The sequence below is a fragment of the Astatotilapia calliptera genome, chromosome 15 (genome assembly GCF_964374335.1).
Source record: "Astatotilapia calliptera chromosome 15, fAstCal68.1, whole genome shotgun sequence".
Classification (NCBI taxonomy): Eukaryota; Metazoa; Chordata; class Actinopteri; order Cichliformes; family Cichlidae; genus Astatotilapia; species Astatotilapia calliptera.
In genome coordinates this window covers 19,082,882-19,153,489 of record NC_137436.1, presented here as the reverse complement: position 1 = coordinate 19,153,489, position 70,608 = coordinate 19,082,882, and the positions used below count along the sequence as shown (strand labels likewise).

The 70,608-nt window shown below is 42.4% G+C and overlaps 4 protein-coding genes and 3 non-coding genes across 13 annotated transcripts; 4 read left to right on the top strand and 3 right to left on the bottom strand.

The window, feature by feature from the left end:
- The first annotated feature begins 26,813 nt into the window (after positions 1-26,813).
- On the top strand, positions 26,814-33,330 carry pbk (PDZ binding kinase). The gene is made up of 7 exons (XM_080289545.1): positions 26,814-26,951; positions 27,514-27,681; positions 28,891-29,030; positions 29,398-29,567; positions 30,419-30,548; positions 31,864-32,040; positions 32,639-33,330. The coding sequence occupies exons 2-7, from the start codon at positions 27,515-27,517 to the stop codon at positions 32,875-32,877; spliced, it is 1,023 nt and encodes a 340-aa protein (XP_080145671.1). The 5' UTR covers positions 26,814-26,951; position 27,514; the 3' UTR covers positions 32,878-33,330.
- Positions 33,331-34,582: 1,252 nt separating this feature from the next.
- esco2 (establishment of sister chromatid cohesion N-acetyltransferase 2) lies at positions 34,583-46,568 on the bottom strand. Of its 7 annotated transcripts, none has more exons than XM_026143402.2 (15): positions 46,469-46,568; positions 45,387-45,439; positions 44,677-44,819; positions 44,203-44,515; positions 43,817-44,105; positions 43,226-43,347; positions 42,912-43,026; positions 40,681-40,768; positions 40,507-40,549; positions 40,222-40,366; positions 39,844-39,975; positions 36,669-36,758; positions 36,344-36,487; positions 35,920-36,104; positions 34,583-35,390 (listed from the first exon to the last, which is right to left on the bottom strand). In XM_026143402.2, the coding sequence occupies exons 2-15, from the start codon at positions 45,437-45,439 to the stop codon at positions 35,258-35,260; spliced, it is 1,995 nt and encodes a 664-aa protein (XP_025999187.2). In that variant the 5' UTR covers positions 46,469-46,568; the 3' UTR covers positions 34,583-35,257. The 7 variants fall into 7 exon arrangements, with proteins under 7 accessions (XP_025999187.2, XP_080145670.1, XP_025999189.2 ...); XM_080289544.1 differs by having other exon boundaries at positions 43,817-44,102; XM_026143404.2 differs by having other exon boundaries at positions 46,376-46,482.
- A 225-nt stretch (positions 46,569-46,793) lies between these two features.
- ccdc25 (coiled-coil domain containing 25) lies at positions 46,794-51,964 on the top strand. Its single transcript, XM_026143260.2, has 9 exons — positions 46,794-47,015; positions 47,152-47,199; positions 47,363-47,402; positions 49,919-49,970; positions 50,206-50,281; positions 50,407-50,510; positions 50,632-50,834; positions 51,256-51,301; positions 51,452-51,964. The coding sequence occupies exons 1-9, from the start codon at positions 46,991-46,993 to the stop codon at positions 51,479-51,481; spliced, it is 624 nt and encodes a 207-aa protein (XP_025999045.1). The 5' UTR covers positions 46,794-46,990; the 3' UTR covers positions 51,482-51,964.
- Positions 51,965-52,893: 929 nt separating this feature from the next.
- On the bottom strand, positions 52,894-52,966 carry trnaa-agc (transfer RNA alanine (anticodon AGC)). Its single transcript has one exon. It is a non-coding gene; the product is annotated as a tRNA-Ala (tRNA).
- Positions 52,967-53,496: 530 nt separating this feature from the next.
- trnaa-agc (transfer RNA alanine (anticodon AGC)) lies at positions 53,497-53,569 on the top strand. The gene has a single exon. It is a non-coding gene; the product is annotated as a tRNA-Ala (tRNA).
- Positions 53,570-54,262: 693 nt separating this feature from the next.
- Positions 54,263-54,335, top strand: trnaa-agc (transfer RNA alanine (anticodon AGC)). The gene has a single exon. It is a non-coding gene; the product is annotated as a tRNA-Ala (tRNA).
- A 1,071-nt stretch (positions 54,336-55,406) lies between these two features.
- LOC113006650 (interferon-induced very large GTPase 1-like) lies at positions 55,407-59,698 on the bottom strand. The gene has a single exon (XM_026142731.2). The coding sequence runs from the start codon at positions 59,575-59,577 to the stop codon at positions 55,552-55,554; it is 4,026 nt and encodes a 1,341-aa protein (XP_025998516.2). The 5' UTR covers positions 59,578-59,698; the 3' UTR covers positions 55,407-55,551.
- Between the last annotated feature and the right edge of the window lie 10,910 nt (positions 59,699-70,608).

Sequence of the window (70,608 nt, the reverse complement as noted above, 5' to 3'; positions counted from 1 at the left end):
CTGGAGGTTCCCTCCAGATTTCCTGACGCTTTTTTCCAATCTCCTTATGTTTCAGGTCTTGGATCTCTTCCTGAGCTTCTGCACTCTTCTATCCATCTCACCCGTTTTTAAGTATTCGTCACAGCCAGCGTGGAAACTTGGAGGTTCCCTCCAGATCTCATGACACTTTCTTTCCAATCTCCTTATGTTTCAGGTCTTGGATCTCTTCCTGGCTTCTGCACTCTTGTATTCATCTCACCCGCTCTTAAGTATTCGTCACAGCCAGCGTGGAAACTTGAAGGTTCCCTCCAGATTTCATGACGCTGTCTTTCCAATCTCCTTATGTTTCATGTCTTGGATCTCTTCCTGAGCTCCTGCACTCTTATATCCATCTCACTCGCTTGCAAGTATCCGTCACAGCCAGCGTGGAAACCTGGAGGTTCCCTCCAGATTTCATGATGCTGTCTTTCCAATCTCCTCATGTTTCAGGGCGTGGATCTCTTCCTGAGCTCCTGCACTCTTATATCCATCTCACTCGCTTGCAAGTATCCGTCACAGCCGGCGTGGAAACCTGTAGATTCCCTCCAGATTTCCTGACGCTTTTTTCCAATCTCCTTATGTTTCAGGTCTTGGATCTCTTCCTGAGCTTCTGCACTCTTCTATCCATCTCACCCGTTTTTAAGTATTCGTCACAGCCAGCGTGGAAACTTGGAGGTTCCCTCCAGATTTCATGACACTTTCTTTCCAATCTCCTTATGTTTCAGGTCTTGGATCTCTTCCTGAGCTTCTGCACTCTTCTATCCATCTTGCCCGCTTTTAAGTATCCGTCACAGCCAGCGTGGAAACTTGGCGTTTCCCTCCAGATTTCATGACACTTTTGTTCCAATCTCCTTATGTTTCAGGTCTTGGATCTCTTCCTGAGCTTCTGCACTCTTGTATCCATCTCACCCGCTTTTAAATATCCGTCACAGCCAGCGTGGAAACCTGGAGGTTCCCTCCAGATTTCATGACACTTTCTTTCCAATCTCCTTATGTTTCAGGTCTTGGATCTCTTCCTGAGCTTCTGCACTCCTGTATCCATCTCACCCGCTTTTAAGTATTCGTCACAGCCAGCGTGGAAACTTGGAGGTTCCCTCCAGATTTCCTGACGCTGTCTTTCCAGTCTCCTTATGTTTCAGGGCTTGGATCTCTTCCTGAGCTCCTGCACTCGTATATCCGTCTCACTCGATTGCAAGTATTCGTCACAGCCAGCGTGGAAACCTGTAGATTCCCTCCAGATTTCCTGACGCTGTCTTTCCAATCTCCTTATGTTTCAGGTCTTGGATCTCTTCCTTAGCTTCTGCACTCTTGTATCCATCTCACCCGTTTTTAAGTATTCGTCACAGCCAGCGTGGAAACTTGGAGGTTCCCTCCAGATTTCCTGACGCTGTCTTTCCAGTCTCCTTATGTTTCAGGTCTTGGATCTCTTCCTGAGCTTCTGCACTCCTGTATCCATCTCACCCGCTTTTAAGTATTCGTCACAGCCAGCGTGGAAACTTGGAGGTTCCCTCCAGATTTCCTGACGCTGTCTTTCCAGTCTCCTTATGTTTCAGGGCTTGGATCTCTTCCTGAGCTCCTGCACTCGTATATCCATCTCACTCGCTTGCAAGTATCCGTCACAGCCGGCGTGGAAACCTGTAGATTCCCTCCAGATTTCCTGGCGCTTTTTTCCAATCTCCTTATGTTTCAGGTCTTGGATCTCTTCCTAAGCTTCTGCACTCTTGTATTCATCTCACCCGCTTTTAAGTATTCGTCACAGCCAGCGTGGAAACTTGAAGGTTCCCTCCAGATTTCATGACGCTGTCTTTCCAATCTCCTTATGTTTCAGGTCTTGGATCTCTTCCTGAGCTCCTGCACTCTTATATCCATCTCACTCGCTTGCAAGTATCCGTCACAGCCGGCGTGGAAACCTGTAGATTCCCTCCAGATTTCCTGACGCTTTTTTCCAATCTCCTTATGTTTCAGGTCTTGGATCTCTTCCTGAGCCTCTGCACTCTTGTATCCATCTCACCCGTTTTTAAGTATTCGTCACAGGCAGCGTGGAAACTTGGAGGTTCCCTCCAGATCTCATGACGCTTTCTTTCCAATCTCCTTATGTTTCAGGTCTTGGATCTCTTCCTGGCTTCTGCACTCTTGTATCCATCTCACCCGCTTGCAAGTATCCGTCACAGCCAGCGTGGAAACTTGGAGGTTCCCTCCAGATTTCATGACGCTTTCTTTCCAATCTCCTTATGTTTCAGGTCTTGGATCTCTTCCTAAGCTTCTGCACTCTGGTATCCGTCTCACTCGATTGCAAGTATTCGTCACAGCCAGCGTGGAAACCTGGAGGTTCCCTCCAGATTTCATGACGCTGTCTTTCCAATCTCCTTGTGTTTCAGGGCGTGGATCTCTTCCTGAGCTACTGCACTTTTATATCCATCTCAGTCGCTTGCAAGTATCCGTCACAGCCGGCGTGGAAACCTGGAGGTTCCCTCCAGATTTCATGACACTTTCTTTCCAATCTCCTTATGTTTCAGGTCTTGGATCTCTTCCTGAGCTTCTGCACTCTTGTATCCATCTCACCCGTTTTTAAGTATTCGTCACAGCCAGCGTGGAAACTTGGAGGTTCCCTCCAGACTTCCTGACGCTGTCTTTCCAATCTCCTTATGTTTCAGGTCTTGGATCTCTTCCTAAGCTTCTGCACTCTTGTATCCATCTCACCCGTTTTTAAGTATTCGTCACAGCCAGCGTGGAAACTTGGAGGTTCCCTCCAGATTTCCTGACGCTGTCTTTCCAATCTCCTTATGTTTCAGGTCTTGGATCTCTTCCTAAGCTTCTGCACTCTTGTATCCATCTCACCCGTTTTTAAGTATTCGTCACAGCCAGCGTGGAAACCTGTAGATTCCCTCCAGATTTCCTGACGCTGTCTTTCCAATCTCCTTATGTTTCAGGTCTTGGATCTCTTCCTAAGCTTCTGCACTCCTGTATCCATCTCACCCGCTTGCAAGTATCCGTCACAGCCAGTGTGGAAACTTGGAGGTTCCCTCCAGATTTCATGATGCTGTCTTTCCAATCTCCTCATGTTTCAGGGCGTGGATCTCTTCCTGGCTTCTGCACTCTTGTATCCATCTCACCCGCTTGCAAGTATCCGTCACAGCCAGCGTGGAAACCTGGAGGTTCCCTCCAGATTTCATGACACTGTCTTTCCAATCTCCTCATGTTTCAGGTCTTGGATCTCTTCCTGAGCTTCTGCACTTTTATATCCATCTCACCCTCTTGCAAGTATCCGTCACACCCAGCGTGTAAACCTGTAGGTTCCCTCCAGGTTTCACGATGAGCTCTTTCCAATTTCTTTATGGTTCAGGTCTTGGATCTCTTCCTGGCTTCTGCACTCTTGTATCCATCTCACCCGCTTGCAAGTATCCGTCACAGCCAGCGTGGAAACTTGGAGGTTCCCTCCAGATTTCATGACGCTGTCTTTCCAATCTCCTTATGTTTCAGGTCTTGGATCTCTTCCTGAGCTCCTGCACTCTTATATCCATCTCACCCGCTTGCAAGTATCCGTCACAGCCAGCGTGGAAACTTGGAGGTTCCCTCCAGATTTCATGACACTTTCTTTCCAATCTCCTTATGTTTCAGGTCTTGGATCTCTTCCTGAGCTTCTGCACTCTGGTATCCGTCTCACTCGATTGCAAGTATTCGTCACAGCCAGCGTGGAAACTTGGAGGTTCCCTCCAGATTTCATGATGCTGTCTTTCCAATCTCCTCATGTTTCAGGTCTTGGATCTCTTCCTGGCTTCTGCAGTCTTGTATCCATCTCACCCGCTTTTAAATATCCGTCACAGCCAGCGTGGAAATCTGGAGGTTCCCTCCAGATTTCATGACACTTTCTTTCCAATCTCCTTATGTTTCAGGTCTTGGATCTCTTCCTGAGCTTCTGCACTCTGGTATCCGTCTCACTCGATTGCAAGTATTCGTCACAGCCAGCGTGGAAACCTGGAGGTTCCCTCCAGATTTCCTGATGCTGTCTTTCCAATCTCCTTGTGTTTCAGGGCGTGGATCTCTTCCTGAGCTCCTGCACTTTTATATCCATCTCACTCGCTTGCAAGTATCCGTCACAGCCGGCGTGGAAACCTGTAGATTCCCTCCAGATTTCCTGACGCTGTCTTTCCAATCTCCTTATGTTTCAGGTCTTGGATCTCTTCCTAAGCTTCTGCACTCTTGTATCCATCTCACCCGTTTTTAAGTATTCGTCACAGCCAGCGTGGAAACTTGGAGGTTCCCTCCAGATCTCATGACACTTTCTTTCCAATCTCCTTATGTTTCAGGTCTTGGATCTCTTCCTGGCTTCTGCACTCTTGTATCCATCTCACCCGCTTGCAAGTATCCGTCACAGCCAGCGTGGAAACTTGGAGGTTCCCTCCAGATTTCATGATGCTGTCTTTCCAATCTCCTCACGTTTCAGGTCTTGGATCTCTTCCTGAGCTTCTGCACTCTTGTATCCATCTTGCCCGCTTTTAAGTATCCGTCACAGCCAGCGTGGAAACTTGGCGTTTCCCTCCAGATTTCATGACACTTTTGTTCCAATCTCCTTATGTTTCAGGTCTTGGATCTCTTCCTGAGCTTCTGCACTCTTGTATCCATCTCACCCGCTTTTAAATATCCGTCACAGCCAGCGTGGAAACCTGGAGGTTCCCTCCAGATTTCATGACACTTTCTTTCCAATCTCCTTATGTTTCAGGTCTTGGATCTCTTCCTGAGCTTCTGCACTCCTGTATCCATCTCACCCGCTTTTAAGTATTCGTCACAGCCAGCGTGGAAACTTGGAGGTTCCCTCCAGATTTCCTGACGCTGTCTTTCCAGTCTCCTTATGTTTCAGGGCTTGGATCTCTTCCTGAGCTCCTGCACTCGTATATCCGTCTCACTCGATTGCAAGTATTCGTCACAGCCAGCGTGGAAACCTGTAGATTCCCTCCAGATTTCCTGACGCTGTCTTTCCAATCTCCTTATGTTTCAGGTCTTGGATCTCTTCCTTAGCTTCTGCACTCTTGTATCCATCTCACCCGTTTTTAAGTATTCGTCACAGCCAGCGTGGAAACTTGGAGGTTCCCTCCAGATTTCCTGACGCTGTCTTTCCAGTCTCCTTATGTTTCAGGTCTTGGATCTCTTCCTGAGCTTCTGCACTCCTGTATCCATCTCACCCGCTTTTAAGTATTCGTCACAGCCAGCGTGGAAACTTGGAGGTTCCCTCCAGATTTCCTGACGCTGTCTTTCCAGTCTCCTTATGTTTCAGGGCTTGGATCTCTTCCTGAGCTCCTGCACTCGTATATCCATCTCACTCGCTTGCAAGTATCCGTCACAGCCGGCGTGGAAACCTGTAGATTCCCTCCAGATTTCCTGGCGCTTTTTTCCAATCTCCTTATGTTTCAGGTCTTGGATCTCTTCCTAAGCTTCTGCACTCTTGTATTCATCTCACCCGCTTTTAAGTATTCGTCACAGCCAGCGTGGAAACTTGAAGGTTCCCTCCAGATTTCATGACGCTGTCTTTCCAATCTCCTTATGTTTCAGGTCTTGGATCTCTTCCTGAGCTCCTGCACTCTTATATCCATCTCACTCGCTTGCAAGTATCCGTCACAGCCGGCGTGGAAACCTGTAGATTCCCTCCAGATTTCCTGACGCTTTTTTCCAATCTCCTTATGTTTCAGGTCTTGGATCTCTTCCTGAGCCTCTGCACTCTTGTATCCATCTCACCCGTTTTTAAGTATTCGTCACAGGCAGCGTGGAAACTTGGAGGTTCCCTCCAGATCTCATGACGCTTTCTTTCCAATCTCCTTATGTTTCAGGTCTTGGATCTCTTCCTGGCTTCTGCACTCTTGTATCCATCTCACCCGCTTGCAAGTATCCGTCACAGCCAGCGTGGAAACTTGGAGGTTCCCTCCAGATTTCATGACGCTTTCTTTCCAATCTCCTTATGTTTCAGGTCTTGGATCTCTTCCTAAGCTTCTGCACTCTGGTATCCGTCTCACTCGATTGCAAGTATTCGTCACAGCCAGCGTGGAAACCTGGAGGTTCCCTCCAGATTTCATGACGCTGTCTTTCCAATCTCCTTGTGTTTCAGGGCGTGGATCTCTTCCTGAGCTACTGCACTTTTATATCCATCTCAGTCGCTTGCAAGTATCCGTCACAGCCGGCGTGGAAACCTGGAGGTTCCCTCCAGATTTCATGACACTTTCTTTCCAATCTCCTTATGTTTCAGGTCTTGGATCTCTTCCTGAGCTTCTGCACTCTTGTATCCATCTCACCCGTTTTTAAGTATTCGTCACAGCCAGCGTGGAAACTTGGAGGTTCCCTCCAGACTTCCTGACGCTGTCTTTCCAATCTCCTTATGTTTCAGGTCTTGGATCTCTTCCTAAGCTTCTGCACTCTTGTATCCATCTCACCCGTTTTTAAGTATTCGTCACAGCCAGCGTGGAAACTTGGAGGTTCCCTCCAGATTTCCTGACGCTGTCTTTCCAATCTCCTTATGTTTCAGGTCTTGGATCTCTTCCTAAGCTTCTGCACTCTTGTATCCATCTCACCCGTTTTTAAGTATTCGTCACAGCCAGCGTGGAAACCTGTAGATTCCCTCCAGATTTCCTGACGCTGTCTTTCCAATCTCCTTATGTTTCAGGTCTTGGATCTCTTCCTAAGCTTCTGCACTCCTGTATCCATCTCACCCGCTTGCAAGTATCCGTCACAGCCAGTGTGGAAACTTGGAGGTTCCCTCCAGATTTCATGATGCTGTCTTTCCAATCTCCTCATGTTTCAGGGCGTGGATCTCTTCCTGGCTTCTGCACTCTTGTATCCATCTCACCCGCTTGCAAGTATCCGTCACAGCCAGCGTGGAAACCTGGAGGTTCCCTCCAGATTTCATGACACTGTCTTTCCAATCTCCTCATGTTTCAGGTCTTGGATCTCTTCCTGAGCTTCTGCACTTTTATATCCATCTCACCCTCTTGCAAGTATCCGTCACACCCAGCGTGTAAACCTGTAGGTTCCCTCCAGGTTTCACGATGAGCTCTTTCCAATTTCTTTATGGTTCAGGTCTTGGATCTCTTCCTGGCTTCTGCACTCTTGTATCCATCTCACCCGCTTGCAAGTATCCGTCACAGCCAGCGTGGAAACTTGGAGGTTCCCTCCAGATTTCATGACGCTGTCTTTCCAATCTCCTTATGTTTCAGGTCTTGGATCTCTTCCTGAGCTTCTGCACTCTTATATCCATCTCACCCGCTTGCAAGTATCCGTCACAGCCAGCGTGGAAACTTGGAGGTTCCCTCCAGATTTCATGACACTTTCTTTCCAATCTCCTTATGTTTCAGGTCTTGGATCTCTTCCTGAGCTTCTGCACTCTGGTATCCGTCTCACTCGATTGCAAGTATTCGTCACAGCCAGCGTGGAAACTTGGAGGTTCCCTCCAGATTTCATGATGCTGTCTTTCCAATCTCCTCATGTTTCAGGTCTTGGATCTCTTCCTGGCTTCTGCAGTCTTGTATCCATCTCACCCGCTTTTAAATATCCGTCACAGCCAGCGTGGAAATCTGGAGGTTCCCTCCAGATTTCATGACACTTTCTTTCCAATCTCCTTATGTTTCAGGTCTTGGATCTCTTCCTGAGCTTCTGCACTCTGGTATCCGTCTCACTCGATTGCAAGTATTCGTCACAGCCAGCGTGGAAACCTGGAGGTTCCCTCCAGATTTCCTGATGCTGTCTTTCCAATCTCCTTGTGTTTCAGGGCGTGGATCTCTTCCTGAGCTCCTGCACTTTTATATCCATCTCACTCGCTTGCAAGTATCCGTCACAGCCAGCGTGGAAACCTGGAGGTTCCCTCCAGATTTCCTGACGCTTTTTTCCAATCTCCTTATGTTTCAGGTCTTGGATCTCTTCCTAAGCTTCTGCACTCTTATATCCATCTCACCCGTTTTTAAGTATTCGTCACAGCCAGCGTGGAAACTTGGAGGTTCCCTCCAGATCTCATGACACTTTCTTTCCAATCTCCTTATGTTTCAGGTCTTGGATCTCTTCCTGGCTTCTGCACTCTTGTATCCATCTCACCCGCTTGCAAGTATCCGTCACAGGCAGCGTGGAAACTTGGAGGTTCCCTCCAGATTTCATGATGCTGTCTTTCCAATCTCCTCATGTTTCAGGTCTTGGAACTCTTCCTGAGCTTCTGCACTCTTGTATCCATCTTGCCCGCTTTTAAGTATCCGTCACAGCCAGCGTGGAAACTTGGCGTTTCCCTCCAGATTTCATGACACTTTTGTTCCAATCTCCTTATGTTTCAGGTCTTGGATCTCTTCCTGAGCTTCTGCACTCTGGTATCCGTCTCACTCGATTGCAAGTATTCGTCACAGCCGGCGTGGAAACCTGTAGATTCCCTCCAGATTTCCTGACGCTGTCTTTCCAATCTCCTTATGTTTCAGGTCTTGGATCTCTTCCTGAGCTCCTGCACTCTTATATCCATCTCACTCGCTTGCAAGTATCCGTCACAGCCGGCGTGGAAACCTGTAGATTCCCTCCAGATTTCCTGACGCTTTTTTCCAATCTCCTTATGTTTCAGGTCTTGGATCTCTTCCTGAGCTTCTGCACTCTTGTATCCATCTCACCCGTTTTTAAGTATTCGTCACAGCCAGCGTGGAAACTTGGAGGTTCCCTCCAGATCTCATGACACTTTCTTTCCAATCTCCTTATGTTTCAGGTCTTGGATCTCTTCCTGAGCTTCTGCACTCCTGTATCCATCTCACCCGCTTTTAAGTATTCGTCACAGCCAGCGTGGAAACTTGGAGGTTCCCTCCAGATTTCCTGACGCTGTCTTTCCAGTCTCCTTATGTTTCAGGTCTTGGATCTCTTCCTGAGCTTCTGCACTCTTATATCCATCTCACCCTCTTGCAAGTATCCATCACAGCCAGTGAGGAAACTTGGAGGTTCCCTCCAGATTTCATGACGCTGTGTTTCCAATCTCCTTATGTTTCAGGTCTTGGATCTCTTCCTGAGCTCCTGCACTCTTATATCCATCTCACTCGCTTGCAAGTATCCGTCACAGCCGGCGTGGAAACCTGTAGATTCCCTCCAGATTTCCTGACGCTTTTTTCCAATCTCCTTATGTTTCAGGTCTTGGATCTCTTCCTGAGCTTCTGCACTCTTGTATCCATCTCACCCGTTTTTAAGTATCCGTCACAGCCAGCGTGGAAACTTGGAGGTTCCCTCCAGATTTCATGATGCTGTCTTTCCAATCTCCTCATGTTTCAGGTCTTGGATCTCTTCCTGGCTTCTGCACTCATATATCCATCTTGCCCGCTTTTAAGTATCCGTCACAGCCAGCGTGGAAACTTGGCGTTTCCCTCCAGATTTCATGACACTTTTGTTCCAATCTCCTTATGTTTCAGGTCTTGGATCTCTTCCTGAGCTTCTGCACTCTTGTATCCATCTCACCCGTTTTTAAGTATTCGTCACAGCCAGCGTGGAAACTTGGAGGTTCCCTCCAGATTTCCTGACGCTGTCTTTCCAGTCTCCTTATGTTTCAGGTCTTGGATCTCTTCCTGAGCTTCTGCACTCTTATATCCAACTCAACTTCTTGCAAGTATCCGTCAAAGCCAGTGATGAAACCTGGAGGTTCCCTCCAGATTTCATGACGCTTTCTTTCCAATCTCCTCATTTTTCAGGTCTTGGATCTTTTCCTGAGCTTCTGCACTTTGGTATCCTTCTCACCCTCTTGCAATTATCCGTCAAAGCCAGTGATGAATCCTGGAGGTTCCCTCCAGATTTCCTGACGCTTTTTTCCAATCTCCTTATGTTTCAGGTCTTGGATCTCTTCCTGAGCTTCTGCACTCTTATATCCATCTCACCCTCTTGCAAGTATCCGTCACACCCAGCGTGTAAACCTAGAGGTTCCCTCCAGGTTTCACGATGAGCTCTTTCCAATCTCTTTATGTTTCAGGTCTTGGATCTCTTCCTGGCTTCTGCACTCATATATCCATCTTGCCCGCTTTTAAGTATCTGTCACAGCCAGCGTGGAAACCTGGAGGTTCCCTCCAGGTTTCATGACACTTTCTTTCCAATCTCCTTATGTTTCAGGTCTTGGATCTCTTCCTGAGCTTCTGCACTCTGGTATCCGTCTCACTCGATTGCAAGTATTTGTCACAGCCAGCGTGGAAACCTGGAGGTTCCCTCCAGATTTCATGACGCTGTCTTTCCAATCTCCTTATGTTTCAGGTCTTGGATCTCTTCCTGAGCTACTGCACTTTTATATCCATCTCAGTCGCTTGCAAGTATCCGTCACAGCCAGCGTGGAAACCTGTAGATTCCCTCCAGATTTCCTGACGCTTTTTTCCAATCTCCTTATGTTTCAGGTCTTGGATCTCTTCCTGAGCTTCTGCACTCCTGTATCCATCTCACCCGCTTTTAAGTATTCGTCACAGCCAGCGTGGAAACTTGGAGGTTCCCTCCAGATTTCCTGACGCTGTCTTTCCAGTCTCCTTATGTTTCAGGTCTTGGATCTCTTCCTGAGCTTCTGCACTCTTATATCCATCTCACCCTCTTGCAAGTATCCGTCACAGCCAGTGAGGAAACTTGGAGGTTCCCTCCAGATTTCCTGACGCTTTTTTCCAATCTCCTTATGTTTCAGGTCTTGGATCTCTTCCTGGCTTCTGCACTCATATATCCATCTTTCCCGCTTTTAAGTATTCGTCACAGCCAGCGTGGAAACTTGGAGGTTCCCTCCAGATTTCCTGACGCTGTCTTTCCAGTCTCCTTATGTTTCAGGTCTTGGATCTCTTCCTAAGCTTCTGCACTCTTGTATCCATCTCACCCGCTTTTAAATATCCGTCACAGCCAGCGTGGAAACCTGGAGGTTCCCTCCAGATTTCATGACACTGTCTTTCCAATCTCCTCATGTTTCAGGGCTTGGATCTCTTCCTGAGCTCCTGCACTCGTATATCCATCCCACTCGCTTACAAGTATCCGTCACAGCCAGCGTGGAAACCTGGAGGTTCCCTCCAGATTTCATGACACTGTCTTTCCAATCTCCTCATGTTTCAGGGCTTGGATCTCTTCCTGAGCTCCTGCACTCGTATATCCATCCCACTCGCTTACAAGTATCCGTCACAGCCTGCGTGGAAACCTGGAGGTTCCCTCCAGATTTCACGATGAGGTCTTTCCTATCTCTTTATGGTTCAGGTCTTGGATCTCTTCCTGAGCTCCTGCACTCTTATATCCATGTCACCCTCTTGCAAGTATCCATCACAGCCAGTGAGGATACCTGGAGGTTCCCTCCAGATTTCATGATGCTTTTTGTCCAATCTCCTTATGTTTCAGGTCTTGGATCTCTTCTTGAGCTTCTGCACTCTGGTATCCATCTCACTCGCTTGCAAGTATCCGTCACACCCAGCGTGTAAACCTGGAGGTTCCCTCCAGATTTCACGATGAGGTCTTTCCAATCTCCTCATGTTTCAGGTCTTGGATCTCTTCCTGAGCTCCTGCACTCTTATATCCATGTCACCCTCTTGCAAGTATCCATCACAGCCAGTGAGGAAACCTGGAGGTTCCCTCTAGATTTCATGACGCTTTCTTTCCAATCTCCTTATGTTTCAGGTCTTGGATCTCTTCCTGAGCTTCTGCACTCTCGTATCCTTCTCACTCGATTGCAAGTATCCGTCACAGCCAGCGTGGAAACTTGGAGGTTCCCTCCAGATTTCATGACGCTTTCTTTCCAATCTCCTTATATTTCAGGTCTTGGATCTCTTCCTGAGCTTCTGCACTCTTGTATCCATCTCACCCGTTTTTAAGTATTCGTCACAGCCGGCGTGGAAACTTGGAGGTTCCCTCCAGATTTCCTGACGCTGTCTTTCCAGTCTCCTTATGTTTCAGGTCTTGGATCTCTTCCTGAGCTTCTGCACTCCTGTATCCATCTCACCCGCTTTTAAGTATTCGTCACAGCCAGCGTGGAAACTTGGAGGTTCCCTCCAGATTTCCTGACGCTGTCTTTCCAGTCTCCTTATGTTTCAGGTCTTGGATCTCTTCCTGAGCTTCTGCACTCTTATATCCATCTCACCCTCTTGCAAGTATCCATCACAGCCAGTGAGGAAACCTGGAGGTTCCCTCCAGATTTCATGACGCTGTCTTTCCAATCTCCTTATGTTTCAGGTCTTGGATCTCTTCCTGAGCTCCTGCACTCTTATATCCATCTCACTCGCTTGCAAGTATCCGTCACAGCCGGCGTGGAAACCTGTAGATTCCCTCCAGATTTCCTGACGCTTTTTTCCAATCTCCTTATGTTTCAGGTCTTGGATCTCTTCCTGAGCTTCTGCACTCTTGTATCCATCTTGCCCGCTTTTAAGTATCCGTCACAGCCAGCGTGGAAACCTGGAGGTTCCCTCCAGATTTCATGACACTTTCTTTCCAATCTCCTTATGTTTCAGGTCTTGGATCTCTTCCTGAGCTTCTGCACTCTTGTATCCATCTCACCCGTTTTTAAGTATTCGTCACAGCCAGCGTGGAAACTTGGAGGTTCCCTCCAGATCTCATGACACTTTCTTTCCAATCTCCTTATGTTTCAGGTCTTGGATCTCTTCCTGAGCTTCTGCACTCTTGTATCCATCTCACCCGTTTTTAAGTATTCGTCACAGCCAGCGTGGAAACTTGGAGGTTCCCTCCAGATTTCCTGACGCTGTCTTTCCAGTCTCCTTATGTTTCAGGTCTTGGATCTCTTCCTGAGCTTCTGCACTCCTGTATCCATCTCACCCGCTTTTAAGTATTCGTCACAGCCAGCGTGGAAACTTGGAGGTTCCCTCCAGATTTCCTGACGCTGTCTTTCCAGTCTCCTTATGTTTCAGGTCTTGGATCTCTTCCTGAGCTTCTGCACTCTTATATCCATCTCACCCTCTTGCAAGTATCCGTCACAGCCAGCGTGGAAACCTGGAGGTTCCCTCCAGATTTCATGACACTGTCTTTCCAATCTCCTCATGTTTCAGGTCTTGGATCTCTTCCTGAGCTTCTGCACTTTTATATCCATCTAACCCTCTTGCAAGTATCCGTCACACCCAGTGTGTAAACCTGGAGGTTCCCTCCAGGTTTCACGATGAGCTCTTTCCAATTTCTTTATGGTTCAGGTCTTGGATCTCTTCCTAAGCTTCTGCACTCCTGTATCCATCTCACCCGCTTGCAAGTATCCGTCACAGCCAGCGTGGAAACTTGGAGGTTCCCTCCAGATTTCATGACGCTGTCTTTCCAATCTCCTTATGTTTCAGGTCTTGGATCTCTTCCTGAGCTCCTGCACTCTTATATCCATCTCACTCGCTTGCAAGTATACGTCACAGCCGGCGTGGAAACCTGTAGATTCCCTCCAGATTTCCTGACGCTTTTTTCCAATCTCCTTATGTTTCAGGTCTTGGATCTCTTCCTGAGCTTCTGCACTCTTGTATCCATCTCACCCGTTTTTAAGTATTCGTCACAGGCAGCGTGGAAACTTGGAGGTTCCCTCCAGATCTCATGACACTTTCTTTCCAATCTCCTTATGTTTCAGGTCTTGGATCTCTTCCTGGCTTCTGCACTCTTGTATCCATCTCACCCGCTTGCAAGTATCCGTCACAGCCAGCGTGGAAACTTGGAGGTTCCCTCCAGATTTCATGACGCTTTCTTTCCAATCTCCTTATGTTTCAGGGCTTGGATCTCTTCCTAAGCTTCTGCACTCTTGTATCCATCTCACCCGCTTTTAAATATCCGTCACAGCCAGCGTGGAAACCTGGAGGTTCCCTCCAGATTTCATGACACTTTCTTTCCAATCTCCTTATATTTCAGGTCTTGGATCTCTTCCTGAGCTTCTGCACTCTGGTATCCGTCTCACTCGATTGCAAGTATTCGTCACAGCCAGCGTGGAAACCTGGAGGTTCCCTCCAGATTTCATGACGCTGTCTTTCCAATCTCCTTGTGTTTCAGGGCGTGGATCTCTTCCTGAGCTACTGCACTTTTATATCCATCTCAGTCGCTTGCAAGTATCCGTCACAGCCGGCGTGGAAACCTGTAGATTCCCTCCAGATTTCCTGACGCTGTCTTTCCAATCTCCTTATGTTTCAGGTCTTGGATCTCTTCCTGAGCTTCTGCACTCTTGTATCCATCTCACCCGCTTTTAAATATCCGTCACAGCCAGCGTGGAAACCTGGAGGTTCCCTCCAGATTTCATGACACTTTCTTTCCAATCTCCTTATATTTCAGGTCTTGGATCTCTTCCTGAGCTTCTGCACTCTGGTATCCGTCTCACTCGATTGCAAGTATTCGTCACAGCCAGCGTGGAAACCTGGAGGTTCCCTCCAGATTTCCTGATGCTGTCTTTCCAATCTCCTTGTGTTTCAGGGCGTGGATCTCTTCCTGAGCTACTGCCCTTTTATATCCATCTCAGTCGCTTGCAAGTATCCGTCACAGCCGGCGTGGAAACCTGTAGATTCCCTCCAGATTTCCTGACGCTGTCTTCCCAGTCTCCTTATGTTTCAGGTCTTGGATCTCTTCCTGAGCTCCTGCACTCTTATATCCATCTCACCCTCTTGCAAGTATCCGTCACACCCAGCGTGTAAACCTGGAGGTTCCCTCCAGATTTCACGATGAGTTCTTTCCAATCTCTTTATGGTTCATGTCTTGGATCTCTTCCTGAGCTTCTGCACTCTTATATCCATCTCACCCTCTTGCAAGTATCCGTCACAGCCGGCGTGGAAACCTGTAGATTCCCTCCAGATTTCCTGACGCTGTCTTCCCAATCTCCTTATGTTTCAGGTCTTGGATCTCTTCCTAAGCTTCTGCACTCTTGTATCCATCTCACCCTCTTCCAAGTATCCATCACAGCCAGCGTGGAAACCTGGAGGTTCCCTCCAGATTTCATGACGCTTTCTTTCCAATCTCCTTATGTTTCAGGTCTTGGATCTCTTCCTGAGCTTCTGCACTCTTGTATCCATCTCACCCTCTTCCAAGTATCCATCACAGCCAGTGTGTAAACCTGGAGGTTCCCTCCAGGTTTCACGATGAGCTCTTTCCAATTTCTTTATGGTTCAGGTCTTGGATCTCTTCCTGGCTTCTGCACTCTTGTATCCATTTCTCCCGCTTGCAAGTATTCATCACAGCCAGCGTGGAAACTTGGAGGTTCTCTCCAGATTTCATGACGCTTTCTTTCCAATCTCCTTATGTTTCAGGTTTTGGATCTCTTCCTGAGCTTCTGCACTCTGGTATCCATCTCACCCTCTTGCAAGTATCCGTCACACCCAGCGTGGAAACCTGTAGATTCTCTCCAGATTTCATGACGCTGTCTTTCCAATTTCCTCATGTTTCAGGGCGTGGATCTCTTCCTGAGCTCCTGCACTTTTATATCCTTCTCACCCTCTTGCAAGTATCCGTCACACCCAGCGTGGAAACCTGTAGATTCTCTCCAGATTTCATGACGCTGTCTTTCCAATTTCCTCATGTTTCAGGGCGTGGATCTCTTCCTGAGCTCCTGCACTTTTATATCCATCTCACCCTCTTGCAAGTATCCATCACACCCAGCGTGGAAACCTGGAGGTTCCCTCCAGATTTCATGATGCTTTCTTTCCAATCTCCTTATGTTTCAGGTCTTGGATCTCTTCCTGAGCTTCTGCACTCTTGTATCCATCTCACCCGCTTTTAAGTATTCGTCACAGCCAGCGTGGAAACTTGGAGGTTCCCTCCAGGTTTCACGATGAGCTCTTTCCAATTTCTTTATAGTTCAGGTCTTGGTCTCTTCCTGAGCACCTGCACTCTTATATCCAACTCAACTTCTTGCAAGTATCCGTCAAAGCCAGTGATGAAACCTGGAGGTTCCCTCCAGATTTCATGACGCTTTCTTTCCAATCTCCTCATTTTTCAGGTCTTGGATCTTTTCCTGAGCTTCTGCACTTTGGTATCCTTCTCACCCTCTTGCAATTATCCGTCAAAGCCAGTGATGAATCCTGGAGGTTCCCTCCAGATTTCCTGACGCTTTTTTCCAATCTCCTTATGTTTCAGGTCTTGGATCTCTTCCTGAGCTTCTGCACTCTTATATCCATCTCACCCTCTTGCAAGTATCCGTCACACCCAGCGTGTAAACCTAGAGGTTCCCTCCAGGTTTCACGATGAGCTCTTTCCAATCTCTTTATGTTTCAGGTCTTGGATCTCTTCCTGGCTTCTGCACTCATATATCCATCTTGCCCGCTTTTAAGTATTCGTCACAGCCAGCGTGGAAACTTGGAGGTTCCCTCCAGATTTCCTGACGCTGTCTTTCCAGTCTCCTTATGTTTCAGGTCTTGGATCTCTTCCTGAGCTTCTGCACTCTTATATCCATCTCACCCTCTTGCAAGTATCCGTCACAGCCAGTGAGGAAACTTGGAGGTTCCCTCCAGATTTCCTGACGCTTTTTTCCAATCTCCTTATGTTTCAGGTCTTGGATCTCTTCCTGGCTTCTGCACTCATATATCCATCTTGCCCGCTTTTAAGTATCCGTCACAGCCAGCGTGGAAACCTGGAGGTTCCCTCCAGATTTCATGACACTTTCTTTCCAATCTCCTTATGTTTCAGGTCTTGGATCTCTTCCTGAGCTTCTGCACTCTGGTATCCGTCTCACTCGCTTGCAAGTATCCGTCACACCCAGCGTGTAAACCTGGAGGTTCCCTCCAGATTTCACGATGAGGTCTTTCCAATCTCCTCATGTTTCAGGTCTTGGATCTCTTCCTGAGCTCCTGCACTCTTATATCCATGTCACCCTCTTGCAAGTATCCATCACAGCCAGTGAGGAAACCTGGAGGTTCCCTCTAGATTTCATGACGCTTTCTTTCCAATCTCCTTATGTTTCAGGTCTTGGATCTCTTCCTGAGCTTCTGCACTCTCGTATCCTTCTCACTCGATTGCAAGTATCCGTCACAGCCAGCGTGGAAACTTGGAGGTTCCCTCCAGATTTCATGACGCTTTCTTTCCAATCTCCTTATATTTCAGGTCTTGGATCTCTTCCTGAGCTTCTGCACTCTGGTATCCGTCTCACTCGATTGCAAGTATTCGTCACAGCCAGCGTGGAAACCTGGAGGTTCCCTCCAGATTTCATGACGCTGTCTTTCCAATGTCCTTATATTTCAGGTCTTGGATCTCTTCCTGAGCTTCTGCACTCTGGTATCCGTCTCACTCGATTGCAAGTATTCGTCACAGCCAGCGTGGAAACCTGGAGGTTCCCTCCAGATTTCCTGATGCTGTCTTTCCAATCTCCTTGTGTTTCAGGGCGTGGATCTCTTCCTGAGCTACTGCACTTTTATATCCATCTCAGTCGCTTGCAAGTATCCGTCACAGCCGGCGTGGAAACCTGTAGATTCCCTCCAGATTTCCTGACGCTGTCTTCCCAATCTCCTTATGTTTCAGGTCTTGGATCTCTTCCTGAGCTTCTGCACTCTGATATCCATCTCACCCTCTTGCAAGTATCCGTCACAGCCTGCTTGGAAACCTGGAGGTTCCCTCCAGGTTTCATGACGCTTTCTTTCCAATCTCCTTATGTTTCAGGTCTTGGATCTCTTCCTGAGCTTCTGCACTCTTGTATCCATCTCACCCTCTTCCAAGTATCCATCACAGCCAGCGTGGAAACCTGGAGGTTCCCTCCAGATTTCATGACGCTTTCTTTCCAATCTCCTTATGTTTCAGGTCTTGGATCTCTTCCTGAGCTTCTGCACTCTTGTATCCATCTCACCCTCTTCCAAGTATCCGTCACACCCAGTGTGTAAACCTGGAGGTTCCCTCCAGGTTTCACGATGAGCTCTTTCCAATTTCTTTATGGTTCAGGTCTTGGATCTCTTCCTGGCTTCTGCACTCTTGTATCCATTTCTCCCGCTTGCAAGTATTCATCACAGCCAGCGTGGAAACTTGGAGGTTCTCTCCAGATTTCATGACGCTTTCTTTCCAATCTCCTTATGTTTCAGGTTTTGGATCTCTTCCTGAGCTTCTGCACTCTGGTATCCATCTCACCCTCTTGCAAGTATCCGTCACACCCAGCGTGGAAACCTGTAGATTCTCTCCAGATTTCATGACGCTGTCTTTCCAATTTCCTCATGTTTCAGGGCGTGGATCTCTTCCTGAGCTCCTGCACTTTTATATCCTTCTCACCCTCTTGCAAGTATCCGTCACACCCAGCGTGGAAACCTGTAGATTCTCTCCAGATTTCATGACGCTGTCTTTCCAATTTCCTCATGTTTCAGGGCGTGGATCTCTTCCTGAGCTCCTGCACTTTTATATCCTTCTCACCCTCTTGCAAGTATCCATCACACCCAGCGTGGAAACCTGGAGGTTCCCTCCAGATTTCATGATGCTGTCTTTCCAATCTCCTTATGTTTCAGGTCTTGGATCTCTTCCTGAGCTTCTGCACTCTTATATCCATCTCACCCTCTTGCAAGTATCCGTCACAGCCAGCGTAGAAACCTGGAGGTTCCCTCCAGGTTTCACGATGAGCTCTTTCCAATTTCTTTATAGTTCAGGTCTTGGTCTCTTCCTGAGCACCTGCACTCTTATATCCAACTCAACTTCTTGCAAGTATCCGTCAAAGCCAGTGATGAAACCTGGAGGTTCCCTCCAGATTTCATGACGCTTTCTTTCCAATCTCCTTATGTTTCAGGTCTTGGATCTCTTCCTGAGCTTCTGCACTCTTATATCCATCTCAACTTCTTGCAAGTATCCGTCAAAGCCAGTGATGAAACCTGGAGGTTCCCTCCAGATTTCATGACGCTTTCTTTCCAATCTCCTTATGTTTCAGGTCTTGGATCTCTTCCTGAGCACCTGCACTCTTATATCCATCCCACCCTCTTGCAAGTATCCGTCAAAGCCAGTGATGAAACCTGGAGGTTCCCTCCAGATTTCATGACGCTTTCTTTCCAATCTCCTCATTTTTCAGGTCTTGGATCTTTTCCTGAGCTTCTGCACTTTGGTATCCTTCTCACCCTCTTGCAATTATCCGTCAAAGCCAGTGATGAATCCTGGAGGTTCCCTCCAGATTTCCTGACACTTTTTTCCAATCTCCTTATGTTTCAGGTCTTGGATCTCTTCCTGGCTTCTGCACTCATATATCCATCTTGCCCGCTTTTAAGTATCCGTCACAGCCAGCTTGAAACCTGGAGGTTCCCTCCAGATTTCATGACACTTTCTTTCCAATCTCCTTATGTTTCAGGTCTTGGATCTCTTCCTGAGCTTCTGCACTCTGGTGTCCGTCTCACTCGATTGCAAGTATTTGTCACAGCCAGCGTGGAAACCTGGAGGTTCCCTCCAGATTTCATGACGCTGTCTTTCCAATCTCCTTATGTTTCAGGTCTTGGATCTCTTCCTGAGCTACTGCACTTTTATATCCATCTCAGTCGCTTGCAAGTATCCGTCACAGCCGGCGTGGAAACCTGTAGATTCCCTCCAGATTTCCTGACGCTTTTTTCCAATCTCCTTATGTTTCAGGTCTTGGATCTCTTCCTGAGCTTCTGCACTCCTGTATCCATCTCACCCGCTTTTAAGTATTCGTCACAGCCAGCGTGGAAACTTGGAGGTTCCCTCCAGATTTCCTGACGCTGTCTTTCCAGTCTCCTTATGTTTCAGGTCTTGGATCTCTTCCTGAGCTTCTGCACTCTTATATCCATCTCACCCTCTTGCAAGTATCCGTCACAGCCAGTGAGGAAACTTGGAGGTTCCCTCCAGATTTCCTGACGCTTTTTTCCAATCTCCTTATGTTTCAGGTCTTGGATCTCTTCCTGAGCTTCTGCACTCTTGTATCCATCTCACCCGCTTTTAAATATCCGTCACAGCCAGCGTGGAAACCTGGAGGTTCCCTCCAGATTTCATGACACTGTCTTTCCAATCTCCTCATGTTTCAGGGCTTGGATCTCTTCCTGAGCTCCTGCACTCGTATATCCATCCCACTCGCTTACAAGTATCCGTCACAGCCAGCGTGGAAACCTGGAGGTTCCCTCCAGATTTCATGACACTGTCTTTCCAATCTCCTCATGTTTCAGGGCTTGGATCTCTTCCTGAGCTCCTGCACTCGTATATCCATCCCACTCGCTTACAAGTATCCGTCACAGCCTGCGTGGAAACCTGGAGGTTCCCTCCAGATTTCACGATGAGGTCTTTCCTATCTCTTTATGGTTCAGGTCTTGGATCTCTTCCTGAGCTCCTGCACTCTTATATCCATGTCACCCTCTTGCAAGTATCCGTCACAGCCAGTGAGGATACCTGGAGGTTCCCTCCAGATTTCATGATGCTTTTTGTCCAATCTCCTTATGTTTCAGGTCTTGGATCTCTTCTTGAGCTTCTGCACTCTTGTATCCATCTCACCCGCTTTTAAGTATTCGTCACAGCCAGCGTGTAAACCTAGAGGTTCCCTCCAGATTTCACGATGAGGTCTTTCCAATCTCCTCATGTTTCAGGTCTTGGATCTCTTCCTGAGCTTCTGCACTCTCGTATCCTTCTCACTCGATTGCAAGTATCCGTCACAGCCAGCGTGGAAACCTGTAGATTCCCTCCACATTTCATGACGCTGTCTTTCCAATCTCCTCATGTTTCAGGTCTTGGATCTCTTCCTTAGCTTCTGCACTCTTGTATTCATCTCACCCGCTTTTAAGTATTCGTCACAGCCAGCGTGGAAACTTGGAGGTTCCCTCCAGATTTCATGACTGAGCTCCTGCACTCTTATATCCATCTCACCCTCTTGCAAGTATCCGTCACACCCAGCGTGTAAACCTGGAGGTTCCCTCCAGATTTCATGACGCTTTCTTTCAAATCTCCTTATGTTTCTGGTCTTGGATCTCTTCCTGATCTTCTGCACTTTCATATCCATCTCACTCGCTTGCAAGTATCCGTCACAGCCGGCATGGAAACCTGTAGATTACCTCCAGATTTCCTGACGCTTTTTTCCAATCTCCTTATGTTTCAGGTCTTGGATCTCTTCCTGAGCTTCTGCACTCTTGTATCCATCTCACCCGCTTTTAAGTATTCGTCACAGCCAGCGTGTAAACCTAGAGGTTCCCTCCAGATTTCACGATGATCTCTTTCCAATTTCTTTATGGTTCAGGTCTTGGATCTCTTTCTGAGCTCCTGCACTCTGGTATCTTTCTCCCTCGATTGCAAGTATCCATCATAGCCAGTGAGGAAACCTGGAGGTTCCCTCCAGGTTTCACAATGAGCTCTTTCCAATCTCTTTATGTTTCAGGTCTTGGATCTCTTCCTGAGCTCCTGCACTCTTATATCCATGTCACCCTCTTGCAAGTATCCATCACAGCCAGTGAGGATACCTGGAGGTTCCCTCCAGATTTCATGACGCTTTCTTTCCAATCTCCTCATGTTTCAGGTCTTGGATCTCTTCCTGAGCTTCTGCACTCTTATATCCATGTCACCCTCTTGCAAGTATCCGTCACAGCCAGTGAGGATACCTGGAGGTTCCCTCCAGATTTCATGATGCTTTTTGTCCAATCTCCTTATGTTTCAGGTCTTGGATCTCTTCTTGAGCTTCTGCACTCTGGTATCCATCTCACTCGCTTGCAAGTATCCGTCACACCCAGCGTGTAAACCTGGAGGTTCCCTCCAGATTTCACGATGAGGTCTTTCCAATCTCCTCATGTTTCAGGTCTTGGATCTCTTCCTGAGCTCCTGCACTCTTATATCCATGTCACCCTCTTGCAAGTATCCATCACAGCCAGTGAGGAAACCTGGAGGTTCCCTCTAGATTTCATGACGCTTTCTTTCCAATCTCCTTATGTTTCAGGTCTTGGATCTCTTCCTGAGCTTCTGCACTCTTGTATCCATCTCACCCGCTTTTAAGTATTCGTCACAGCCAGCGTGTAAACCTAGAGGTTCCCTCCAGATTTCACGATGAGCTCTTTCCAATCTCCTCATGTTTCAGGTCTTGGATCTCTTCCTGAGCTTCTGCACTCTCGTATCCTTCTCACTCGATTGCAAGTATCCGTCACAGCCAGCGTGGAAACCTGTAGATTCCCTCCACATTTCATGACGCTGTCTTTCCAATCTCCTCATGTTTCAGGTCTTGGATCTCTTCCTTAGCTTCTGCACTCTTGTATTCATCTCACCCGCTTTTAAGTATTCGTCACAGCCAGCGTGGAAACTTGGAGGTTCCCTCCAGATTTCATGACTGAGCTCCTGCACTCTTATATCCATCTCACCCTCTTGCAAGTATCCGTCACACCCAGCGTGTAAACCTGGAGGTTCCCTCCAGATTTCATGACGCTTTCTTTCAAATCTCCTTATGTTTCTGGTCTTGGATCTCTTCCTGATCTTCTGCACTTTCATATCCATCTCACTCGCTTGCAAGTATCCGTCACAGCCGGCATGGAAACCTGTAGATTACCTCCAGATTTCCTGACGCTTTTTTCCAATCTCCTTATGTTTCAGGTCTTGGATCTCTTCCTGAGCTTCTGCACTCTTGTATCCATCTCACCCGCTTTTAAGTATTCGTCACAGCCAGCGTGTAAACCTAGAGGTTCCCTCCAGATTTCACGATGATCTCTTTCCAATCTCTTTATGTTTCAGGTCTTGGATCTCTTCCTGAGCTCCTGCACTCTTATATCCATATCACCCGCTTGCAATTATCCGTCACAGCCAGCGAGGACAACTGGAGGTTCGCTCCAAATTTCATGATTTCACGTACGGTGATCTAAGTTCCTTTTGCTTTGTTTTCTTAGGGAATAAAAAAAAAAACGGCACACAGTACCAGGAGACGATCTGGAAAGATATTCTGGAGGGAACCTTGTCGAAAGGAAGGATCAGTGGACTTCAATTTTTTGCCTTGCCTTGGACCGCGCTGGAGGAAGACCTCTGCATGTTATCTTTGCTTTCATTTTAAAATAAATAAACATGAAATAAACTAATATACCTTTTCATTAGGTTATTCCATGTTAATCCATATGAACTGGCAAACAGAGTGAATGTAAATGAAACAGGACATATTGTTTATACAATCATTCATGCCCTACTCATTATTGTGATGATAATACAAAGTCAATTCATCAAATGTTTAAAAAAAAGAAAAAGTTTCTCATACTAAATTTAATAGAACCAACAAGTTTTTACCCCTCAGTCATAAAAGGCCGATAATGGTGGCATAGACAAACAAGTTTGTGAAGAGGTGATGTAGGAAGGATGGATGACCAAATGACAAACTGGAGAGTGGTGCTGTGTTCCAGCTATGTAAGTTATCACCTCACATTGGCTACAAACTATCTTGAAGACTAAATCCTTCCAAAAGCTGGTATAAATCATCGTCCTACAGATCTGTAGGTTTAAGTTTATTTGTATGTTGAGTTTAAAATAGCATTTTAACAACATGCTGCAGCTACCTACCATGGAAATGCTGTTTTGTGTTAAAATGACATCTTTCTTGTGTTGTTGCTTTGCAGGGCAGCTGAGATTGGACAGAGCTGCACAGAGGACCAAAGATCCACTCTCAGCACTTCATACCTGACTGGCCACAGGGTGAGGAGGGCCCTGACCCCGCCTGCACTGAGGGAGTTGTGAACATGCACTTCTGTGTCGGTGGGTTTAGGAGCCTCCTCACACTCACACGGATGAAGACTGTCACTGGAAGATGTCTCCATTGCATCAGCAGGACAGGACGTAAGCATTTGTATAATATTACAGTTTGTGATGTTTTATACATGTTTTTATTGCTTCACTTCAAACTAGGAGATATAAAATAAACCAGTTTTCATAATAGTTTCTCTCTATTTAGTTGTTTTCTTGATAAGTTATTTGGAACATCATTGCAACCTGTCAGCTTTTTATTGAGGATATAGAAAGTTGCTGTGGTACAGTGGGGTGTTATTTTTGTCACATGGTGAAAGTGACCTCATGGGGAGCAAAAAGAACAACTGAACAATTTAGGGATTCACAGACTTTGGTAATCGTTAAAAACAAGTAAGAAAAAATGTTCTGTGTGAACAAGAAGCTCAAATATAAACCATCCTAACACAGACACAAATGATCTGCTATCTGTAAGCAGGAAAATGTTTTCATGAGCCTGGGTGAAGCTAATTTGTATGAGTTTAACCTCCTGGTCAAAAACTTGTAGAAGATTAATACGTTCACCAGCTGATTCTTACTTGGCCTGAATGTTTGCAGTTTCAGGTCCTACTGATCAGTTTTAAGTACTGTAGAAAGTGAGCAGCCATTTAATCAAGTCCTGGGATGAAATGGGACATTAGTTCCCTTCCCTCGTTTAACAATGTGTAAGCAGACTGCTTTAACCTGCAATTTACTGCATGTTATTAGGCTGCATGGTACAACCACAGTCTGCTAATCACCCGTGGTGAGCGAAGGTTTTGAGTTGTTGCTCGAGCTACTGATGAAGCTTTATCAATGCTTGTTAAGTTTCCCAACCACATTTCATCCCGATGGTCCAAGGCTTACATCTTTATGCTCACAAATTTACTTCTGTAATTAATCAGTAACCAATTTATTACTTTAAGTTACAGTGTGAGGAGCATCACTGCAGCAGAGAGGGTATAACACAAGGCCACAGTCATGTGGTATTCTGTCCTGCTATTAAGTGAATAAAATACTGAAAAAAACATCTAGACATTAAATACGGTCACTGGCCACTTCATTAGTTACACCTTGCCAGTACTGTTTTGGGCCTTCTTTCACCTTCAGAACTGCCTTAATTCTTTGTGGCGCAGATTCAACAAAGACCTGGAAACATTCCTCACAGATTTAGTTTCATATTGACATGATAGCATCACACAGTTGCTTCAGATTTGTCAGCTGTGCATCCATGTTGCAAATCTCCTGATCCACCACATGCCAAGGATGCTAGATTGACATCCCATGCTTGCTCCTCAGCAGTCTTTATTTAACCTGATATGTGGAAGACTGCTCCGACTCTGGAGAAGGAGTTATGCTTTCTGTTTTTTGTTTTTTTTAAATGAGCAGTAATGATACTTGTAATAAATGTAGCCTTTCGGCAGCTCTGGGGGCCTGGATCACTAAATTGGACACTCGAAATCCCACCCTTGAAAACTCCGTAGCTGGTCAGGCCCCTGTAGCCAGAGCAGTGGAAGGGTGGCGTAGGCCCTGCTAACTGTCTCCCAGCAGGTTATCCTGAGCAGACGGGGAAACATGATGGCTGGGTGACGGTGAGGAGGAATCATAGTCTTAAACAGAAGCCCTGGTACATGACAACCCTGTTCATGTGTCTAACTGTTTCCCCCACTCAGTCTTTATAGATAATTGGGAAACTTTCTGGAGGAAACCTGGTCTGGTTGTGAGACAATCCCACTTTGAATGAAGGAGCTCTTATTTCTAGAAATTTGGCAAATTTATGAGATTCCCTGAAACATGACTATCTAGTGTTGGGACCAGGAAGCAGAGTTGCAGTCTCACACACCTCTGCAGCTTCTCTCCTACTGTTATCCCTCTAAACCCCATCTCCATTGAGACTGTATCAGCTCCCAAACAGACAAAAACAAAACTAACAACCAGCAAAAAAATGACAGCACCAAAGAGTTAGTACATGACTTAACAATTGATCAACAAATCGATTTACTCTGCCTTACTGAAACCTGGTTACAGCAGGATGATTATGTAAGTTTAAATGAATTAACACCCCTGAGTCATACTAACTATCAGAGCCTTTGAAGCACAGGCTGAGGAGGCGGTGTGGCAGCAATCTTCTACACCACATTAGCACTGTGATTAAAGAGGAAATCAACACAGACACAGAAATCCCTTATTCCTCATTAGGAGCAGCAGGAAATCAGAGTAAACAATCATTTATTGGCTATCATAAATATACTGATCAGTGTGATATTAGCGTTAGCTCAAATATTTGACACACACTCACTCCACATCCCAGCAGTGTCTTCTCACTCAGTTTGTCTCAGTGTTTGCAGTAAAAGAGAACTGTTAGTTCACCTCTAAGCTCTCTCTCTGAACCACATGAATGACACTCAAGGACATCACTACATCACACTGTATATGACACTAAACCAGTTTACAAGGAGTTGGTGTCATGCAGCAAATAGGTTTGATTGCTAATGGGCAATTGTATTAAAAATCCCCCAGAGTATGTTTATGTTAGGTAGCTAGTAAGTTGTAAGTTGTTGTTCACTCTGGTTTTAGCTGATGCTCTTAATGAAAGATGGGGGACTTCTGTAGCTGCCTTGATTTTCTCATTAAAATTATTGCTAATATTTTTTTTTAAAAAGCTTTAAAGGAAACTTAGTGGCTCCCTGTGCTCCGTGGTTGGGAACCCAGCATGGCAGAGAGAGAACAGCAGAGTAAGCCCGTTTGGTCTTCTGCTTTCTAATCGGCTGACTTCTACTCCCATTCCCTCTGCTGCTTGAATTTTTTCTACAAATTTTCACTTTTTATTCTACAAATTCTTACATATTGCAGCAAATTTATCTTTATAAGTAGCATGCTCTAAATTAAAGAACAGTGTCAGCTACTTGAAATGTGACCAATCATGATCTCACAGTCCCTGTTTCATTTTGGTACTAGGGTTTTCTAACTATTCATAAGTAAGTGATGACTACAATCTGTGGTGTAGCTCATAGTAAGTGGTGAAAATACATTTTGTAATCTAATTTGTAACCAACTCTCTGCTATTACATCATCATCTGTCATAAATAAACACACATACTGCTAGTATTTTGCAACGTGATTGGCCTCAGCTGGTGAAAAGCAGAATTACAATTCTTAATTATTGGAAAAAATATAGAATATTGTAAAACGTGTAAAAAGTAAAAATTGTAATTCTGCTTTTCACCAGCTGAGGCCAGTCACGTTGAAAAGTAAATGAAATATGCACGTTTCACTCCCTTATTAAAAAGGGCTCGGTTTGTCCCTCTGCGGTCTCCGTCCTGTATGCCCAGCCTTCAGTTTGAATCTTCGGGCGGTTTTTAGCTACAGCAGCGAAGGGAAACTTTTAGGTAATTCTACTTTTCTTTAAAATAAGTTACAGATATTTGATTTTGTTCAAGTTAACAACATTTTTGATACATTAATTCAAATAACTTACCAAATGATTCGCAGTCACAGTTAAAGGATGCCAGTTGACGATAATTTAAACAGTTGGCGAATTTTGTTTTATATTGTCGATAACCGATATCTAAAAAACTACTCTAAAATAATCATCACTTATTTCGAAGCTAAGTATTGTATTAATTACTCAGTTTAAAGTAAAATTTTGAATTGAGTCTTGAAGCTTCTCCCTGAACGCTATTGTCAATAGCAGTTGCGCCAGGCCCCGTTTAAAATATGTCTTTTTCTTTAAGTTTTATATAAGCGTAGACAAGGACAACCGTGTATATGGTTAAAAACATAGTAGGCACCTCAGATTTTAGTTCGGCTTATACATACATGAAATACCACCTATTAGTGCAGTACATTAAACTCAAATCCACATCATTGTTAATGCCCGTACGTCCACTTCTATCTTGTTGTGAGTTTGTTTTGCCACTTTGCTTTCACGTGTTTACTGAAACTTTACAGAATGGCCACCCCTGCCACCAGCCCCGACCACGGCGCATTTAGAACACCTAAAATTGTCCGATTGAGGAGCACCGGAAGCACCAGCGGAACCCCCATCACCATCCCTGCCTCTCCTTTCATGAAGAAGTTGGGTTGTGGGACTGGAGTCAACGTCTATCTCATGAACAGGTGTTACTGTGCTCTGTGAATTGATGGATCACAATGTATCTTCTATCAAATGTAACCACCCTTTTGAAATTAAATCTGAAATTATTTAGTCAAGCTTGGTACATAACTTTGTTTAGGAAATCCCTAGAGAGAGCAAGGACTTTAACATCTGTGTCAAAACACAGAATCATTAAGCTGATTGTCATGTCTACCCCTCAAAGATCCAAGGAAGTACCTGAATCAGTCTGAGTTAATTTAGCTGTAAACAAAGGCTAAACACAAAAAATTCTTCAAATAACCAGATTTCCTGATTTCCAAGTCATTGGAAGTTGGATAGTGTTCAGCCTCCGATTTAAAAAAAAAAAAAAAAAAAAAAAAAAAAGCTTGGCTGTCACTTTGGGTTTCAATGAACTTTTTGTTTGTTTTTAGCCTGTTTTTGCTTTTCATTAACCTGCAAATAAAATAAAAAAAACTGTTTAAAAAATCTTAGCTGAAGATAATGTGACAAGATCCCAACAGACTGTGTGAACAATAGTGTTTTTTGTGCGACAGTGTGGCACACATTATGATGAGAGCTTGTTTAAAATTAAAAATTTAATATAGTTCACAGGTTTGGCATGAAGCATGTGAAGGAAAATTAAATATGATTTTTTTTTTTTAAATTCCGATGCAACTTTCATCTCTCCTAGTAACTAAAAACTGCTGTGATTTCAGCTCATGTTCTTTATTGTGTACTTTACTTTATTGTACTTTATTGAGCCCCGTGGGGAAATTGCTCTCTGCATTTAACCCATTCACTTAGTGAAGCAGTGGGCAGCCATTGGGCGCCCGGGGAGCAGTGTGTAGGGACGGTACCTTGCTCAGGGGTACCTCAGGGTAGCTGTTAAGGGGAATCGAACCCCCGACCTTCCAATCATGGGGCAACCACTCTACCTACTGAGCTATCCCTGCCTGTCTGCTAATCGTCTGTGGGTGTTAGTAGGGATGCATGCAGGTGGGACATCTAGCCAATCTAGTTGGAGCTGTATATTGCAAACTTAACATGAATGAGCAGTGTGTTTTTAAAGGCCATATTATATTGCCATTACCAGTATCGTGTCTCTTTCAGTATCTCGTGACCAAGTAAACAAATACATCTACAAGATATTTTATCGCATTTGCAATTCCTGTCTGTGTACATAAACATAAAAAAACAAATGCGCTCTGTGTGTTTTTGATGATTAATCGTAGAGTGGGCAACCTAAATGCATCACCCTGGGCTGTGAAGAAGATCAACAGTAAATGTGCAGCCAAACAGGTGACTGTTTACCAGGAGCGCCTCAACGAGGAGGCAAAGGTCCTGAAAGGAATCAATCACCCAAACATCGTTGGTAAGAGCGGGCACTGTTGTGATGGCGATCTGTCTCAGTTAGCAGTGACACAAAAAAAACCAGATTCATTGTTCAGCTCCCTGAGGTCACATTATATGTCCCCTTACATGTGCAAGTCAGTAACTTATATTTTCCATTGACACTGTAAATTTTTGACATTGTTTCTAAGAAAAGATAAGAAAATAACAAAAAACACTGAATCCCACAGTTCAACATCATTTGATTTTTTTATTAATGTTTGTGTTGGTCACTTGGTAAAAATCATGTGCAAAATAGCTTTTTGGTTCTCTTATTTTCAGATCATGCCGTCTGTGATACTGTTATATTTGCTCTTTTAAGCCTTGTGCGTCTTTGTGCAAACATCAAGGTTTCCGTGCCTTCACCACTGCCAAAGATGGTTCCAAGTGTCTGGCCATGGAGTACGGAGGAGAGCAGTCCCTCAATGACCTGATAGAGAAGCGGAGGGAGGGCGGCCTGAAAGCTTTTCCTGCCGCTATTATAGAGAAAGTGGCACTGCATGTGGCTCGTGGCCTGCAGGTAAATCGCTTACATGGTCCTCCTTTCTACCTGGCATAATCACCTGTGTCATAACTGGAAATACATACATACATACATACATATATAGTCACAGGTGGGATTAATTCCCACATCTGACCATGTGTAGCTATTACACATGATCTTTTACGACATGGTACAAATTATTTTATATGTCTGCTTGAGCTGCATGTTTTTAGATACGGATATTTGGTGATTTAAAAATCCAATATTGGCTGATACTTTTTTCTGTTGGAAACACTGCAAACAGTTTTCGCTAACATCTGCGATGTTGAGTTATTTGTGAGCCCTTGCTAAGCAAATATGTCAGTGCAGTTTAAATGTTTTATTTGTTATTGTTTGTGGCATAACAAACATGTTGCCAGCAGAGCAGGTACAGAGTTCCCTCTGGAGGATAAACTATGCAACATAACATGGCTGAAGAGTCTTTCTCCCATCTGTCAAATATTCATCTGTCTGCCAATATATCAACTGACAGTATCTTTTAGGTTGTAATATATTTATTATTTAGGTGAAAACAAATTAAATACATTTTTAAAAATTACACATAACACACACCAAGACATAAAAATTTAAAAATACTAACCACTTAATAGATAAAAAGTGGTGTTTTTATCTGAAACGTATTGGTCACCTTTATTTTCTTCCAGGATGTGCTGATGCTAAATAATATCCCTGGTTAAAAGTAAAACATTTGTGAGGCAATGGTAAATTTTCATAGTATTTACTGTTTAATAATCCTCCAGCTCACTTTATTCAAAAGTTTCTTTCATTCCTAAATATTTGTCTGTTTAACATCAGCCATGAGCTTCAGGAATACTTTGTCTTTGCAGTATCTACACAATGAGAAGCTGCTGCTGCACGGGGACATGAAATCATGTAACGTGGTCATCAAGGGTGACTTTGAAACAGTGAAAATCTGCGATGTTGGCGTGTCTCTGCAGCTGGATGAAAACATGAAAGGTAAATTCTGTGTTTGTTCACGAGATATAGCTCTGAGTTTTTCCATCATATTAAAGATTTTTGACCAGTTTTATATATGAGAGTTTGAGATTTGAAATGTTAATCTACTGAAACAAGGTCCCAGCAGCAGCATTATAGTGCATTATAGTTTGTCTGGAAGCATTGTTTCTGGTGTAGTTTTCAGCTTTGCAGAAGTAGTTATGTTGCCAATAAGCTGACAAGCTCAGAATAACACCCACACAGCTCAAGCACATGTGCTGATTTATTTTCTGTTGTTTCTGTTGAGCTTTGGATGGAAACTGTAGTTATAATTACTTTATTATATTTTTTAGGGTTTTATTAAATTAGCTGGAATTAAACAGACTTAACCCTGCCAGCTCTGCTCTAATGTCTCCTCAAATCAACGAGTCGGGTCAAATAATCTGGGGGGGAAATAATAATCACAATATTAAACTTCCTTTATTCTTCCTTGTCTTTGACCTCAGTGAAAAATGTCATGAATTTGGGGAAGGATGTAAAGGAGACTTCATGTAAAGAATTGTGTTTCTGCTCAATAATGTGTTGGCTGATGATGTTGGCATTAAAATAAATCTTCACAGAGAACAACACCAAAGGCCTTCCTACTTTAGCCCATATCTTAGGTGCCTTTTTCTCAATGGTCATGAAAACAGATGTCTGACCTGGTGAAAATTGTCATAAGCAGCATGTAATAAAAGGAATATGGCTTCGTGGTCACAAAAGTGAAAAAATTAGATTTTATTCAGAAATGTTCAGCCAGCTCTTAATTTCTCTCCTTGCTGAACAGATGAGCCATGTTCATTTTCCCCCCTTACTAAAGCAACTCAGTGAGCTCCTTTTATGACTGCCATGCAGGTCATTTCATTCATAAAGCAGCAAAACTGAGTACTCACCCACAGCGCATTGTTAAATGGTGCAGTTAACTGAAGTGGTACAGAGCGTATGCAGGCACACAAATGGGATTAATCATGGATTAAAGCACAGAATTGGCAGACACATTTGTGTGGTAACCGCTGTTTACAGCAGTTGATTTACTTTGTTTTTCTGCCCGGATAGAAACATAAATTATCCTCATACATCATGTCATCAGTCTGCAGGGGTCTCCAACAATTTGGGTTCAATTTGAACTAATTAGAAACTTCTGGAGCCTCAAAGATGCGCTTTGTTTTTAAAAGTAATGTAATTTTGGGTGACGCCATTGTGGCAACCTGGACAAATTAAATTTGTTTGTTTTGCAGTTACCGTAAATTGTTTCTCAGTCCAAAAGGAGTTTCATGAAAAACAACTCTGTCTTCAGTGTCTGACCCAAAAGCGGAGTACATCGGCACAGAGCCGTGGAAGCCCAAGGAATGTTTGGATGAAGGAGGAGAGATCACAGACAAGGCAGACATCTACGCCTACGGTCTCACTCTGTGGGAGATGATGACGCTGGCCATGCCTCATCTGGAGATGCTGGAGGATGAGGAGGGTGAAGGTGAGATGTCACTTTGATTTACTCAGACATGTTAACTTTTCTTTCATGTGTCTTCATGACACTTTCACAGTTTTTCAGTTTGCATTATTTGGTTTCCAGTGCCTCTTAAGCTTGCTTGGTTCTAAGTTAGCAGTAGAAAGTAGCAAAATGTTATCCTCCTCAGTGTAAACTAGAGCCGTAGCTCGGTACTAAGAGGATACATTTAAATTTCATTTATTACTTTCTGTGCAGCTACAGTTATGTTTGGCTGACACAAAATCCTAATCCACATCAACTGACACTGATGCTTCCAGTTCTCCTTTATTTCTACAAACAGTGACTAAAATAAGAATGTATCTTCTTTCATTTTTAAATATTCATTCTTAATGTTCATTCCCTGCAAACGTGTAATTGTTCAGTTTGATTGTGCCCACATAGTTACATCTTGACTGTACTTTCTGATAGTAGTTTAAAAGGTTAGACTCTGACCACGAAGCATGTTGCTCCATCAGATTATCATTCCTGAAGTGTGTGTAGAAGAAGCATAACTCCATACAGTGAAGACTAAAAGAAAAACCTAATTGTGGAACAGTATACTGACTGTGTTTATGCGCTTTAGTTTTAGAGGACTCTGTGGAGCTGAGTTTTGATGAGGACGCCTACTATGAGCGGCTGGGGACGCGGCCGGCACTGGACACCGAGGCTCTGGGCAGCTCGTACCGGAGAATGGTGGAGCTCTTCTACCTCTGCACGGAGGAGGACCCCAAGAAAAGACCAACAGCCGCCCAGATCGTCCAGGCTTTAGAGAGCAACGCCTCCCTGGACAAAACGCCCTCTGAGGTGATCGTTATCGACTGAGTTATTCTGCTCACTGTGTCAGAGGTGCAGCTTAGAAATGTTTAATGAAACTTCATAAATGTCGGGCTAATAGATTTATTTTCTAAAGGGGTTAATGATTATAGAACAGATGGACATAATGAGTCTCCTGATACATACCTATTTCTTCTGCACGGGTTAATAAACAAACTTTCACTGAGCATAAACATAGTTAATGGTTAAAGTGGATTTAAATATGAATATACTACAGACTCACTTGCTCAAATGCCTTTCCAGTTTGTGCTGATCTCTTTATATCGCTATTTGTCTGTTATCTTTCCTATTGTGTTACAGTCGTTTCATATTGTAAATGTTTTTGCTTTCATCAACTGTTTATATGTATTTGTCATTTTAATCTCATTCAACTTGTAACCTGTAAAATGTTCGTTTATAGGTTTTTTTTAAAATATCAATAAATTGGACAATGATCTCAGACCACTTTCCCACATTCATGCACTTTCTCAAGTTAGAAATATTTTTGTTATGTATCAGTGGCAAAAGCCTATCAATAAAACACAGTAGGACTTAAATAATTCTCTTGTTTAACTTTAAAAATCTGATCAGCTACTTATGGCTGAAATTATTTGAGACTAAGCTGAAACTTACAGCTTTTAGCTACGTCATCTTTGCCAGCAGGTAAAGTTCACCTTCCTTGTACAATACTCACTGTACAAGCAACTTAAGGGACATTTAAGAAGAGATTCTTTTGACTGCTGCTTCCAATAGACAAATATAGATTTTAAAATATCTAAAAAAAAAAAAAAAAATCTCAAAGGATGGTTTATTGTTATGAATACATGGTGCATTTATAAATTGTGCCAGTACTTGCAGTTCTGCTCTTACACTGATGTAGATCTCATGCTCCCTATAAGCCTGAAGAGAAGACAGCACAGATTCAACAATAAATTCAACATCAATCACAGGTTATTTCCACAAATGACTCGCAAATAGGAAATTTATACTTGGGTCCATCGTAATTGCAATTCACTAGTTTTTGAAATGGAACACGTGGCAGCAAACTCTTGAACTAACTAAATGGATGTGAGGGAACGTTCAAAGGACAAATGTTTCTTTTCCTCCAGAAAGAGGGGAAAAAACCCCAGAAAGCCACAGCATTTTATTCATTCCTGTAGCTTGACACAAACATGAAACAGCAGGGAATGACCACAGATTAATTAAATAATACCATTAACAAGCATGAATGCTGGCAATGGCATCGGGCGCATTCATGCTGATTTGATAAGTCCAAATCAGCTGTAAGAAGTTACTCTTTTTCTGAGTTTTGGGGGAAGAAAAATGTTTTACAGAAAAGCGATTGCTGGTTAGTTTGACTTCACATCAAAAACTGCTGAACTATTTTACTTGAGTTTGTGTCTGGGTTGCTTTGTCTTCATTTCCAGTCCCCAGTTTCAAATCTAAAGAAAAACCTGTCAAGTTTCAGCATCATATGGTTTGGAAAAACCAGACAATGGCAGACAAATGCTACTACAGTTATTTACCAAAAACAGTATTAAAATTGAAATTTGCTTTTAGAAAAGAAAGAAAAGGTAATTTTACATACAGCCTGCCGTGCTCCTTTACAGTTCAAGCTGCACTGGCACTGCTGCACTCTATTTCCTCTATTGCAGATGAACTGTTGGTATGCACACTTTGAGACATTTTGACAAAAAGACCAAGACTCAAAAAACAAACTTAACATGTTTATTAGATGCATTTACAAAGCCTCAAAACAACAAAAGGATCCACCTTTAAACAGGTTGGTTTCTATAAACATCTCCAGAAAATGTCGAGCCCGGAGCACAAAGACATTCTGCTCAGATGAGCATGTAGCAAAGAGGCTTCTAGTTTTCCGTCCTTAATTTGAACATGAAGACAAATACTGCAAACTGAAAGCAAACTGAGAAACGTCTTCAGTCAGGATTCAAGCTCCTTATAAAGAAAAAAAAAAAAAAAATAGGCACTGCCATTAAACAAAAACATTCAACAGTGAAGAGGCAGTCCTGAATATAAATACTGATTCATGAGCTTTTAAAACCATATTCGGGAACACAACAGGGAGCTTCAGTGTTCTGATTCGACCTCCAAACTCCTCAAACCGCAGTCTGAGCAACTGTGTGATAAAACAAGCCTGATCAACAAAGGCTTAACCCACAGGACCAAAAGGATCAATGCCGGCATCGTGGCTGGTTTTAATGCTGTGGCTGATCACTGTATACAGCCAAGATTTAAATGGAGACAAAACTCAGCCTGGCCTAATCAGCATGGAAAAACCTGAACACTTGTTGCTTTGCATATGAAGAGACAATTTTAAACCAACTGCCATTTCAGAGGAACAGGGACAAATTTTGAATTCCTTCCAAACTCATGCAACAAAGTTGTAAACAAGGAAGGTTGGTGTGTTGCAGTACTTGGTGGCAAACAGTTTGCCGTCAGGTGTCGGATCAGAGAAGGCGATTTCTTCCTTGGTTAGGGGACTGCCGTACATGAACGTACTCCTAAGACAAAAAGGGAAAAGAAACTGAAGCCATCAGCCATTTTAGATCCAGTCAAACACTTTATGTGAGCCTGTTTCCAGTTTTACCACCTGCTGTTGACCATAGTGTTTACCATTCAAATATTATTTAGGGGGTCCACAAGTTCATGTGTGTGAGGAGTTTACTCAGTAACCAGCTGACTGAGACATCATACATTGCAAGAAATATTAAAAAACACTTTGAAAACACATTAGATCTCAATGAGTGGAAAACAAATGTGCCGACACCTATACTGATAATGTGTTAGGAACGAAAAAGATGCCATATTGATACAGAGGGCTGAATTCAAAGACACCCTAAAGTAATAGTAATAAAATAAGTAATAAAAATGGTTTCGTAGTTCTTGCTTATACTGGGGTCATACTGACAGTCATCACAGCCGTGTTAATATAAACAACTTTTATATGGCTACAATGAAAACAAAATTCTTCATTTCTATGAGGAAACAAGTAAGGAGACCGCGAGATTCATGTTGTGTGCATCATCCTACCTCACTGTGTCCAGCATGCGGGTGGCAATGCCCTGTCGCCTGGCCAGGCTGAAGACCCAGATCCGACTGATTCCACACAGAGCTTGTTCTGGGACAGTGGAGCAACACCAGGCTCTGTGTCTCTCCATGAAGTCGTCCTTTGTCATGTCCTTGTGTCGATCTGGCTGTTCAAGGACTCTGTAAGCCTGAAGAGAATCTATGCATAAGTTACGGCACCTATAAGATCCATGTGGCATCAACTGAAACTTCAAAACGAAACCATCGTTTTGAAGACCAAGAGGATAATTAAAGGCTAATCTCCAAAGCAAATCTGATGTTTAAAAGCTTTACATGTTAGCTGCAGCGTTACTATGTTTCAACAAACTGACTTCCTGAACAAACATTTATATTTTCCGATATGCTAGAGACACTAACACAGCCGTACCTGTCGTATGGGCTCAGCGACGAGACATCCTACCACCAGTCGCTCTGTGTTGATGAACAGGTAGGTTTTAGCCTGAGTTGGTCTGCTCAGAGCCACCTGCTGGAACCCCAGCTCATTGTCCGCTACACGCCGCACATCCTCAGCCTGAAAGCAAACACACAAAAATGATTAAAAATTAAATGCAACACTTTTAAGTAAACGCTAACTTGTGTACGAGGCTGTCTGTCTACACTTCTGTCTGTTTAAAAGTGAAAGCACTTAACAACAAATAAGCATGGAGAAAAATCAGAAATAAGCAGAAGTGCTTCAGTGTGCTGGCTCAAACCTTTTTGATGGCATACTTGGGATCATCTGGCATGACCAGGAGGATTTTTCCATCCCAGAACTCAGCCACCACCCGTTCCTTCTTCCAGCCCTGAGAAAACACAACAGAGGAAAGGAGCTGCAGTTACAAGCCAACAATTACAACAACAACCTCATCCCACGAAGTAAACTCCTGCCAGCAGCTTTAACAGCTTCCCTGATCCCCACCCCCCCCACATGGACTATACTTGGGTGGGCTGCTCAGGTACACTAAAGTCCACCCAACTATGTTTGGCAGCTAATGCTGCATAATTTTTTCAATATGTTTCTAAAGCACTAGTCACACTTTAGTACTTCATAAACTCACGTCTTCTGTCCAGAGAGACTGATTGGTAAATGGCCGGTATTTGTATAGCGCAGGGGTCGGCAACCTGCGGCTCTTTAGTCCTTATAGTGCGGCTCCGTGTGGTTTGGGGAAATAAATTAGAAGTATTTAGCTGAAGTGTATTTTATTTATGTTAGTTCTTTTTTTTAACTTGGAAGATTTTTGTGATATCGAAATATAAAAATAAAATTATATTTTATTATTTTTTCATCGCTCAAAATAAGCGTCACACTCGCGGAAGCCGGTGTACCCGCCGAAACGCTGTGCATTTATCGAGACTTTCAACCCCAGGTAGGCCAGTTATGGATGTTCGGATCCACATTATGTCAGCAGCTGTTCTCCACCGTGAACTATGTTAAAAACAAACACCGCTCACGCCTCACAGACGACAGCTTACAGTCCTGCGTAAAGATGAAAGTGACTTCGTACAGCCCCGATTTGCAGACGCTGTGTGCAGAGGTTCAGGAGCAGAAGTCCCATTGTAAACATATCACAGCAGACCCGACGATGTTTGCATGAACATGCTTTACAGCATCTCTTTATTGACCACTTTTCACACACGGTTGCTGTACGCATACAGCCGGCTGTAGCTTTTCAGTTCACAGCCTGACACATACCAACAACAGCATAGATAGCACAGACGTAAAGGCGGCGAGGCGTGATTGCACACATTAACCGGGTAAAATACATATTTAGGCAGAATTTTGCAAATATCTATTTTTCATCTTTTAGCAGCATAGTGCTTTTTTTCCAATTATTTTTTAAAAGCCAGGTCAAGGCTCCAAAAGCCCAAAGGTGATATAAGGGTGGCGGCTCACAACAGTTGTTGTTTGCTACATGGATCATTTTAGTTCAGCTGGGTGTCTTTCCTTTTGTTATGAGTTCAAAATGTGTTAATTAGATAAATAAAATGTAATTTTCTCTGTAGCACTTCATGGATTTCATAAGCAACACACCTTAGTTGTTCACACAAAGCATAAAGGTAAAAAAAAAAACAATATATACAGTAGGGCTGGGCCATATTATACCGTTCACGGTAATACCGGTATAATGTTAGGCAACGATAGGAAAATGAAATATCGAGATAGAATGGGAGTAAAAACGCGCATGCGCAGTGCCTTTGTTTTCATACGCACATGGCCGATTGTTGAGTGAAACAGATGAACTAGAATTGGTTTGTAAAAATGGTGCAACTTCAGTGATGTGGAACTGGTTTGGTGTTTGTCCGTTAGATACACAACAAAGCACATTTTTTTGCAGAACATGCAAGCGGCCGTTGTTATTGTCATATTTGTCGGACTAAGATGCTCTTAAATCTGGGAGTAATCTGGGTCCTAAACGCCGTATTCTTCAGGTCAAACAACACTGCAGCATCACTTAGAGTTAAAAACTGTCTAAATTCTTTCATCTTTAATAAAACGATCAGCATTGCTGCTTTACCAGGTGTAACTATAAAGTTTAACTTCCAGGCATCCATGAAAACAAAAGTTATTACATTTAACGGAGTTAGAAGTTAGCAGGAAGCTAGCGGAAGTTAGCTCGCTAGTTTCGCTAGTTACCAAAGCATGATATTGCATGTTCTGACGGAGAGATTTCTGAAAAAAATTCAAACGTACAGCTCCGCTATCACTTCCAACATAAATGAAGACAGGAAACTAAACAGCAGTGACGTTTGTAGGGTTACTGAAGTTGGGCTAGCTGGTATATAATGATGTGCTACGTGATCGCTAGCGACACAGCTATGTTAGCATAACATAAACAGTGAAGCTGGAGGACGAACACTAACACTTTTCCACTTATAAAAGTTAACGTGAAGGTTCTTCATGGTTAGAGACAAATGCAATCGCATGGCAGGATACTGTAAACGGACCAAACTTCAGTCAGGAGAACAACTGAGATAATCCATCCACAATACGAGGTTAGTCATTAATATACTGCAACAACATGGGAACAGAGCAGCTGCCAGAGAATTCAACATTAATGAATCAATGGTACAGAAGTGGAGGAAGCAAGAAGAATGAGTTGAATAAAGTTTGATTTATCTGACTGCTTTGTTTCGCTTAATGTGCCTTATAATCCCGTGCACGTTATGGTCCGAAAAATGCGTACTGCACACTGCAGTTTAATGTTGCAAAGCACCTCTTTTTAACTTCAGTGGATATTATACATGGTTATGCTCAGGATATGTCAGCCCATTTCTACTGGAAATGCCTTTTGGTTAAACTTTCAGCAAGGAATTTGCATTTGCACTGTTACATTTTTATAAAGCTTTAATGTACATAAAAACCAGCTTCTTGTTTAAGTGAAAATAAATGGAAGGTTATCTTTTTGCGCTAGTAATGTTGTGGAGTTGTATTTTGTCTCGCATCAATTATATCGTCGGTTATATCGTTATCGCAAATTTTCAAATATATATCGTGATAAATATTTTTGGCCATATCGCCCTGCTCTAATATACAGTGTTATCTTCATTTTAAATGTCAAAAAGTATTTGCGGCTCCCGGTGTTTTCTTTTGCGTGGAAACCAGGTCCAAATGGCTCTTTGGGTCTTAAAGGTTGCTGACCCCTGGTATAGCGCTTTACTTAGTCCCTAAGGACCCCAAAGCGCTTTACACTACATTCAGTCATTCACACATTCACACACTGGTGGTGGCAAGCTACATTGTAGCCACAGCTGCCCCCCTGGGGCGCACTGACAGAGGCGAGGCTGCCAGACACTGGCGCCACCAGGCCCTCTGACCACCACCAGTAGGCAACGAGTGAAGTTTCTTGCCCAAGGACACAACGACTGAAGGGAGAGAAGGATGTTTACCACAAATTTGATGGAGTCGAGGAAGCGCTGGTGGAACTGGGTGTGCTGGAAATTGTCCTCTGGGTTGTCTGCGCTGTACACCATCCCACATGAGCTGCAGGTCGTTGCACCAAACTGTTTCTGACCAGCATCCTGATGTGAGAGTAAAAATAAATAAATACAAAAATTCATTCAGTAAAGAAACAAAAGCAATGAAATCAAATAAAATGTATCGCAAAAAAACAAAACCCCAAAGCTCGTGATTTTTGTGGGTTGAATATTTGAACAAGTTTCAATCAAAGATATCTGCATCAGGCTGGGTGAGTATGGGGTGAGGATCATAATAGAAAATAAATAAATATATCAAAGCATACATGCAAACAGATAAATTTAACTTACAATGATGAGCTGGTCATCATCCTGCTTCTCTTTCTTCCTGCGAATGCTTCGCTCTTTAACGGCTGAAGCTGGAGTCTGCAGCGATGCTGTCGGACCAGAAGGGGTGCTGCAGGACACAGGAGGTCGCAGAGCTGCGCTCTTTGACCTGCAGATGTTTCAAAAGAATGCTTCAGGGTTGTTTCAGTTACTGAAATTCAGTAATTGTTCCTCTAAAAACTAAACACACTGCATTTATTGTACAGAAATGCCATCTTTAAATGTTGAACTCTAAACAAACCATCTTACCTTTTAGAGGCAGAACCAAATATGGGATAGACTGCTGCGGGCTCTGGAGGAAAAAAAACAAAAAAACATCAACATTAACAAATGGAAGCACGACTGAGTAAAACTGAACATCTCCAGGATCTATTTATGCCACTCTATGCCTGAGTTGAGGGATCTAATAAAGTATTTGCTCACCTTTGGGAGAGCTGGAGTTAGTGCTGGTGGGGCTTATGTAACTCAGCTCAAAGGCTGGCTCAGAGCCACCTTCTGTTGTAGGAGTATCCTGAAAACACCAATTCAAGTTAACAGAGTCATTAAAAAATTTAAGTGATCATGAGTCAGCTACAAAAACAAAACAAAACAACAACAACATTTTGCCACGGTGAAGGTGCAGGATCATCTCTGGGGCGGAAATAATATCTACTCTGGGATAAGTACCTCTGAGCCACCCTGGGAAATTCCTAGTTGGTTAAACTCAGAAGACAAACCTGACAACCCAGCAGAAACCACATAAACAGTAGCAGAAAAAGGGAAAAAGAGCTAAAACATCAAAGGCAGAAATGTAACCATCACAAGCGGGGTTTTTTTGGCATTATTACCCCATCGATTAAGTCCTGACAGATTTTGCATCACATAGAGAATGAGCAAGGAAGGAATCGGTGTTTGCATAAACAAAAGGGGGAAATCAGAGAAAATTTCTGATTGTTTTACATAGGGCTGAACGATTATGGAAAATAATCTAATTGCGATTTTTTGCCCCAATATTGCGATTGCGATGCGATATGCGATTATTTTTTAAGGTCTTTGTCTTCTGTATTATTAAACAAAGACAAGCAATACATCATATAGTATGGCCAATACTATATTACATTAATTTTAAACTGTTCTTTCCTGGAAGACAGACCTCTGTTATGATGACATGAGGTGATGCATGAATTGATGACTGACATTTTTATTTAACTTCTTCAATCACAACAGTATATTTGAACATACACAATAGTTTATTTTTAGCTTACAAACATCTGAGCATAAAGTGCTGACAAGGAACCCTGGTGTAAACATTAAAATGAAAGTCAGTACAATGTGCAGATTGCAGAAATATACATAAAAAAAAATCAGTGGCTTTACCACACTCAGTTTTTCGACATCTGTGAACTACTAGACAGTCATTCAATTAAAAAATAATATTAAATAAATAAAACTAATAAATAAAAAATACACACATCTTACTGATCTCTGCAGTCAGTAACATTACACATAAAGTGCAAACATAATAGCAATTGCATAAACACACACACAAACACGCCTTTAAAATTTAAAGGCGTGAAATTGGACGGTCTAGCCTTCTGATTAGCGTCACCGCTGTCTCGGTGGAGTTTAATAAACTCGGCCGTCTGCTTCTTGCTATCTAAAATATAACCAGACACTGGCGTAAATTCTCGACTGTCTCATACTTCTGTTTAATAAGTTTTCTGTTTGACGTTTAGTCAGCTGTGTGAAAACCAAGGAGGAACCCACCCGGGGGATTAATAAAGTTTTATTTTATCTAATCTAATAACTTTAATCTCAGCCAAACCGATTTACTCACGAACAAACAAAACACTGAAAAAAGCCCAACAATAACATTTTTAGGTTGTCTAAGTGACTTATATATTACGTTTAACCCGAGCAGCGAAACTCCGCGGTGATCTGAAAATGATGTGCCGGGAGTTGTGCCGTTCTCGGCCGCATCAGTAATCCTCGAGCTCCCGGCTAGCTGTCGAGCTGGTGGGTAGCAGACGCCTCTGAAAACGTCGAAGCACTTTTGCAAATATGGGATATCTTGATAAACCGAGCAGATATTTGATGTTTACACAACTACTTTCTCGCCTGAAAATATGTTAAAAGTTTATTTTGTGACCCAGAAAGATTAGTATGAGTAATTTTAAAACTTAGTAGCGGCCGCCATTGCTGGAAACTGGAGTTTGGCTGGGCCGCGCTATGAATTCTGGGATATGGTAGTAATTTGGACAGCCTTATAATCGCAGTATAATCGCAGCCTTTGCGGTTAGAAAATTGCACTTGATCATGTCGCGATATTATCGCAAATGCGATATATCGTTCAGCCCTAGTTTTACAATTACATTATAAAAACGGCCAGAAACAGATGCCATTCATAACTAAAGAGGAGTTTCATCCTCTTAATTTCGGTAAAGGCATGTTACAGTTTCAGCGTCTGCTGGAGTCTTGACATTTTGAGTGACACTACACAGCAACACACCGGCCCTCAGGCAAGCCTCATAGAAGGATAATAGGAGCGACTACTCGTTTTAGTGTCTGCAAGCAGGTGTAATACTCTCACAGCACTTTTAATGCTCAGTAGTAGTAGAAAAACTATCAAAGTACCATTTACATTATAAACAACAGCCTTTTGGACACCCATGTACCTGACTGGTGGAGGAGGAGGCTGGTGATGTGGAGCTGTGTTGTGTTGGAGATCTCAACAACGTAACCATGAGCTCGTGAGTAATCCCGTGTTTATCCAGCACAATTTTAGAGGAGCTGAGGAAGGAAGACGATTAACAGTTTATCAATGAACATCAGTCTTGGGGCATTGATAAAGTGCAAATATTAGAGATCTGTGTTGGAAATTCAGATTGTTAAATATGCCATGAATTAAAAAATAAATAAATGAATAGTAAGGGAAGTTTCATTTCTAAAACGAAAAATGAAGTCAATGGTACGTTTAATACATCAGTACCTTGATGGCTGTGGAGTTGCAGGCTCTTCATTAACGGAGTCCATCCAGTCTGTTGGATCAAACTTCATTCTCTGTTTTGTGCTTGGTTTGTTCTCATACGTCCTCAGCGGCTTGACGGCAGTCTGCAGGAAACAACCAGGATTAAATATTACCATTAACATGACAATATTTGCCATGGAGGGGAAAAACATAATTAATTTATTTAACATATCAAATGGCAGACACCATTGCATGGAAAAACCTTTAAAATCATCATTAACTTATTATCAGATGTAAAAAAATGAACCCGTTTCCCATCACACTCCAACATCTACAAGATTTCTGTTTCATTTCACTGTACACCAAACTAGGCTGTAAGTACCTCTCTGAAACCTCAACATTCTCCATGACATCAAGCGACATTTTATTAATTGAAATTGTGCGCAAGAGCCTGAAGAACGTTACTCTTTTCTTTAAGAGTCAAGGTAAAAGGTAAAGGTAAAAATTACTCCAGTGTAGTTTGTTTCTGGGATATAGAAACCTTTTCATGATTTTAAGAAAAGAGAATCTCAAGAGATGAGATATTCCAGTAATACGTAAATGTACACAAACCTTTTCAGGTTCTTTCTGCTGTTGGTTTTCTGCCAGAGCACCCTGCGACTGCTTTGATTCTTTGCCCTTTGTCTGTGGTAGGACGGCTGCAGACGGCCTGGTTGAAGACTTTGGCGCAGTTTTCTTGTACATGGATGTAGGTTTCTTCCCTGTACCGAAGAAAGCAGCTCCAACAAATATCTTCGGCTTAGGCTTCAGGTTGCTGAATGTGATGGTGATTGCTTTCTTGGACTCTGTGGGATTGTTGCTAGGTGCAACGGTAGGAGGATGAGTCGGTTTAGCGACACTGCTGAATTAAACAGGGAGAATTAGAACAACCTTAAAAGACCAACTAAAACAACAGTTGTTTGAAGAAGGCTTCAGAAGTATCAACAGCTATGACAAACCTGCTGCTGGGTTTGGGTTGGGACAGCTTGATCCTCTTTATTGATGTTGAGTAGCTTTTGGTACCCATCTTCCCCCCTTTACTAGATCCTGCTACTTTTCTTGGCTTACTGCCTCCCTTAATGTTCTTTGTTGTCTTCTTTTCTGGCTTTTGGGTCACAGTAGGAGAGGGTGGAGCAGCTGGACAAGGCAGAGAGTCCTTCAGAGCTTTCCTCTCAAGTGGAGTGAGATAGACTGGATTCTTTTTGCCATAGAAGGAGCTCGTGACCAAGGAAGGTTTGAATGGAGATTTTTGGGGTGATCTAGCTGGAGAGCCTTTAAAAATAAATAAATTAAAAATAAAATATCATATAAATAGATAATAGATAAATAAATCCAAATTATTATAAATGTACGAGGAAAAACCATTGTTGTTTGAACAATTAAAAATTACAAAAGCATTTCTATTGCAACAAAACATGTTTAGTCCATCCCACCTGCTGGTCTGCGATGAGATTTCTGTGGGGAGGTGTCCAGACGGCCAGCTGGCTTCTTCCTGGTAGGAGACTGCTGGGGCGTTCTTGGAGACCTCCTCTTCACAGGTGACAACTCCCGCCTCACCCCCTTCTTGGCTGGGTGCCTGATGTTTGAGAAACAAAACAGATGAGACAAGCGATGGGTGAATTGGCCAATAACTTGTAACTGGCACGTTTGAGCCCATAAACTTGTCAGGAAAGTGTTTACTGAGGTTACAGAGCAGATGATACTACTGCCTGAAAACAGGCAGCTTTTAGGTTTGAACCTTTTGGTGAAATCAGGTTTTTCTGCATGTAGTTTTCATATTCTCCAGTTTCCTCCCACAATCCAAAGATATGCATGTTCGGCTAACTGGTCATTCTAAACTGGCTGTAAATGCAGGACTATGTGGGGTTGTTATGAATCACCGTTAGCCATATGGCAACCTGTTGCAAGGTTACCCCCACTTCTCACTCAAGCCTGAGTTGTAAAAGCAATTTTGCCCCATTAGTGTCAGTCTCATTATAGCAGGAACCCAATTCTAAATTTGTCGTAGTATTAAACACGAGCTTCCATAATCTCTCGACTGTAGCACAACTGAGACTATTCTCTTACATCTGAGAGTACAAGTCCAACACAGAGTACATTTCAAGAGTAAATCAGCAAGCCAAACAGCATATACACAGCTTACCTATCAGAGTCCAGGGAGGACTGCTTTCTCTTTCTGGTTGTGGTGGGCATCATCTTCATACAAAGGTAATGAAATAAAATGAAAAAGAAAAGAAAAAGAAAGTTTAAGAATTTCAGCTTTGAAAAAAAGACCATCGATCTGAAAAGTCACTCCTAATACAAAAAAAATAAATAATTTTTAAAAAATTCATAATCAACCTGGATGTAAAAGAAAATAAAGAGATGCTTTAATCTACATTAATTACTCAAAAATGAAGATGAATCAAAAGTAACACTGCATCTTATTTCAAAAAGAACCAAACGAGATCTGTTGCCTAGTAGAACACCAGCTGCAAATCAGCTGTACCATATTATTCATGCAGACATCTTTTTGCAAATCGTAGGATATCTGGGTCACAAATCCGCCGTTGAAAGTAATACTCACTGCAGAAGGGTCACTGACACAAATGCAGCTTCAAGATATATTTCATGTCCATGGCGTTAAATCAGGAGATTTTCTACAAGGGTCAGGTGTGACTGTGGCAGGTAAACAACAGCCCACGACCTATGAGTTTAATGAACAATTAGGATGCTGATTATGAATCTCGATATGAGACAGAGCCTAAAGGTCCCCTTACTGTCATTTCGTCAGTGAGGAAAAACGAATAATCTCGAAAGCAGCTTTAGCTCGACGGTACATGTTAGCTAACGACGCGGTCATTTAAGGGCACCAGACGGAGGCGAAGAGATAATTGGCGGGACTATTGGCTTATGCAAAGGCAGCACGGTCTCCATTACAAAACAACGGGCATTTTTCATATCGATCACGAGTTGTGCACACTTCAACTGGATACGTGCATTTGTTTGTGATTTAGAAGGTGAATAAATTAAGCATTAAACATAAGCTAGTTCTGACTGCCTTGGAAACCTTTATTAGAGTCACGGTACTTAAAACTAATGTACCCCAATTATGAGATAAAACACAAAAATACAACTCTTCGTTTTCCTTACCAAGTATGTTTCTCTTGAGCTACATAAACCAATAAACGTTTGTATATCTGTATATATATATATATATATTTGAGTCGCTGGCGGGTCTCCTACCTCTACGGCTCGCGCGCGTTTCTTCTTTGTGTTTTGAACAGCGCGCGCCAGTGTCGGAAAAAAAACCCTACACCGTAACAGGAAACGGAAACAGCTACCACACGGGAAACGTAGTAAAAGCAGAGAGAAACTTCTAGTTTTAGCCTTCAAAATAAAACATCTTCATGTGAAAAAAAAGCCACTCATAAAAATTATGAGATAAAATTCAATTTACTAATGGAAAAAATTCGATGAGGATTATATAAAAACATAAATTAACTTAAAAGGAATCAGCATTTACTCATTTTATCTATCGATGTAAACCTTCGGCTTTTGTTTTGAAGATAAATTTCGCTGTTTCCTTTGCGCTACACGCTACTTTCCCTCAGTTAGGTAACAGCTTCCCAGGTCATTTTGTACACGCGAACGGCAGCAGGTCTTACTGCAGATGAAATTTGTCTTTCTTCACAGTCAGCGGTTTAGAACCCAAAGTTAAAACACACATTGTTCATCTTTTTAGTGGCGATTTTTAATCCACGTAAAATGGTGTTTTACTTCACAAGCGCCGGTAAGTTGAGCTGCCATTAGCTGTTAGCCTGGTTAGCTTCGCACTCCTTACAGCTGTTTAGTGTCTTTCACGAGTTTCGTGCCAGGTGATTTTGCAGTTTCACTCAGTAACGGCCCACTTCCTGTCTAATTTTTAGTGGTGGGCCCTTCCTTCACGATCTACATGGGAAAAGACAAATATGAAAGTAAGAGAGCTGTCCTTTGATCGCGCACTCACGCCCTTCTCTACCTTCCTCCGATGTGTGCTATATCTGTTCATTCCTGTGTTACTTTGTTGCTTAAACACCGGTAATAAATCTCTTATTGAATCTTATCACCTTTTAACTCGAGGCTGTTTCATGCCTACAGATGAGGATCTTATCAAGTATGGATGGCCCGAAGATATCTGGTGAGATTCTTTATCTGAACTCTGAAATAACCTGAATTTTCTGCAGCTGGAATTTTTAAAGAAACTGAGATGAGCAATAAAAGTACGTGGTTCCTGGACTCATAGATAAATGTGTCTTAACACTAAGACACATTGATGATTATGGAATTAACTTTAAGCACCATTTGTAAGAATGTATTGAACGGTCGATGTAAACATTGAGTGAGTTTATAACAGTAGAAACATTAAAGTGCAGTCCGTTAATGTAGGCATGACAAATTCATGTTAGTTTACTTTTGTAATTTAGGGTTGAAATTAGAATAAAATGTTTTCCATGCCAAATATTCACATCCCAGAAAGTTGATTCTGGTCAGGTGGATGCAGCAATTTCAGTCAGTTTAGAGATGGTCCTTTTCACATAAATAGCAGATGAACAAGAACGAGATTTCCATACTGTTGACCCGTAGGATGCTGGTGAAAACAGTACTTCTGCCAAAAACAGAGAAAGAGAGGATGAAGGCCTGATTGGCGGTAGGGAGACAGAATGTAGGAGTTTAGAGAGTAGAGGCTTTAAATGGAGGGACTAGACCGCGAGTGCGAGAGCTTGATGGTTTGGACACGTACAGCAGGGGAAAGTGGAAATACTGAAATGCCAGAAGAGAGGAAGACCACACAGAAGGTTTATGGAGGCAGAGCATGCGATAGAGGCAGATGATCTGCTGTGATGACCCCTGAAGTGAGAGCCAAACGATGAAGGGTTGAATTAAATTTTAAAAAAAAAATGCACCAAGAATTATTTGCAATTATTCAGCATTTAAACAAGTGCTTTGGATTTTCTGTATTACCAATTTCCAGTGTTGGGCAAGCTACGTTGAAAAAGTAATTAATTATAGTTACTAGTTACTTCTTCAAGTAACCGAGTTAGTAACTGAGTTACAATATTCTAAAAGTGATTAATTACTTGAAAAGTAACTTTTGCGTTACTTTAAAAAAACGTTTAACCCTCTGGGGTCCAGGGTATAATTGGCCATTTTTAACTACTTTTGATTTTCCCTCCACATTTTCCCTTTACAAACTATTTACTTTGCCTTGTTTGGTATCATTCTTTTCAGCACAATCTCACGTGTCTGAATTTACAGTCATGTTTTCATTTTGACATACTGTATTAACACAATTGATCTAAAATCAGACAAAAAGCATAAAATCAGAGTAGAAAAAGTTATATTTTTACTGTAACAACCACAAACATGTTTAATGAATCATATTTCTTAACTTTAAATGCAAATATAAATTGTCAATTTTAAAATCCTATGCACAAGTTTTGCAAACAACAAAGTTATTTGCATCCATTTACCTTTTACCCCTTTTTTAAATAACCATTTCAAACTATTTACAGAACAATCAGCTGTTCTTCAATAAGATGCCACACAACTGATTTGTGCCACTCCAAAAAAATAATTTCTGTCCACTATAAAGGAGAACATCACGGCCTGATACCTGCAGGTCTGACAGCAGCAAGTGTATCACTCCTGTTTTTTACATGGAGACAGCAATCGCCTCATTGTTCTGACACACAACACAAAACTATCCACAACACTACACATTAACTACACAAGACAACACATTAACTACACACTCTAAACACGCTAAACGTCACAAATCTCTCACATCTCAAAACTCTCTCTCTCTTTTTCTGCTCTCTCACTCTCTCTCGCCGTCACTCCTAAAACTTCCCCTGTTTTTTGTTGTGGTTTTTGTTACTCTCTGCTTATGCTGATGTCTGCATAAGCAGAGAGTGCTTGCTGCGCTGTCCTTAGACAGTAAACGTGACAAAACTATTCAGGAAAAAACACGCCTATATATTGTTTATCATGACTCTGGTTTTACGTGGCCTATCAACACAGTTTAAAAACTTATATATATCACCTTGTTGCTTCGTCATCTTGAAGTGGTCATGTGATTGGCTTACCACGACTACTTTATTCTTCCTCAGTCAAACAGCAGCACTCATGCGATTGTTTTGCCCCTTAGCTCCAGGTGTTGTGCTAGACAGTGATCGTGATTACCGTCCGCGGGAGCGCGCAGCTGCTTAAAGCTGTAGCGTCCAGATTACTTACAGCTACTTCCGTGCAACTGATATAAGATGCGGTAAGCTGAACACAGCTTCAACCGTCTGTTTGTTGAAAATAGTAACGGACCGCATTTTCTTCTTAGTAACTGTAACGGCGTTGTAACGATAGGAATAGTAATTAGTTAGATTACTCGTTACTGAAAAAGTAACGCCGTTATTCCCATCACTGCTAATGTCTCTCTCTTTAAAACCGATTCGTAGTTAAAAATAGATGACTTTCATTTTTTTTATTAATATTTTTATTTCCATTTAACTATAATTGTAGATTCTTTTTAGAATTATTTGTTCCTTGCCTTTGAAATTAATAAATTTTTTCTTCTGTGTATAATTTGTTACAGTTTTTCTTGTTAAAATTATACTTTATGGCATCCTGTCATTTAAACCTTCTCCTTTTCCCTACATCCAGGTTTCACGTGGACAAACTGTCCTCAGCTCATGTATATCTGAGAATGCCAAAGGTAAGCATAAGCTCGCCCAATGAGAATGACCCTGAAAAACAGACTTTTAAATAAGAGTTCACACTCCTGAGTTTTTTCTCGGAACTGGCAATTTATTAAGGATCTAATTCTCAGAATAACTGTCACTAAATATAACAGTCGGTTCTCTGTTTTTGGTTGTGTCAGCAACACTCCACATACAAATTCTATGGAAAATATTTGACAGTGATGTAACTATTATGTGATTCATTTCTAGGGTCAAACCATTGATGATATCCCACCAGAGGTGCTGATAGACTGCGCACAACTGGTGAAAAACAACAGCATCCAAGGTAAAGAGAAAATACTCAGGCTGGCCTGAGAGATCCTCTTGTACAAGTTTCTGTCTGCTGTTATTTTTACTGGGAGGAATTTTGTGTGCAGATGTGGTTAAACTTGACGTGTTACATGTTTTCAGGCTGTAAGATGAACAACATCAATGTGGTTTACACAGCGTGGGCCAACCTGAAGAAAACAGGAGACATGGATGTTGGACAGATCGGCTTTTATCGACAGAAAGAGGTCAGCAGACCTGGCTTCATGTACGCTGATGGATTATTATGCAGCAATCAGTGTAATACTCTAACATTACATAGTATTTAGGCAATTTTATGTGTTCGCTAAACTGGCTTTGTGTTCACAGGTAAAGATCGTGGCAGTGGAGAAGAAGATCAACGAGATAATAAACCGTCTGGAGAAAACAAAAGTGGAACGGTTCCCTGATCTGGCAGCAGAGAAGGAATCGAGAGATCGGGAGGAGAGGAACGAGAAGAAAGCTCAGCTGCAGGAGCAGAAGAGGAGAGAGAAGGAGGAGCAGAAAAGGAAAAAAGAGCAGGAGGAGCTCAGGTAGAACAGTGTTTTAGAAATGTTTAATTATGGCTGCATGAATATTGCGAAAACGATCGCATTGATAAGTACGATGACATTTCAGTCTGCAGTAGCACTTATATTTCACGGGAGCCTCACAGCAGTTGATATAAGACACACCACTTTAAATCTACTGATTGGTTTTTGTCAAACTAAATTTCAGCTCTATAAGTTGTGTCCATTTACACAATATTAGTATTTTCCCCTTAAGAGTCAAAACTATGCTAACCAAGCCATAGCAGGTGATTCCTAAAGCACACACTTATTTACGCTTAACCTTATCTGTAACAGCAAAAACCCGACCACATGTACATTTTAGATATAAATAGTTATAAAATAAAAATATCTCAAATAAAGTTTGGCCACTATGTGTGACACTCTTGCGTTTTGGTCACTGCAGGAACTACTCGTCACTGATGAGGACTGAAAACATGAAGACTAATGAGGTGAACACCAAGAAGGATTCTATTATTTGATGTCATATATATATATATATATATATATATATATATATTTGTTGTTTAAGGTGTTTTTTTTAGCGAAGCAGTAGATGATGAACAGTCTGTAACTTGTGCTTTACTGCCTGTACTCTGCAGGACGGCAATGATTCAGATGACTTCATGTGAGAGGAGAAAACGAGGCAGCATCAGACAGACAGCCTGCTGTCCGGCTGCTTTAGCTTCCTGTAACAGACACTGAAAAGATTAAAAACAACTCAGACAAACCTTTTTGGCTTTGGGACACTCGGAGCAGAAAGTGAGCCAGCGAGGGATGGAGGCGCCAGGACTCGTGGTTCAGAAACTGCTTTCAGACCGAACCGAGCTGATTGACCTCCTTATCGCAGAGAGGACACGGAGGACGAGGAAGCATGGGGCACCAGGATCAATGAGGGTCATTTTAAGGGGGGAGACATGCTCAGATAGCAGAACATTATCTGATGGAATTTTCACTGCCTGATGATGTTCATGCTCATGATGATAAAACTGTGTCTGCGTGGGTGCGTTTGTTTCATGTTGTTGCTCCCAGTCACAATATTTTTATTTCCCCGCATGACAGATTTTATTGAATGCAGATCAGTGTATGAATTAAAAATCACGTTTATTATGAAATCTTCTCCTCGTGTATTCAAAATAGGATCAGTCATTTCATTTAGTTTGAGCTCTGATGAAGATACGAAGAAAAAACAATATTAAATTTATACAGTCTTCATTTACAAAAGTATAACATATGTTTTCTTATTTGCCATCATGACTCCTGATGTTTACAGACCAGTGTAAATATCTTTTAAAGTTAAAATGGAGTTTTTGCACAACAATAGCCAGTAAATCATAACGACATGCTGCTTATTGTAATATAGAGTTATTACCTTCGGAGGCTATGAACCCACAGCCTTTAACACTCAGCCTTAATAAACACAAACACTGATCTCAGGCAAGCTGGATGTCTCATTAAAGGTCACATTTTACGCTACACTGGGAATCTTTTCAAGGTGCTTTTAAGTCATTACGCATTGTGATAAAGTACATAAAGAGGTGTGTTTATTGTGCAGACTTACAAATTTCTCTGTTGCTGTTACGGAGAGCTTATGGTCATTTGGAAGATGATCCTCTGTGAGCAACCCTCCCCCACCTTTACAACAGCTGTTTAGGACATATCATTATTTTTAATTTTACAACCTGGTTTATGAGCTTTATTGGGCATTAAAAAGGTTCCTTATCACGCCAAAACACTGCCCAAACTAAAAGGAAGTAATGTATTAAAAGTAATATAAGTAATAACTAACCTGTTCATATATCTGTATAGACCGGAACTGTGCTGTGGCAGCAAGAAGCTCATAACAACCTGGTAATTAATAAATAAGAAAAACACCTCTCTCTCCACTGTTTTGCGAAGTTTTTGTTGTGTTGTGGATATTTCTCACGGGAAGTTACGAAGATTCTCTGCACAGAGGGTTTTTTCATACGACAGGATTGGATTTCTCGCCCTGCAGTGATCTGTTGTAGTGTTTGTCTGCTTTTAGTTCACGGTTAAATAAATTTGGAGGATGCGGGCATCGATCCCGCTACCTCTCGCATGCTAAGCGAGCGCTCTACCATTTGAGCTAATCCCCCACTGGCGTCTACAGTTGATCACAGGAATCCTAGGCTCGCTGACCGTGACCGTGGAGCGCTAGAAGCAGGAATACTGAAAAGAGGAACTATCCCAGTATAATTTCCAGAAGCAAAGCCCACGTGTGTCCGTTCACAACATGTGTGATCAGTAAAGGTCACTAAAGTAGACTTGTCTTAGAGTACTGCACCTCTAGTTATTAAGTTAAACATGTAAACAGGGTGACCCAAGGTCTCACACTGGTTTGATCCCAAACCTCTGCTGATAATGACCCATGCCTTTTTTCAGTAAATGGTAAAAGTTACTACACTCCTCCCTCTTCTCATTTGCTGTGGTTGATGCTGTGGGATATGATTTATTTTTGGTCCTGCGTCAATACACAGTCCGAAAATATCTGTTCGATTGACCAGATTAATTTTACTTTCATCTCTGAAATACGCTATATGTATTTGCTGGTGATTCAAAGTCCAACCTTTCTTACACATTTTAAGACGCTCGCTGTCTGATGACGTCACTCGGCGGAGTCTCATGTGGGGGATTAGCTCAAATGGTAGAGCGCTCGCTTAGCATGCGAGAGGTAGCGGGATCGATGCCCGCATCCTCCAAAAGAATTTATTTTAGGCACAGTGAAATACCCGGAAAGTTTAGTTTAACCGCCTGGGTTTGTTCAAAATCACTACCCTTTTATCTTGTTCGTGGCCAAAAATGTCCAGGTCTGTAATTTTTATTATTTTTATGATTTTTGCCATTTTTCTGCATAAAGCTTTTAACTAACTTCAGTTCTTTCCATAAATGTAAAATAGTTATTAATTTTTACATTTTTGACCAAAGCCAGTTTGATTGTCCACTGCACTAGATGGAAGACAACCTCAATTCTCACAATTATATATATTTGCAGTGCTACTGGAATTTCTTGTATTATTAATAGTACATTAATAGACATGTAATTTATTCACATCAACACTGATTATAATGCATAGTTATTTTTGTGAAGGGAGAGCAAAAACATAAAAACTCCCTCTCAGCTTGTTCGTGGCCAAAAATGACCCATGCTTTTTTCAGTAAATGGTAAAAGTTACTACCCTCCTCCCTCTTGTAATTTGCTGCGGTTTATGCTGTGGGATGTGGTTTTTTTTTTTTGGTGCTGCGTCTCCAAGAAGAGAATAAAAAGTCCGAAAATATCTGTTCAATAACCAAAATTAATTTTACTTTCATCTCTGAAATACTCTTTCTTACACATTACATATTTTAAGACTATTTATCAGTGTATGATGACGTCACTCAGGGTAGTCTCCTGTGGGGGATTAGCTCAAATGGTAGAGCGCTCGCTTAGCATGCGAGAGGTAGCGGGATCGATGCCCGCATCCTCCAAAGAATATTGTTTTAGGCATCGTCACAAAAACATATGTTTGCACAGTGAAATCCCTCTCATCACTTACTCGGACGGTTCAGTTTAACCCTGGGTTTGTTCAGAATCACGACCCTTTCAGCTTGTTCGTGGTCAAAATTGTCCACCAACATATTAGGTCTGTAATTTTTATTATTTTTTATATTTTTATTATTTTTAAACCCCTTGTTTACGTTTCCAAAATGCTATAAAATTAATATATCTTTAAAAAAATCCACTTTCATTGACTTGATTTTAATTCAAATTCAGAACTTTAACCCTTTAAATACAATTCACTTTCACAGTCCAACCTCTCTCACACATTTTAAAACTATTTATCGGTGTCTGGTGACGTCACTCACTGACTGATTCAAGCGGCTTGTAATATTATTGGCCACCAGATGCCACCAAAGACGATGGTGTTAAAAAGTAATGAACCTTTGAGTAATGAACCCTTTTCTATACAAGCTTCAGTGTTTCAGAAAACTTAATTTGGCCAACACTAGTAACCTCGTGCACATAAAACTTAGAGTGTATTCAAAGTAAATAAAGTTTATTTATTTATTATACAGACTTTAAAGATAAACATTTTCTGTTGATGTAAAACTCTAATGCTAGAGCACTTGCTCCACATGCACAGGCAGTTAAAAAGAAAAAACGTTGGCAGACAGTAAATCTAGTTTAGGGTAAGTCTTTCTTTAAAAGTGACTATTTTACTATTTAAACTATTTAAAGCCCAGTAACAGAAAGGTCTGGGCTTTCCTTGACATCAAAGAAAAGCATCATGGGACATCATGGGAAAACAGAGGAAAAGAAAAACATAAATGATCATGTTGCAAAATAATGTTATTACATATTCTTTGTAGTGAATATAAAACATCTACAATAATGAATAAAAAACAGGAAAACTTCAGAAAATCGAAAAGTCTGAAAAGCAAATAAAATAAGATAAAAAGAAAAAGCTAACAATGTTCTCTAAAAAGAGGTAAAATAACTATTTGTAGTTTATATCAAGGACACAATACAAAATAAAATATTAAAGCTTGACATCTTTCAGCCAAGTAAATCATTTACTATTTGTATTGATTCATTTTTATTTGGACTGATCTTCGTAATGATTATGTCCTGTATCTTAAGTGCGCATCAGTCCTTATTTTAACATTGTTTTCTTCAATGATATTTGTTAGGATTGTACATGATTCATTTCATGTTGAATGCTTCTGTTAAGCCTTTCAGTGCTTCTTCCTTTGTGATGCTTCTCCAGGCCTGTGGAACATCAGCTGGCTTGGCGTCATATTTTTCAGCAAACTGTTCATTGTATTTCACTAAAACATACTTCCAATAGTCCGATGCTTCTACAGAAGGATCTGCTGGAATGTGCCACTCTGGATAATACGCTTTGTAGTCTTTGTAAGGATGCCATTCCTGCTTAGTTAGTGTGTTGCGAAATTTACGTCTACTGTAAACATCAGTTGTACATAATGTTTCAACCAGCTTCTCTGTGTCAAGGTTTCTATATCTGCCAAGACCTTGTGGTCGATGCACAGCTGCATGATGCTCAGTGTGTTCTTTCCCTCCAGCCTCACAGGGCACTTTACAAAATGGACACTGTTGTCCACAACCAAACACCCGCTTGAAAAGCTCATCATGTGGTCTGATTGGAAGCTTTTCCAAATCTGCAGCAATATCTTTGGATTTTGAGAATTCCTGCTGAAGTTCTGCTTTTAAGTCTTTTATTGAGGTCTTGAGACTTTTGATAAATGGATAACATGTGCTTTGGATTTGAAACAGGATGGCTTTTTCATCCTCCTCTGATAATAAGATGTCCTTAATTAGATATTTGTGCATGCTGTTGATGAACTCTGTGATGCTTTCCTTGTTATCTTCAAGGTGAGTGCCATCCTTTGCTTTTGATGCCTTATTTAACGCTTCTGTGATTTTTGTAAATATGACCTGCAGGATCTTGTTTTTCAGTTTGCATAAAGTTTCATCCTCTGACATTTTTTGCTTGACGTGCTCATAAATCCAGTTCTTAACATACATTTCATAGTTACTGATGTACCTCACAAAACTATTAAAGTCTTCTTTTTGAAGTAATTCTCTCTGAATGTTGTACTGGAAATAAGAGCGGGAACTGTACTCTGTTGAATGACAGCTGGTCACAATCTCATCTACAATATCTACTCCCAGTGATCTGTTGACATAGTCTTCCACTGCAGGTTTGATGCAAACTCTGGCAAAATCTTTTGCTTTTCGTTGGCAGTGATCTCTGTCTTTATACAAATCGAGAAAGTCTGACAAGTACTGATTCTTGAGCTTCTCCAGCTGATTTTGAGGATTGTTTTTGTACAAGAACTTTTTGTGCATTTCCAGGAACTGCTTTGTGGCAAAGCTACAAATGTGAAGTTTCAGGTCAATCTCAAACTGTATATTTGTTTTGTGGTGTTTGCAACTGTGTTCAAGGAAACTATCGATTTTCTCCAGAAGATCCCTTGTGAAAGACTCATGGTAATCTCCATTTGTCTTTACTGTATCAAGTACAAACTGTGTGCAAGATTCAATTGCACTGTCTGCAGAGCTCTGACAATCATGTTGGAACCAGTTTTTTACCATTTTGAACCAGGAATCTAAATGGACATTTTTAACTTTAAATGGCTGTTTTCCATATTCTTTTAAGCCGTCCTGTAAATCCTTGTTGACTTTCCGGTTTAAGAAATTTTTTTTCAGTTGCATCAGGACTGATCCTGCGATATCTCGGTGTTCCAGACCACACACATTTATTGTTGCGTCTGTCCACATCTTTTCAAACACATCTGTCAGCTGTTCATCTGACAGAGATGTATTTGTGTAGTTACCCAAGAGCTGCATGACCTGCTCTTCAATCAAATCTCTGTATTTTCTCTGTATATCTTGAGCCTTCTTTTTGCTGATCTTTAGCTGAAGGGCACAATCAAGTTTAATGGAGACAGACTGTTGAATTTCTTTGGCAAGGCCAATAATACTTTTAGAGAAATCGTTCTTGTATTTCTCTATCAAATTTACATCTCTGTCTTTCCTTTTATAATAGTGAATTAGTTTCTCCATCATTAGCTTTTGTTGGTGTGTTATTTTGTCAGACAGTTGAGATTTTTTGGAATGAACCACTTTTTCCCAAGTGTTAACTTCTGATTCATTGTCAGTATTTAAGATTTCTAACTCTGCTTCTGTCTGCCAGCAGAAAATGTGTTTTCTGAACTCCCACTCCCATTGACTAAACTCTTTGCAAAGGTTGTCATAAGCATGAGCCACAAGAGTGTTTCTGAAACTAAAGATAAAGTTTTCATATTTGACTGCTCTCCACAGACTTTTCATCCATTCGAGAAAATCTGGGATCTGTGTGGCTTTTCTATCTCTGTCATCTTTCATTATTTCCAAAAGAGTTTTCTTGAAATCTGCTACAGCTTCACTGTAACCTGTGTTCACTGGTGCCATTGGTGGGGTTCCATGCCAGAGTCCAGGGATGTTCCAGTGGTTTTTGTCAATTTTGTAGTCCAGCACATCAGTGAATGCATTAATAGAAGGTTGCTTTTCCATTTTAGCTGCAATTTTGGTCATTTCGTTTAGCTGGTCCAAGAGATGTTTCCTCTCTGTCATGCACTTGGAATGAGCTGAAACACCAGCAACATTTTGGTGTACAAAATGACAAACTGGCTTTTTACCAATTTGCCTCATCCTCAAAAATGCATGCACTGTGATTTGTAGGATATCTTTCATTTCAGTTGCATTCTCCATTGCAATGTTAATAATGGTTACATCACTTAGACCAATGACAAAGGTTGCCAGCTGGTTGTCGTGCTCATAACTGTCTTCTAGTTGTGCCATGTCAGGAGATTTTAGACCTTCTGTATCAATGAGAACTATGAAGTCATATTTCAAATCAGTTTTTAAATCTTCACCAACTTTGAGGAAGACCATATAAGCCCCTCTTGTGCATCGGCCACTGCTGACAGGAAACTGCACACCAAACATGGTGTTGAGGAGTGTTGATTTCCCTGTACTTTGAACACCCAACACAGACACTACCAACAGTCTGCTCTTCTCTCCAACCTTCCTATGAAGCTCCATCAGCACATCTGTCACCCATCTCTCTGGAATATTGGAAGCATCTCCATCCAAGAGTTCTAAAGGATATCCATCAAGCAGCATTTTAGCTACAACACTTGGCAGAGCAACTATTTCATCAACAGTTTTTTGTGAGTGCAAAGAAAACTCATAGATCAGCCCCATCTCTCTCATGTAATGCTCTATTCCTAAAGAGCTCTCCAGCAAAGCTTGATCCAGCTCTGCAATGAGTTCGGACTCTTTCTTCCTGCACTCTTCTTTAAATTTCTTTCTCAATGCGGAGAGTTTTTCCCGTGATTTTGTATCAAGCTTCAGTTTCATCCATTTTAGGAAATAGTTTTGTTCTTCCTTGTTGTTCGTAGATAGGTTAGCAATAAAAGTTCTCATTGCTTTGGACAATTTGTAGGTACTTTGCTCCTTCTTAATTTGCTTCACTTCTTGCTGGAGCTGACATTTGTACTCTTCCAGTCCTGAGTCACCAAAATCTTTTAATCTACACTGTTCCTTTTCCAACTGTGACAACCTCTTCCAGTTATCTCCCTGCAGAGGAAGTTGTTGCTTCTTGTAGTCGGATATATTGCGGACTCCAATGCCCCTCATAATCTCTTCAGCTGCCTTTTCTTGGTTTTCACTCCTGCATTCAGCCACAGACAAACCAAGTTCAACAGCTTTGTCAAACATGTTGATTATTTTCATTGTGGTTACATTTGAGGTCTTAATAGCTGCACAAATATTTTTTGAAAACTCGACAACGTTCATGTTTGAGCGTTTAATTTGGATGCTGGATTTTGGTAAATCTAATTTTTCTTGTGTCACCTTCACAGACAATATGTCTTCTTTTGCATTCCTGTCTTTGACATCAACTACCAAGAACAGTTTTGTTTTCACATTTGGTAGAGAAAGCAAAATCTTCTGTTCTTCAACTTTGTCCAGGAACACAAAGACAGCAGTTGATACTTGGTAAAGAAAATTGAATTGTGTGAGCGACTCACAAATGTCTCCTCGCAAATTAGCGAAGGCGGCTGGCTCTGGAAAAATGTCAAGATTTTCTCTTCCACTGGGCAGGTACCAACAAACCTCAACCAGTCCATTGGCAATTTTCTTTTCAATTGCTCCTCCTTCCATTTCTCTGTGAATGAAGTAATTGTGATTCTGTTGACCTCGGCTGAGAATGATATTTAAAAGCTGTGACTTGGATAGGTTGCAGTTTTTCAGCCTCACAAATGTATATCTGGTATATCTGCTTGAACAATGTTGTCTTCAACAAAGTGTTTTGATTGAGATAACTCATGTGGAAGCCATTCTTTGACAATGTCTCTCAGAGCCCAAAGCATCAGGTTACACTGACTATTTTTACTATGAGGCATCAACAGTGGGACAGAAAACTGGCACATTGACATCTTGAGGGTCATTTGCTGTTGCAAGAAGCTGTCAGCACATTTGAAAAGTGCTACTATGATGTCAACTGGGTTAAACCTATCGTCAGTGTCATCTGTAGGGCAAAAGTCAAGGTCATATTGATCATTAAACAGATCCTCCTCATGGTTATTATTCGGTACCTGTGTACAGTCCCTGCACTCTGCATTGATTTGAAACAATCTTCCAAAGAAACACCATGGTATATCTTCCACTGTTTGAACAGTGTGATTATATGTGTTGCTTTTGTTGATTTCTAATAGAAGTTGCAGAGTCAGCTTGTTGGGATAAAATTTTTCCAGTCCAAGTTTGGTGATAAAGTTTAACAGGCCTAAAGAAGACAAACAGAGAAGTTGAAATTAAAGACAATAATTGTTAAAAGAACTTCTTTATAATCTGTTACTTAATTGTTGACTATGTTTGTTATTTAACTATAGATATAATTTAGGTGAATGAAATATTCCAAACATAAATAGAATATAAAGGAAAGATAGGATGCAACTGATGTACCATTTTCCTGTTTCATAAGATACTTATATAACTAAATCACCTATTATCAGGGCGACCGTGGCTCAGGGGGTTGGGAAGGTAACCGGAAGGTCGCCGGTTCGATCCCCGGGCTCTCTGTCCTGGTCGTTGTGTCCTTGGGCAAGACACTTTACCCTACTGCCTACTGGTGATGGCCAGAGGGGCCGATGGCGCGATATGGCAGCCTCGCTTCTGTCAGCCTACCCCAGGGCAGCTGTGGCTACAACCGTAGCTTGTCTCCACCAGTGTGTGAGAGTGAATGAATAGTGGCATTATAAAGCGCTTTGGGTGCCTTGAAAAGTGCTATATCAATCCATTATTATTATTTGTTTGTAAACACCTTGTAATGTGTTCTATTGCGTCAGAGTTTTTCTTTTTTTAAAAAAGGGTTTTAAATCAATAATAAGAGACAGTTCTAAGTCTGTGTGGCCTCTTGTGGCAAACACTGAAGAGCTGGAGAATGAGTGACAATTTTCTTTTTTAAATTGAAATACCCCCGTAGATATGAGAAAATACTAACAAGCATTTTGTATCTTGAATGTAACGAACATTATCATTAGCTTTAGCTGTTTGCGCAGAGACTAGAATTATGTAGAAACTATGTCGGTGAAATGTCTGTGAAGGTTCTCAGTCATCCGGGTCATCGTAGTCAAAGGAGCTTGAAAAGAAAAGCGTCTGGACTTCTTTAAGTTGCTTGAAGACGTTTCACCTCTCATCTGAGAAGCTTCTTCAGTTCTAAGGTCAAATGGTGGTAGTCCCAGATTTAAACCTAGTGGGAGTTTCCCCCCACAGAGGGACAAAAGGACCTCCATGGGCTCCCCCGTGTCACCTATTGTAGCCAACCTTTACATGGAGGAAGTGGAAAGGAAGGCTCTTGGCTCTTTCAAAGGAAGAGTACCCAGCCACTGGTACAGATATGTGGACGACACCTGGGTCAAAATCAAGACACACATAGTGGAATCCTTCACTGCGCACATTAACGCTGTGGATAAAAACATCAAGTTCACCAGGGAAGACACAAAGGACAACTGTTTGCCTTTCCTGGACTGCGCTGTGCACATTGAAGAGAATGGAAACCTCAACATCGAAGTTTACCGGAAGCCCACACACACGGACCAGTACCTCCTCTTTGACTCCCATCACCCTCTGGAACACAAACTTGGAGTAATCAGGACCCTACACCACCGGGCAGAACATGTTCCCTCTAAGCCTGAAGGGAAAAAGAAGGAACACACACATGTAAAGGAAGCACTCAAAACGTGCGGCTATCCTAATTGGGCATTTATAAAGTCAGCAAAGAGGCACAGAAAAGAAGACCAGACACCAGCGAGGGAGGATAAGAAGGGCAGACGCAACAACATTGTCATCCCCTATGTAGCCGGTGTATCAGAGAAACTCAGGAGAGTTTTCTCCAAGCATGACATCCCGGTGCATTTCAGACCCAGCAACACGCTCAGACAAAAACTGGTTCACCCGAAAGACAAAACTCCAAAACACAGACTTAACAATGTGGTCTATGCTGTACAGTGCAGCGAGGAATGCCCAGACCTCTACATTGGAGAGACCAAACAGCCACTTCACAAGCGCATGGCACAACATAGAAGAGCCACCTCCACAGGACAAGACTCAGCAGCAGAGGTGGGACCAAGTCATTGTTTTGCAAGTCTCAAGTAAGTCTCAAGTCTTTATCCTCAAGTCTCAAGTCAAGTCTCAAGTAATGTCAGGCAAGTCAGAGTCGAGTCTCAAGTCACTGGTGTAAAAGTCCGAGTCAAGTCACAAGTCTGAAACTTTGAATTTCAAGTCCTTTCGAGTCTTTAAAAAAAAAAACAACGAAAAAATAATGTTGCAGTTATATGCTAAATGTAAATATTAGACCATGTAATTTTAAATCTGTGTTTTTCTCAACACATGACAAAAGTGAACGTAGAAAATATACACAAATTGTGAAATTGCACCTCTTTAAAATTCAGCTCAATTAAACCTAGCTCCAAGAATAATTTTCACCGACAGTTCTGAGATAAGCTGCATGTTATTCTTGGATGCGGTTGTAGGACCAGCTTTAAAATCGCATGACAAAAATATCATACACATTAAAAAAAACTGTATCACCAACGTAGCCTGGACAACATTTGCTAGTTAGATGAAGTCAGCTATCTCATTGTAGCATATTTATATGCATATTTATAATCATACGGTTCTTGGAGTGAGTGCATACACTCATGAAGTTTAGTAACTTCAGGTCACTGCAACAAGCCCAGGTACAGTTTACCGACGGATGGGTACAGGACCTTGAAATGCACCGTGTAGAACGAAAGACCATCGTACGTATCATAAGTTTACCAGTCTCACAAATTGTCGTCATAAATACACATTCGTTAACCGTTTATTAATAGGACCTTTGAGCTCAACGGTAATTAATTAGCAGTGGAAATAATTTCTGGTACCCATCACAGAAATGTAGCAGTGACAATAATATTGTATGCTGTAATCGTACTGGGCAATTAGTGATACAAAAAACCTGTTTTATCATGTGAATAAAAGTATATGTTTTTGTCAATGTACCATAATAACAGAAGCGAAACGCAATATTGTGTCAGGACAATTCACTATTTATGCACAATAAATAAAGGAGCATAGCGCGACAATTTCTGTTCAGCGCCAGACTTGCTTGTAACCTATATCACTAATTATGTTATGAAAATGACGTATTAACTACTAAAAAACACTGACCTTCGTGTAAATGCTTGGAGCAGACTAACCTGTGAGCTGGAGGGTTCTGGGACGTTATATTTGGTCTTAGAATGGCTGCAATCCAGTCGCGTCTTTGTTACTTCGGAAACATGGCTTGAACAATTTCTCTTCAACGACGTAATCCGATAACAACCGATCTCTTTACCCGTCGGCTTCCCGTGGCTGTCATGCGACCGGCTATTGCAGTTAATAATACAACAGCTTCTTGACATTTTTGTGTTTCTTTTTATCGCTGTGTAACTGATTTTAATTGAAAGCCTGCGTGCGCTAGTACCGCTTGCCACGAGTTCCCAGAATCCTTTGCGGTTCTACCCGTGAATGACGTCACATTTTCAATCTCTATATAATATGCATGTTAAATTTTATATTTGGGGTAAAATATCAAGTCTTTTCAAGTAAACCGGTTCAAGTCCAATTCAAGTCCCAAGTCATTGGTGTAAAAGTCCAAGTCAAGTCACAAGTCTTAGAACATTTTTTCAAGTCAAGTCTAAAGTCATAAAATTAATGACTCGAGTCTGACTCGAGTCCAAGTCATGTGACTCGAGTCCACACCTCTGCTCAGCAGTCCATCTGCATCGAGGACAAAGGACACTCTTTCGAGGATGCCAATGTTCACATTTTGGACAGAGAGGACAGATGGTTTGAAAGAGGAGTGAAAGAAGCCATCTATGTCCACTGTGAGCGACCATCTTTGAACAGAGGCGGTGGTTTACGACACCAACTCTCTGCCATCTATAATCCAGTTTTGAGATCCCTCCCCAGACGCCTTAACGCCCACTCACATCCTGGGCCATCTGATCTCAGGAAATCGCATGATAAGGTGGGGCCAGGTTTCACAATGAGCTCACCCGTAACCCTGGCTGATTGGGACCCACACCCAGTTTCACACCTTGGCTCATGTGATTAGAGGATCATCAGGGGGTCCTTTTATTAGGTATATATATATATATATATATATATATATATATATATATATATATATATTGTACTATTCTTAGTTAGAGTATTGTCTGTCTTGTTAATGTTGGTTTATGTTGGTTTACAATGGAGCACTGTAACAAAAAAATAATTTCCCCCAGGGATCAATAAAGTACTCTGATTCTTTTGTCCCTCTGTGGGGGGAAACTCCCACTGGGTTTAAATCTGGGACTCCCCACCATTTGACCTTGGAACTGAAGAAGCTTCTCGGATGAGAGGTGAGACGTCTTCAAGCAATTTAAAGAAGTCCAGACGCTTTTCTTTGCAAGCTCCTTTGACTATATCGGTGAAACACTGTCAGAAATTATGAAATCTTTAGGACTAATAAATCACCTCTGTCAGTGTGCCCCAGGCAGCTGTGGCTACAATATAGCTTGCCATCACCAGTGTGTGAATGTGTGCGTGAATGGGTGAATGACTGAATGTAGTGTGAAGCGCTTTGGGGTCCTTAGGGACTAAATAAAGCACTATATAAATGCAGGCCATTTACCATTTAATAATCAATAACTGGTGTTTGGTTACTGTTGCTTGTAGCACAACTTAAACTCAACTGGCTATTTTGTTAAAATTGCCCAGGTGACACAACTTTGGAAATAGTGATAATACTGCATGACAGTTGTGTCGAGTAGAAACTAATTCTGGGGCAGACTGTGGTGTGTAGCTCTTTTATATTAGACAACCACTGTTTTGTTGCCACCTTAGATGACCAAAATGACCAAAAACAATTACTAAATTTCTGAATTTACATTAATTAATTTATAGGATTTAATATTTTGTTTATTGTTGTTTTCCTTTTCCATTTAATCAACTTTTTTAGCAGGTCCCCTTTGACTTTAAAACATTAAACTGGCCCTGGAAGCTTTTCTTTTACCAAAAGTAAATTGATTGTTGATGATACTAAGAAAATTATTACATTTAATCCTTTGAACAGTTGAAATTATTCTCATGGTGGCAAACACTAACTACTATGATAAAACTTTAGATGAATAATAAATACATGCAAATACAAAATCTAATACCTTTTAAATCAGAAATGTTGACAATAACAGCATTAATGTGTATGGTACCTGGAGTCTTGTCTTCTGTGTCCATCATTCATGAATCTGGTTGTTCCTCTGTGCTCTTCTCTATAAACCTAAAGACAAAATAATATTTACTTAATATAGAGCTATGAAAAATAATACTTTGACATTAATGAGTCAAATAGACAAACAATGCATACTTCACTGAGTTAACCCATATGGAAAAGAAATAGAACAAACTTATAAAAGACTTGCATAAGATTTGGCCTACTTCATATAGTGAATCATATAAGGCTTATATGATTTACTCATGTAACAGGCCACTTTCTCATTACTTTCATATAATGTTTTAGTAAGTATCCAAAACATACAAGTTTCATTTATATGGTTTTTCAAGGGATCTTATATCTGTTTTCACTCTTGTATGCTTTTCATACAAATTTCACACAAGACAGAACTTTATAAGATTTTTATATATCTTTTCCATATGGGAATACAAAGAACCATGATTTTCCCTTCTGTATATTCTCTTTCATCCTGGTCATAGGGTATCTAGAGTTGTTAAGTCTTTTTGATGATGTTGATCAAGGACACATTTGTGCAAAACGAAAATTGTTAGAAAATGAAGTTTAGACTTACCTCTCATAGGTTACATGAAACTGTGGTATCTTTTGTCACGGTGGATGATAAGCGTGAACCCAGGCGCCGAGCTCTTGAAGATAAAGAGTGTGTCTATTATAAGTGGTGTCCTCCTCCCAGTGCTCAAAAGGTGCGTGATAGTATTCTGTTCTCCTCCCAGACGCTTCTCCCATGCTCGTAATCCCACTCCCGGAATTACCCCTCCATATCTGTTCCTTATAAGATAAGATAAGAGATAAGATAAAACTTCATTAATCCCTCGGGTGTGTTCCTCTGGGAAATTCGGTTTCCAAGTAGCACAGCACCGAAAGAATTTACAAATAATAATAAAAAGTGAGTGAGTACATTTCAACATTATACCAGTGGTCTGATTGATGCCACAATGGAGCAAATCGAGCAAAGACTGATAAGTTCGCTGCAATTTCCAGTGTGTGGGGATCATTGGTCACCAACTGCATCACGTGCTACAACCCTGGTCTACATATCACCGTTGATGAACAGCTTTTCCCATCAAAGACTCGGTGCTGTTTCCTGCAGTATATTGCAAGTAAACCTGACAAGTTTGGGATCAAGTTTTGGGTGGCTTGCGACCTAAAATCCAAGTACATTTGCAATGTCTTCCCATATCTTGGCAAGGACCCCAATCGTCCCATTGGGGAGAGACTTTCTGAAAATGTAGTAATGAGGCTGATGGAACCATTCCTAGACAAGGGCAGAAATGTTACCACGGACAATTTTTTCACATCGCTTTCACTTGCGCAAAAACTTCTTAGACTGAAAACCACCATCCTCGGCACAGTCAACAAGATTCGCAGGGAAATTCCTCAATCCACTAGTGGATTGGCTAGTCATTCATATGTAAATGTGGTGGAGCTTGCAAGAGAGTTGGCTCACTCTCATGTAGCTGAGAAGAAGGCAAGAAAAGAACAGTTGCTTCGGACAAAACCCTCCACACCTAGTCCTGGAAAAAGAGCCATGTGTCAGGTCAAACACAAATGCAAGAACAATCATGCCACTGTGCGATGTGTTCACTGCTACAGATACACATGTGGTAAATGCAGACTACAGATACCATGGCAGTGCCAGGATTGTGAGTGATTACTGAAAATGTTGAAATGTACTCACTCACTTTTTATTATTATTTGTAAATATGCAACCCGTTCTCACTCCCAAAGCGTAACATTTTACGCTAGGTGACAAATCGTCACCATATTACGTTTTCGGCTACCCACCACATTCCTAAATGATGACCTCGGAAAAAGAGGAAATATGAGAACCGTCTGGACTGAACCTACACATGTTCGCTCTTATTCTTCAAATCGCTTAGAAACACGCTATTTAACATCATTAAAGTCCTGGTTAAGGTCAGGAATAAGGTTATGGTCAGGGCTAGGGATAAGGTTAGGTTTAGGGCTGGAATACAGGGCTGGAACGTCTACTCCCGCGGGAGCGTCATTGCACTGGATTCCAGCCATAACCCGCCGCGTACCATAAGAACGCCGAAGGTCTCCTTTCGCGTTCCTCAGGAACGCCGCGGGACGTGACAAAACGTCGACATGTTACGCCTCTGGAGTGAGAACGCTCTGAAATATGTGTACAAATGGTTGGTTTTTTGTACTGTTTTTATCAATAAATCTCAGCAACAAAGGACCTACACCCATGTGTGTTGATTTCTCCCTAAGATGGCAAACTGAAACACTCCAAGTTGGTGACTTTTGGAGATTTATTTCCCTGGATGATTGAGAATGCATCAAGATGAAACACAAAAGGAAGTTCACAGCTTTTAGCAGCTCCCCCACCCCCTCATCCACACACCCCCACTCCCCTCCCTCCAGAATTCCCAGCTAACAACCTAATTTACATATGAATGACTAGCCAATTTAGCTTGCACTTGGCTACCAGCCATTTGGCTGGTGGTGGGTTTTAAAGGTAGAAAGGTAGAAGCCTGGGACTCCTAGTGTTAAGACAGCAAAGAAAGAGAAGAGTGGCAACGGACCGGTAACCCATAACAACGCATGTAAACGCATGGCAACGGACAGTTAACCCATAACAACGCATGTAAACGCATGGCAACGGACAGTTAACCAATAACAACGCATGTAAACGCATGGCAACGGACAGTTAACCCATAACAACGCATGTAAATGCATGGCAACGGACAGTTAACCCATGGCAACGGTCAGGTAACCCATGGCAATGGACCGGTTACCATGGCAACGGACCAGTTACCATGGCAACAGACCGGTAACCCATGGCAACGGACCGGTTACCATGGCAACGGACCGGTAACCCATGGCAACGGACAGTTAACCCATAACAACGCATGTAAACGCATGGCAACGGACAGTTAACCCATAACAACGCATGTAAACGCATTGCAACGGACAGTTAACCCATAACAACGCATGTAAACGCATGGCAACGGACAGTTAACCCATAACAACGCATGTAAACGCATGGCAACGGACAGATAACCCATAACAACGCATGTAAACGCATGGCAACGGACAGTTAACCCATGGCAACGGACAGTTAACCAATAACAACGCATGTTGACGCATGGCAACGGACAGATAACCCATGGCAACGGACAGTTAACCCATAACAACGCATGTAAACGCATGGCAACGGACAGTTAACCCATAACAACACATGTAAACGCATGGCAACGGACAGTTAACCCATAACAACGCATGTAAACGCATGGCAACGGACAGTTAACCCATAACAACACATGTAAACGCATGGCAACGGACAGTTAACGCATGGCAACGGACAGTTAACCCATGGCAACGGTCATATAACCCATGGCAACGGACAGTTAACCCATAACAACGCATGTAAACGCATGGCAACGGACAGTTAACCCATAACAACACATGTAAACGCATGGCAACGGACAGTTAACGCATGGCAACGGACAGTTAACCCATGGCAACGGTCAGGTAACCCATGGCAACGGACAGTTAACCAATAACAACGCATGTTGACGCATGGCAACGGACAGATAACCCATGGCAACGGACAGTTAACCCATAACAACGCATGTAAACGCATGGCAACGGACAGTTAACGCATAGCAACGGACAGTTAACCCATGGCAACGGTCAGGTAACCCATGGCAACGGACCGGTTACCATGGCAACGGACCGGTTACCATGGCAACGGACCGGTAACCCATGGCAACGGACCGGTAACCCATGGCAACGGACAGTTAACCCATAACAACGCATGTAAACGCATGGCAACGGACAGTTAACCCATAACAACGCATGTAAACGCATGGCAACGGACAGTTAACCCATAACAACGCATGTTAACGCATGGCAACGGACAGATAACCCATGGCAACGGACAGTTAACCCATAACAACGCATGTAAACGCATGGCAACGGACAGTTAACGCATGGCAACGGACAGTTAACCCATGGCAACGGTCATATAACCCATGGCAACGGACAGTTAACCCATAACAACGCATGTAAACGCATGGCAACGGACAGTTAACCCATAACAACACATGTAAACGCATGGCAACGGACAGTTAACGCATGGCAATGGACAGTTAACCCATGGCAACGGACCGGTTACCATGGCAACGGTCAGGTAACCCATGGCAACGGACCGGTTACCATGGCAACGGACCGGTAACCCATGGCAACGGACCGGTTACCATGGCAACGGACCGGTAACCCATGGCAACGGACAGTTAACCCATAACAACGCATGTAAACGCATGGCAACGGACAGTTAACCCATAACAACGCATGTTAACGCATGGCAACGGACAGATAACCCATGGCAACGGACAGTTAACCCATGGCAACGGTCAGGTAACCCATGGCAACGGACCGGTTACCATGGCAACGGACCGGTTACCATGGCAACGGACCGGTTACCATGGCAACGGACCGGTAACCCATGGCAACGGACAGTTAACCCATAACAACGCATGTAAACGCATGGCAACGGACAGTTAACCCATAACAACGCATGTAAACGCATGGCAACGGACAGTTAACGCATGGCAACGGACAGTTAACCCATGGCAACGGTCAGGTAACCCATGGCAACGGACCGGTTACCATGGCAACGGACAGGTTACCATGGCAACGGACCGGTAACCCATGGCAACGGACCGGTTACCATGGCAACGGACCGGTAACCCATGGCAACGGACAGTTAACCCATAACAACGCATGTAAACGCATGGCAACGGACAGTTAACCCATAACAACGCATGTTAACGCATGGCAACGGACAGATAACCCATGGCAACGGACAGTTAACCCATAACAACACATGTAAACCCATGGCAACGGTCAGGTAACCCATGGCAATGGACAGTTAACCCATGGCAACGGACCGGTTACCATGGCAACGGACAGTTAACCCATAACAACGCATGTAAACGCATGGCAACGGACAGTTAACCCATAACAACGCATGTAAACGCATGGCAACGGACAGTTAACCCATAACAACGCATGTAAACGCATGGCAACGGACAGTTAACGCATGGCAACGGACAGTTAACCCATGGCAACGGTCATATAACCCATGGCAACGGACAGTTAACCCATAACAACGCATGTAAACGCATGGCAACGGACAGTTAACCCATAACAACGCATGTAAACGCATGGCAACGGACAGTTAACGCATGGCAACGGACAGTTAACCCATGGCAACGGTCAGGTAACCCATGGCAACGGACCGGTTACCATGGCAACGGACAGGTTACCATGGCAACGGACCGGTAACCCATGGCAACGGACCGGTAACCCATGGCAACGGACAGTTAACCCATAACAACGCATGT

What these genes read in the sequence shown, in the direction of transcription:
- LOC113006650 (XM_026142731.2), bottom strand. Translation starts at nt 59,577, where the DNA reads ATGGAAGGAGGAGCAATTGAAAAGAAAATTGCCAATGGACTGGTTGAG.
- ccdc25 (XM_026143260.2), top strand. Translation starts at nt 46,991, where the DNA reads ATGGTGTTTTACTTCACAAGCGCCG. An exon ending in GTTTTACTTCACAAGCGCCG is followed by an intron (nt 47,016 to 47,151) that starts GTAAGTTGAGCT and finishes TCTAATTTTTAG; the next exon opens with TGGTGGGCCCTTCCTTCACG. An exon ending in GCTTTTATCGACAGAAAGAG is followed by an intron (nt 50,511 to 50,631) that starts GTCAGCAGACCT and finishes TTGTGTTCACAG; the next exon opens with GTAAAGATCGTGGCAGTGGA.
- pbk (XM_080289545.1), top strand. Translation starts at nt 27,515, where the DNA reads ATGGCCACCCCTGCCACCAGCCCCGACCACGGCGCATTTAGAACACCT. An exon ending in ATGTGGCTCGTGGCCTGCAG is followed by an intron (nt 29,568 to 30,418) that starts GTAAATCGCTTA and finishes TTGTCTTTGCAG; the next exon opens with TATCTACACAATGAGAAGCT. An exon ending in GCTGGATGAAAACATGAAAG is followed by an intron (nt 30,549 to 31,863) that starts GTAAATTCTGTG and finishes CTCTGTCTTCAG; the next exon opens with TGTCTGACCCAAAAGCGGAG.
- esco2 (XM_026143400.2), bottom strand. An exon ending in TCGACTCCATCAAATTTGTG is followed by an intron (nt 36,759 to 39,843) that starts GTAAACATCCTT and finishes GTGTTTTCTCAG; the next exon opens with GGCTGGAAGAAGGAACGGGT. An exon ending in CGCATGCTGGACACAGTGAG is followed by an intron (nt 35,391 to 35,919) that starts GTAGGATGATGC and finishes TTTTTGTCTTAG; the next exon opens with GAGTACGTTCATGTACGGCA.